Source organism: Oncorhynchus kisutch, linkage group LG5 (assembly GCF_002021735.2).
Source record: "Oncorhynchus kisutch isolate 150728-3 linkage group LG5, Okis_V2, whole genome shotgun sequence".
Taxonomy (NCBI): domain Eukaryota; kingdom Metazoa; phylum Chordata; class Actinopteri; order Salmoniformes; family Salmonidae; genus Oncorhynchus; species Oncorhynchus kisutch.
This window is the reverse complement of record NC_034178.2, coordinates 31507550-31579094: the sequence shown is the minus strand read 5'-3', so window position 1 is coordinate 31579094 and position 71545 is coordinate 31507550. Positions and strand designations below refer to the sequence as shown.

Sequence of the window (71545 nt, the reverse complement as noted above, 5' to 3'; positions counted from 1 at the left end):
CGCAGAGGGAGGAGTACAGACAGCCCACGAATGACATCGCGCTAGAAAAGTACATCACTCCCTGGGCCCCGCCCACCAGCGAGGTCAGAGGTCCCATCGCCACAGAGACTATGATCTGAGCTAGGAAGTACTGGCAGCTGAGCAGAGAGATGTCCACCCCCATCCCTCTTCTGGTCCCTTCCTCTGACGAGCCACAGAACTACACAAACGGAGAGAGATGGCACATGTATGATTGATACTGTGAACACTTTTACAACAAACACATTTTTACAAATAAATCTATAAAGACAGTACTGTGCTATATCAAAACACTTGACCAATACTGTATAAAATACTTTCACAAAACCCCAATTCAGAACATTATATAATATGTTCACATTTATGTGTTGTATTCAGTGTATACCCATTCATATTCACTAACCTGTGGGCTCTGGTAGTATTCACACAGCAGAGAGTAAGGCAGTGTGCACAGAGAGGAGAAGAGCACCCCGTAGGTGACACAGAGCGACAGCACCACATAGAGGTTGGTGGAGAGTGTAGCAAGGCCCGTGCCAAGGCCAAACGCCAGGTAGGCAAAGAAATAGAGAGAGCGGAGGGAAAAACGCTCCTCCAGCTTCTCCAGTATGGCTATGAATAGAAACAAGAGGAGAGGAAGATAACAGAAGGGGAAAGCCTGTAAAACAACTATATCTGCTAAAGAATCTAAATGATGGCTGTTGTGTGAGGTGTGTGTTCTATTTCTGTGTTTTTGTGAGTGTGTGGAATGTTGAGCGGATTTACACTTGCTACCAGACTGAATAATGCGCTGAACATGCTCAAAAGTGACGATGCGGCAGTTAGCCAGAGCCTCCCTCCCTCCTTCCTCCTCCTCCGTCAGTCCATAAGGTCCCACTGGCCACGGACAGTGGCCTCGGACAGTTAGTATCACTGATATTTGGCAGTCTCTGCAATGTATATAGGCTCACAGTACTTGGCCTCCATTTTGCAGGCCTGCCTAAGACATAAGCAAAGTAACTGGCTAGGTATGGTTCTTTTTCAGCTGTAATAGGCAGCGTAGCTGTTTGGAGAACAGGGTGTTTTCTGTATCCTTAAGTGTCCATGCATACAAAGAGCTTTGAAATGTTTGAATCATTCTTGAAAGTAATGTGATTTGTGGATTCAAATAAAGTATTTAAAAAGTTGTGTTTTTCTTTTTTTGTTTATGAGTGTACTGGTGTGTGTGTGTAGGACTCACCTGAGTAAAAGGCAGCACTGAATGCATAGATGCACATGCCCCAGCAGCCCATGCTGACCCCAGCATTGTAGCGTTGGTAGGCCTCAGAGTCATGGGGTGCTCTGGGGTCTCCCTCAAACACTACCTCCCCCATGAAGTCAGTGTAGAACAGCAGCATGCCCTCAAAGGACAGCCAACCTTTAGGATCAAGACAGGGTGGCAGATGGCTCATGTTTACATAGACATACTCACACAGCTTCCACTGGAGTACAGATAGGTTAAAATCAGTGATGATGTCACCGCAACCTTAGTGGGCATACAGACAATAAAACACAAGCACATGAGTGACAAGACTCACCCAAGAAATGGTTAGTGCATAGGCTGCGCAGTGACGGAGGCATCCTGTAGATGGCGATACACAGTAGCCTCATTGACATCTGTGAATCTGCTGTCTCCACATTTTCACTTAGGTCACTCTCATAGCGCACCCCATTCAGCAGAATGTTTGCCACCTTTATTACAGGAGGAAGAAGAATCAGAAACATTAATTATCTCAACATGATGATTTGTTAAACTAATCAGAGGAATTAAACTCCAGGCTGACCTGCTGACTGAAGGTCACGGTTCTTCTGCGGCCATTTTCCAGGCCTTCACTCTGGATCACCATTGGCTCCTCCACAAGCGCAAGGCTCTGAGGGCGCTTAAGTATACCAGCGGACGAACCTCGATGGGACCCTGCCTCCATCTGAGCCTCCCCGGCCTGAGCCCCGGCCTGGGATCCTGCCCCAGCCAGGGCTGCTGTCCCAGCCACGGTTAGTGCTCTAGCCTGGGCTACTACTCCAGACTGTGACCCAGTTCCAGGTTGAGATCCCTGTTGAGGTGGGGTGTCCCCTGGAGGCAGTGGTCGGGCTGCAGTGTCCTGGTCAAGGGGCTGTGGAGATGGCTGTCCGGTGTAGCAGTCGATGAGCACACTGTCTATATAGGATGTTCCCAGGGATGAGGCGAACTCATTGATGCCAGTGAGAGAGTTATCCCGACTGATAAAGCTGCCATATTTAGGAGTAAGGGGGCTGAGGGGGGAGATGGGGCTGGTGAGGCCGGCACAGAGGCGTGCATTGGCACTACAGGAGTGTGCCATGGGGTTAGGGTTTGAGGGGCAGGGTTCAGAGAACTGGTAGCTATAAAGCCTCTCCTCTGCCTCTTCCTCCTCCAATCCCAGGCTTGCCCCCGGAGGGACGGGGGGAGAGGGAGGCAGAGGGAGGATGGGGCTCTTTAGAGAGCTTTTAGAGTTCTTCTGAGGCTGCGTCTTTGGCAGGGGCCGCTCAGGGATGCTGTTGAGGGTCATGCACGTGGCAATGACTAATGTGACACTGGTGAACATGTAGATGACTCGAAGTTGACCTCCCATTGACCTCCCAAACTCAGTGTGGTCCCAGTTAATTCCACCCACGATGTACCCGAATCCACCACCCAGGCCTGCATAGAGTGTGTGGGACATAATCATCATAGAACTGGTCATCATATCAGTGACATTGATTATGCTATCACTATCACATCTTAGACTTATTTTATATGTTATGTTTAACTCTACATTGTCAGAAGTGTTTTATATGTACATTTTACTGTCTCACCTACCAGTGGTGAGTGTTATAGCCAGCCAGTAGTGTATAGCGTTCCCTGACTGACCAGTAGTTAGTGCATACAGTGCTCTCTAACCTGCCAGCAGTGCGTGAATATTGAGGCCACGGTCCTGGTCCTCTGGCAGGCACACGTCCATCATGTAGGCGTGGCTGGGATTATCTGCCGAGTCCGCACAGAAGTCCATCAGAACCACTCCACAAATAGTTAGTATGATGCCCCACTTGTGATTGGTTGCGGTGTCTGCCACCGCAGCTCCAATGTCTCGCCCATTCAGCACCATTGTCAAACCAAGCAGAGCTCCTACAAAGTTAAAACAGAGAACTCCACTTCAGGACTACAATATTAGTTAAAAACAGGAACAGAGTTTCACCAGAGGAGGGAGAGCCTTGCAAGACAGAATATTCCTTACCAATAGCCAAGGCTAAAATAAACGGTCTCCGACGGCCAAAGCGGGATGTACAACGATCACTCCAAGCTCCTAGGAGAGGCTGGACCAGGAATCCTAAAAACCACGAGGAGAAATTAGAAGGATTTAGTGGCACTCAAATGGGCAATGCTGATGGGAACAGCAATATAATCTAACTCTACTATTCAAAGCACAGTTATGCATTATCTTTATCTAATCAAACAGGACTTTCTGTATCTACTTCATCTCTCCCTGCCACTTCATTACCCAATATAGGACTGATGAACCACACCAGGCTGTAGAACTCTTCGGGCAGACCCATCTGTAGCAGGACAGGGGTGACATAGGCCGTCTCCATGGCGTAGCTGAACTCAATGCCAAACAGGACACAGCCGTTGAAGAGCAGCTCAGGGAAGGTGCGGCGAGGGGGCATCTCACTGAGGTCCAGCTGATCTAGGGGGCAGGGGGTGTTGGGCGGGGGGGGCGGGGACGGTCTGATAAGCTTCCGCCGCTTCGGGTGTCTCTGGAAGTTGTTGGCACGGTGACTCAGGAGGCGTGTGGTAGACGATGGGAAGCTGACAGTCTTGGGCATGGAGCTCCTCCAGAGGCCATCATTTGTGGCACCCAATGACCTCTCTGATGACCTCCCTCCTGGGCTGGCCAACAGGGGGTCACTGGGGGTGCCCATTCCTGGAGATGACATCACTCTGCTGGGCCCCGTTTACTCTGGACACACTAGGAGATTCTCATTCATTGATCAAAATGCAATCACATTAAAGTTCAAAAGATAAATGTACCATTGTATGAGGAGGAAGACTTTACTGTAAGGATGTAAGGAGGCATATCAATAACAGAATTGCAGTAATTACATCCATAAAGTATTAGTAGCTTTGGCAAGCTACTTTTAGAGGACACTCAAGGTAACATCTGCTCATATGGCTAGTACTGTAAAACAGGAGAGGAATAGTAGACACCAAGGTAACCGGCGGTAAGGCCACTGCCAGCCTATGATGGCACTATACTCCTCATGGGCAAGACGCACTGCAACAAATGTGCATGTTGATGGTGATATGCACAAAACCCATGTGCTCTAGTACAGCAGTGTGGTATGCGGCATCGTCTCTCACCGTGGCTTTTTCCGTTTAGATTTTTAATGGGTGTATTTTGCCCATGTTACAAGCTAATCGGATGCGTAGGAGCTATAAAAAGCCATTGGCACAAATCGTCTCAAATAATACGCTTTAACATGCAAGGCTACACATGATTTATTTGTGAAATACACGTCCTTAAACATTAAACATGCTTGGCATGTGTCTACGGCTTGATAGGTCTGGTTTATCATAATTTATTTTCCAATTGTCATCGACGTTATGCTCGTTGACTTGAAAACATTTTTGTTCTCGAGTCAAGGTGAAGATTATACAATCGAATTAACACATGGTCTTAGACAGGGCAGAGCGTGCAAATTGAAACGTTAAAGAAATTACCTTATCACCGTTTCTCTGTCATTTATTTCAGTATTCTCTGTTGGTAAACAAGTCAATCATATTTATGATTTAGAATATTTACGTTGGATGAGAGAAATATGTTTGTTTTTTCCTTAGATGCAGTCATCTCCCTTCTTTATCCTCCGTCCCTTTTCCTTCCCCCTCTCTCTCCCTTCCCGTCCCTCACCCGTGACGTCACCATCACCCCTCCTGTTCCCTGCGCTTGGTTCTTGGTAGACCTGCAGCCTCAGCACCAATACATATGAAGTTAGCGTCATCCATATTTAAAGGCCCAGTGCAGTCAAAAACATGACTGTGTTAAATATATATATCCACACTATGAGGTTGGAAGAATGGTACTGGAGGGGATGGATGCCGTTTTATGGCCTACTAAGCAATTGTGCTATTTTGTGTGTTTTTTCGTGTTGTTTGTAGCTTATTTTGTACATCATGTTTATTGCTACCGTCTCTTATGACCAAAAAGAGCTTCTGGATAGCAGAAGAGCGATTACTCACCTCGAACTGGACAAATATTTTTTCTTTAATGAGTCTGACCCAAAGGATATAATGTTGCTCCCGGACAAAGGCCAAATCCTCATCATTCGCATGAAGAAAATAAGTAAATACAGGGGCCTCAGGTCAGGGTGCCTTGTGAGAATTCGTCAGTGAGTGGGTAACCCGCTTCTACCATCATTCTATTGGCCAATGTGCAATCACTGGAGAATAAACTGGATGAGCTCGGTTCGAGACTATCCTACCAACGGGACATTAAAAACTGTAATATCTTGTGTTTCACAGAGTGGTTGCTGAATGACAACACGGATAATAAACAGTTGTCTGGTTTTTCCGTGCATCTGCAAGACAGAACAGCTACGTCCGGTAAGACAAGGTGTGGGGGTGTGTGTTTATTTGTCAATGACAACTGGTGCGCAATGTTTAATATTAAGGTAGTCTCGAGGTATTTCTTGCCTGAGGTAGAGTACCTCATGATAAGCTGTAGACCACACAATATACCAAGAGAGTTTTTATATTTTTCGTAGCTGTCTATTTACCTCCACAAACCAACGCTTGCACAAAGACCGCACTCAACAAGCTTAAGGCCATAAGCAAACAAGAAAATGCTCATCCAGAATAGTGCTCCTAGTGGCCGGGGACATTAATGCAGGGAAACTTAAATCCACTTTACCTAATTTCTACCAGCATGTCACATGTGCAACACCAACACCGAGCTAAAGGCTAGAGCTGCCGCTTTCAAAGAGCGGGACACTAATCCGGACGCTTATAAGAAATCCCGCTATGCCCTCAGATGAACTATCAAACAGGCAAAGTGTCAATACAGGACTAACATTGAATCATACTATACTGACTGACACTCGTTGGATGTGGCAGAGCTCGCAAACTATTACGGACTACAAAGGAAAATCCAGCCACCTGCAGCCCAGTGATGCGAGTCTACCAGATGGGCTAATTGCCTTTTATGATCGAGTCGAGGCAAGCAACACTGAAGCATGCATGAGAGCACCAGCTGTTCCGGATGACTGTGCGATCACGCTGTCTGTAGCCGATGGGAGCAAGACCTTTAAACAGGTCAACATTCACAAGGCTGCAGAGTCAGACAGATTAACAGGACGGGTACTCAGAGCATGCGCGGACCAATTGTCAAGTGTCTACACTGACATTTTCAACCTCTCCATGACCGAGTCTGTAATACCTACAAGTTTCAAGCAGACCACCATAGTCCCTGTGCCCAAGAAAGCGACGGTAACCTGCCTAAATTATTACCGCCCCATAGCACTCACGTCAGTAGCCATGAAGTGCTTTGAAAGGCTGGTCATGGCTCACAACAGCATCCTCCCGGACACCCTAGACCCACTCCAATTCGCATACCACCCCAACAGATGACACAATCTCAAATCGCACTACCCTATCCCACCTGGACAAAAGGAACACCTATGTGAGAATGCTGTTCATTGACTACAGCTCAGCGTTCAACACCATAATGCCCACAAAGCTCATCACTACAACAAGCCTGGGACTTAACACCTCCCTCTGCAACTGGATCCTGACGGGCCACCCCCAGGTGGTAAGGATAGGCAACAACACATCTGCCACACTGATCCTCAACACGGGGGCCCCACGAGGGTACGTGATTAATTCCCTCCTGTACTCCCTGTTCGCCCACAACTGCGTGGCCACGCACAACAACATTATTAAGTTTGCTGACGACAACGGTGGTAGGCCTGATGACCAACAACGATGAGACAGCCTATTGGGATGAGATCAGAGACCTGGCAGTGTGGTACAAGGACAACAACCTCTCAACGTGAGCAAGACAAATTAGATGATCGTGGACTACAGGAAAAGAAGGGCCCGAACAACACACCAAGACAGTTGTGAAGAGGGCATGACAACACCTTATCCCCCTCGGGAGACTGAAAAGATGTGGCATTGGTCCCCAGATCCTCAAAAAGTTTTACAGCTGCACCATCGAGAGCACCCTGACCAGTTACATAACCGCCTGGTATGGCAACTGCTCAGCATCTGACCATAAGGAGCTACAGAGGGTAGTGCATACGGCCCAGGACATCACTGGGGCCAAGCTTCCTGCCCTCCAGGACCTTTATACTAGGCGATGTCAGAGGAAGGCTCCAAAAATGGTCAAGTACTCCAGTCACCCAAGTCATAGACTGTTCTCTCTGCTACTGCACGGCAAGCGGTACCAGAGCACCAAGTCTTGGTCCAAAAGGCTCCTTAACAGCTTCTACCCCCAAGCCATGAGACTGCTGAACAATTAATCAAATGGCCACCTGGACCATTTGCATTGCCCCCTTCCCCCTTTGTTTTTAACACTGCTGCTACTTGCAGTTTATTATCTATACATAGCCACTTTACCCCTACCTACACTACCGTTCAAAGGTTTGGGGTCACTTAGAAATGTCCTTGTTTCTGAAAGAAAAAAAACTATTTGTTTGTCCATTAAAATAACTTCAAATTGATCAGAAATACAGTGTAGACATTGTTAATGTTGTAAATGACTATTGTAGCTGGAAACGGCTGATTTTGAATGGAATATTTACATAGTTGCTGATAATGGGCCTCTGTATGCCTATCACTCCTGTGTTCCAATGGCACGTTGTGTTAACTAATCCAAGTTTATCATTTTAAAAAGGCTAATTGATCATTAGAAAACCCCTTTGCAATTGTGTTAGCACAGCTGAAAACTGTTGTCCTGATTAAAGAAGTAATAAAACTGACCTTCTTTAGACTAGTTGAGTATCTGGAGCGATTACAGGCTCAAAATGGCCAGAAACAAATAACTTTTTTCTGAAACTTGTCACTCTATTCCAAATTAGGGCTATTCCATGCGCGAAATTGCCAAGAATCTGAAGATCTCGTAGAACGCTGTGTACTTCTCCCTTCACAGAAAAGCAAACTGTCTCTAACCAGAATAGAAAGGTGTGGGAGGTCCCGGTGCACAACTGAGCAAGAGGACAAGTACATTAGAGTGTCTAGTTTGAGAAACAGATGCCTCACAAGTCCTCAACTTGGTGTTTTGCTGGCCAGTCTAGTTCATAGTTCTGTCCTTCACGCTCATACCATTCCCCGACAGTCCTAGCAAAATTATTGCTTGAGAAATTTTTCTTTGCTGTGCTATTGTCATTTCTTTTTTTGTGTAATATTTCAATTGAAAACAATAACAGTAAAAGGTACTTAACTGTTACCCAGAAATTTTATATTTTATATTGAGATAAAAACAGCTGCATTGGACCTTTATTGCCAACAATAACTAATAGTTAAAAGCATTACCGATGTGTCGACCATTTACCATACAAATAAGCCTGGGCTCAGACTACCTAGACAAACATCTGCATTTTGTTTTTGTGGTGTCCAGACAGTTTTAGCCCAATACGCAATGGAGTTTCATAGAAATGCTCTCTGGTAGAAGTACAGTAGCCTAGTAGTTTTATTTTCATAAACCATAATGAGCAACATGAAAGCTGATGCCAATACTGTGTCTCCTCCTGTTAATCTTTGATCTCACCAACATTTCATAATAGAACAGTTGCCACACCTTTGTTAACTTATGCAACTTGTAAACCCCAGCCCCTATCGAAGCACAAGGTCTGATAACACCAGGCTCAGAGAGTTTCTATCTACAAGCCATCAGACTGCTGAACACTTGAACTGGACTGACAACCTGCTTTGATTCTCAGCAAATTAGCACACATGCACTCAACTCACACTACCACCAACCAACACAGACATGCACTACATCCACGCACACACATCTGCTGCTACCAAACTCTTATTGAGTACCACAGTATGAGTCATACTACCCATAAAACCTAGCGGTAAAACCCGGAAATGGTTCCAATCTTTTTTCCACCGTTCATTTTTCCATAGGGGATTTTAGAACTACTGCATTTAAGGTCTGTGTTTCGTGTAGGCTTACTCTGGCTTGATGTTTTGATAACCGTGCAAATCTCTCTCGGGCAAGGAAACTTTTAACAATACATTTGCCTGTAATTATCCCCCCCCCCCGCCAAAAAAAGTAATACTAATTAGCCGCTAATGTGGCTATCATACAGAACTACACATCCTGTCCCAAGCTTTGATGTAATCACTCAAAGTGCAGGGTGGGGAAAAAAAATCCACATTTCTCCATGCAAACGCTCATCGACAAGCTTTAAGTAACCTAACAAGTAAATGATAGCCTTTGTTTGTGTAAATAATTGATAGGGATACAGCTAGCTAAATATCGCCTGGTGGGCTAGCAAGTTAGGTACCTTGGTTGGCTAGTTGGCTACATTAGCTAATGTTGTACTGTATCTCACCATGGGGTAGTCGGACTTTCCCAATAGGCATATTCGATAGCATGTTAGCGTTAACGTTAAATATTCCTGCCCTGGTGGACTAGTTAGCATGTCACCATCCGTGGTGTCTGGGGGAAACTCTGACTACACGAATGATGAGCTAATGTAACTACCTAGCTAAACGTTACCTAAATAGTCCTGCCCTGGTGGGCTAACATTAGCTAGCATGTTACCACATGGAAAAGTTTGACTACACGAAAGGTGAGCAAAAGTTAACTGGCTAGCTCACAAAGGACTTGTGGGCTCAATGTTTTCCCATTCAAAACAAATGCCTTTGTTCCAGGAGTGCATCTGTTGTACATGGCTAATATGTGTGAAGTCAGTTATGCATGTCAGCAGGGATGGAAATCAGGCTAGTACTTTTCAGACTGGAATAGGAGACAATGTGCCAAATTAGCCTGACACAGCAGTGAAATTTTGCATTTCTAAACATTGCATGCCACAGATTTAGGACCTGAATGTTACCGGGGCTGGAGGAAATCGTAGTCTGCTGGCCAGTACATCTCAGGCTTTTTCAGAGGATCCCCTATTGCTGTTGGTCCTTCTCAGTGACCTCATGGTTAAAGGTTGTAACTTTTCTCTTTAGAATCAGAAGTACAGCCATATACTGTAGCTAATTGCAATACTTACCCTAGACTGATCATTCTTCCATTCCAGCAGAAATGTCCCATCCACATAGTTGTCATGTCTACTCCCACTCCTCCTCGTTTTCGCCAGTTGTCTCATCATTGCGTACACCTGACACCATCGTTACGCGCACCTGCGCCTCATGACACTCACCTGGACTCAATCACCTTCCTGATTACCTCCCCTATATCAGACCAGCCTTTGTGATTGTACTTATGTTAACTACATTACTTCAGTTGGCTGCTTTGAGCGAAACCTCAAGGTAACATAATCTATTCTAGGAGCCTGTTTGTGCATGGTCTTTATTAATTGTTCACTTGTTTTTCAACCATGTCAGCTACAGGCAGGGATGACTGGGCCCTTCAGCAAATGAAACATCACAGCTACTCCAACTGAAGCCTATGGGGAAAGTTAAGTAAATTACCCTTATTTAGGGTTGCACATTTTGGGGAATATTCATAGGTGGAGACTTTCCATGGGAATTAATGGAAATATGGGAATTAAAATTGATACCATTTTAAATGTTTATTTTTGCATTGGATATTTATATGGAGACAAACATAAACCTTAACATAAGTAGACATAATTGCAAATGATTAAATCCTTCCAATAGAGAAATTAATGTGGGGTTACAAAATGAACTTTTAATTAAATTAGTTGATTTCACTGAACAACTAAAGGGAATATTGACTGTCCTGTATATGCTGTGACGTGCATGGGCTTCTGGCAGAAGGCTTCATGCTGCTTTATGTATGTCAGGACTGCAGTTTGTTCTGCTTGGCGCAACAGTGAAGTGGGCAGGGCAGTACGGATTTCTTCTTACACCTGCAAGCAGCATCTGAACATCAGACAGTATGGCATTGTCTCCCTCAAGCCGTGCAATGGCTACTGCTATAGGTTTCAAGCTGCGTACCACTCTCCCAAAATGCTTCAACCAGAAGGATCCTCTTGATGGGGCTGTCCATATCGGCAGACTGATGTGGCCATTTCTTGGCGAGACTCCTTCCCCTCCAGGTGACTGTCAAACTTGACAACACAACCCCAAAGGGTGTTTATGGGCAACTTCAATATGGTGCTCTTATTCTTCTCACTTTGCTTGGTGAGGTAGGTTGCTGCTATAACTTGATGACCCATCACATACCTAACCAATTCCTTGGTTCTCTTGTAGAGTTTCCTTTTCAGTGCCATGATGTCCTTGAGGAACAGATTCAATGCATGAGCAGCACAGCCAATGGTTGATGTGAGGGTCGGACTCCACTTTAGACCAAGCAGCCTTCATGTTCGCAGCATTGTCGGTCATCAGTACAAATACCTTCTGAGGTCCAAGGTCATTTGATTGCCTTCAGTTCATCTGCAATGTAGAGACCGGTGTGTCTGTGCTCTTATAGAATACTGGTTGAGGGGTGGAGATGTAGTTAATTATTCCTTTCCCACAAACATTTGATCACCCATCAGATGATTGCAATAGTCTGCTTTCTGATATGCTTGACCTCCACTTGAACTCTATTGAACTTTGCATCCAGCAAATGAGTAGATAAAGCAAGTCTGATTGGAGGGGTGTATGCTGGACATTGCCTGTGAGCATCAGAGGTGTACCAGTTATGTACACAGCTCGAGCAAAACATTATCAGCATTTCTGACTAGGTTCCTCCATTTGAGTTTTAAAAAATTGGATTCTAGGAGGACCATGAGCTGTTGCTATCGAATAGAAGTAGAGGGACTTGTCAGAGGCTGCTTGTTGTGAGCGCTGAGGGAATTTTATGCACTTGGCCAGATTCTGCGTCTTTGTTGCGTTCTTCACATATGATTTGACACAGTATTTGTGAATGTACACAGCTTTTCCTTCTATATTAGCTGCAATGAAATGTTTCCACGCATCAGTGCCCGTGGCATTTTCCTGTAAAGATTAGAAAAAAAGGAGTTAAAAAAAACACAATTCCATGTACAGATAATTGGTTAAGCGGTTACATTAAACAACTCCTTTGTAAGATAAATGTTTTAAAATGAAACATGTATGGAAACAGGTGAATTAACACTCCTCAGTTAGCAGGCTGAAGCAAACTGAAACCCACATGGTAGCAAAAACTAACTAGCAGAAATTGTTAAGTTAGAAATGATTAAAACACACTTTGCTGGAGGCTACTATTTACTAGTTAACAAAAAAATAATGTATGTCATAAAATACATTCACCCCACCCAGTATTGTAATCAAAACTTACCAGAAACCGTGCAGTCTTTGGCTCATACAGTGTAGGAGTATGGGCTCGCTAGCATCTCATTAGTGCAAGATCTTGATAATCAGCTGTATATGTGAGGGAAGAATGCACTGTACATGCAGAGGGTTGCAATTGGGGATAGTTTAACCAAAATATGCCCAAAGACCTAGAACTGGCTTGTGTATCCAACAAAGGTCCACTGTCAAGTAACTTTTGTGGTGATTTTAAGCAAAATTCCCAGTCTTCCCATGGAAATGTTTGCAACCCTACTTGTATGTAATATAACCTTTTCTGGGAAGTGTGTGCACATATGAACTATGGAATATTTGTGGACCATTGCCTTCCCTGAAAACAGGTCCTGACAGGAGGAGGAGCATGTCAGAGGTTGTCATGCTGGATGGTGCTGGAGACTTTGGTTGTCCACACAGCGAAGACGCATGTGCTGATCTTGGTGCCAGTAAAGATGGTCTTCACGGAGGCTATAAAACCCTTTGTCCTTGATAGAGAGATCCTTCTACTTCACTGCCTCTTCAATGGTAAGGTCCCTTGCACCGTAGTAGGGACACTTGACCTCCAGCACTGCTGTGGTGCCCACCAGACCATCCAGTGAGGCACCCAGGATCCCAGACCTGTGACAGCCCTGTGACAGAGGGCTGTGTACAGGGCCTCTACTGACTGCACCTGCTTGGGCACAGCTGGCTTCCTCCACTTGCATTCCACATCTGCAAGGTCAACATTGTGAACCGCCAAGATAAGCTGCATGGCTACACTTACAAACTCCACGGAGTCATTCACATGTGGTAGAGGGAATCCCCTGGTCACATATAGAGACCTGCTAAGAGTCAGGATGTTAAGTGCCACATGTCTTTCAATGCAAGAAATGTGCTATATACTGTGAATTGATGTAAAATATATCATTAGCCACTTCAAACAATGCTACTTAATATTTCGCTACACTCGCATTAACATCTGCTAACCATGTGTATGTGACAAATACAATTGATTCGTTTTGAATATTTAGCTTTATGACATTGCACCTGTAGAATACTTAAGCTATCATTTTCACATGCAGTTTTTCTGTAAACTTTTAATTGCTAATTTGGGATTTTACCACTTGACATATCAATCATATATTGGGAAGGATCCTATGAATCAAGACTGCATGCATGTACCACTGAATAAATACTGTGCTTTTCAATATTTGTCTCTGGTCATGAAACTACAATACAGGCTGGATGTCTAAAAGTCAATTCTGAATGTCAATCGACTTTGATTAATTCCCATTAATGACAACATTCTAGAACTGAGTTCTTGCAATGTAATCTGGTTAGTGATTATATAATTAAGTGGTTCTTTCCTTGAATGTTGGCAGCTATACAGAACACATTGTATTGCTAAGATGCTTTTAACTGCTACACAACTCAGTGGCATGGTGATTAGTTTTGGCCCTGAGACTGGAAGGTTGTGAGTTCAATCCCTGGCTGAGTCATCCCAAAGAATGTAAAAAATGGGCCATGATGCGTCTCTGCTTGGCACTCCGCATTAAGGAGACAGATTGGAGATAAGGCTCTGCGATAGACTATGGTCCTATCCAGTGGGTGTACTTGTACATCAAGCTACGGAAACAGGAGATGGGCTCCTGCCCTATGAGCCAATGCTACTTCACTCACCAACCCAAATGTTATCCCTCACATCCCTCTCCACATGGACAGATTTAGGGGTCCTCTCCCCTTTCAATGCTCTTATGCTCAACCTTAAATTCCACAAGGTCTGAAATGGACATAAGTCGACATACTGTACAATTTATCTAGGCTACGTAACACAATCTATAACTAGTTAAAGTGTACTTAGTAGCTAGCTGATACGGAAGAAGTAAAACCCTTAATTTCCCTGGGACGAAACACCTCCCTCTGCAACTGGATCCTGGATGTCCTGACGGGCCGCCCCCAAGTGGTAAGGGTCGGTAACAACACATCCGCCACGCTGATCCACAACACGGGGGCCCCTCAGGGGTGCGTGTTAAGTCGCCTCCTGTACTCCCTGTTCACTCATGACTGCAAGGCAAGACTCCAACACCAAGTTTGCTGACGACACAACAGTGGTAGGCATGACCAACGACAATGAGACATCCTATAGGGAAGAGGTCAGAGACCTGACCGTGTGGTGCAAGGACAACAACCTCTCCCTCAAGACAAAGGAGATGATTGTGGACTACAGGAAAAGGATGACCGAGCACGCCCCCATTCTCATCGACAGGGCTGTAGTGGTGCAGGTTGAGAGCTTCAAGTTCCTTGACGTCCACATCAACAGACTATCATGGTCCAAACACACCAAGACAGTCGTGAAGAGGGCACGACAACACCTTTTCCCCCTCAGGAGACTGAAAAGATTTGGCATGGGTCCGGTCCTCAGATCCTGTACATAGTCCATCTGTAAATAGCCCACCCAATCTACCTACCTCATCCCCATACTGTTTTTATTTACTTTTCTGCTCTTTTGCACACCAGTATCTCTACTTGCACATAATCTGCTCATTTATCACTCCAGTGTTAATCTGCTAAATTGTAATTCTTTGCTACTATGGCCTATTTATTTCCTACCTCCTCGTGCCTTTTGCACACACTGTATATATACTTTTTTTCCTTACTGTGTCATTGACTTGTTTATTGTGTTATTGGCTTGTTTATTGTTTATTCCATGTTACTTCATGTGTAACTCTGTGTTATTGTCTGTGTCACACTGCTTTGCTTTATCTTGGCCAGGTCGCAGTTGTAAATGAGAACTTGTTCTCAACTAGCCTACCTGGTGAAATAAAAAATAAATAAAAAAATCCTTAAAAGGTTCTACAGCTGCACCATCGAGAGCATCCTGACGGGTTGCATCAATGCCTGGTATGGCAACTGCTTGGCCTCCGACCGCAAGGCACTACAGAGGGTAGTGCGTACGACCCAGTACATCACCGGGCCAAGCTTCTGCCATCCAGGACCTCTATACCAGGCGGTGTCAGAGGAAGGCCTTAAAAATGGTCAAATACTCCCGCCACCCTAGTCATACTGTTTTCTCTGCTACTGCACTGCAAGCGGTACTGGAGCGCCAAGTCTAGGTCCAAGAAGCTTCTAAACAGCGTCTACCCGCCAAGCCATAAGACTCCTGAACAGCTAATCAAATGGCTACTCAGACTATTTGTATTACCCCCCCCCCCCCCCACCCCCACCCCCCACACACACGCTGCTGCTACTCTGTTATTATCTATGCATAGCCACTTTAATAACTCCACCTACATGTACATAATTACCTCCACAACAGTGCCCCCTGCACATTGACACATTGACTCTGTACCGGTACCCCCTGTATATTTACTGCTGCTCTTTATTGTTTGTTATTCTTATCTCTTACTTTTGTAAGGATTTTCTTAAAACTGCATTGTTGGTTAAGGGCTTGTAAGTAAGAATGTCACTGTTATTTCACTGTTTTGTATTCGGTGCATGAAACAAATACATTTGATTTGATTTTAATATAGCACATGGATTAGTCATGAATTGGGCACAGGTCTCTGATCGCGCTGGTGAACGGTAGCTGACAGTGTTGGCTGATAATGACAAGCAGGAGCTTCCTGCAGGAATTTGTAGTCTTGCTGAGTGAGGTCTTCTCTGTAGCTAATTAGCATTTCACATTTTTTGGGTAAATTCGAGGTGAATATATTGATAATACTCACGTGTCCATGAGAAAATTACATGGTAATCAAAACATCACGCTGAGGTAGGCCTACACCAAACACATACTTCTTTTGAAGTGTTTGTAAAATTCACAAAGTGAAAAATTTATGCTGAAAAAACGATTGGAACCATTTCGGTGTTTGACCGCTAGGTTTTATGGGTGTTATGACCTGTCTACTGTGCAGGAGACTATTACGATTGCTAAATATTGCACAATTTGAATACTTGCCCACCAATCCCACCTTCCCCAAAATACGTGTAAATATTGGACAAAAAATGGTGGCTCCTGTATTAGATTTATGCTAAAATATTAATTATATTCTACTGGGCCATTTACTTTTTGTTCGTATTCTTATCTTTTATTATTTCTAGTTGTTGCATTGTTCGAGAAGGAACCTGCATTCTACCTGTATGCAACCTGGACTCATGGGTAGACATAACATAATACATGTAAACACGGGACATTTCAATTAGTGTGATATGTTTAATTTCATCTGGTATGTATTATTTTGTCGATGTCCATCATCCCATTTCATTTGATATACTACCAATTACAATGTGTATGGTATGCTACGAATTAGAATTACTACTATATGTTACAAATTCCAATTTGTTGTAGCTAACGTAAACCTTAGCTAGATGGCTAAAATGAGCTAGGCTATTGGTTAGGTGTTAGGGTTGACTAACATGCTAAGTAGTTGCAAAGTAGAAAGTACCTAAAGTTGTCTGTAATGAGATTCAAACACACAAACATTGGGTTGCTAGATGTTCACATTATACACCTACCCACCCTACTGTCTGCCTTAAGTAACCTTCTGTTTTACATAACCAAAGATCATATCATACTAATTTGAGAGTTCCGGATTTAAATTTACTGTGTTACGTCTAGTTTATGAGACCAGGCTGGTGTAAACCCGTACATATAGTAATACAACTTGAAACTTGAAAATATGTCTGTTTTGTGCTTCAAAAGCATGCACAAACTGCGTGAAATTACATAATCTTTGAATACATAGCTATATATAATCCCACTTTACTCAACAATACTGGAAATTGGAATATAGGCGACTTTGTATCTGCTCATAAAAATGTATACTTTATGTTATCAAACCCGCCCACGTGCGTTCATCGCGCCAGGGTGCTGTTCTCGATTGTGATTGGATATATCAATATGGAAATAGGCGTGGTCGTTGTACATTTGCTTACCGGGCTCGTTGTGCAACTAGCGTGTCTGCTAAAGTCGGTTGTGTAAGTCGTTTTTACTCACGTATTTTGTCTCCAGCCAATTCAATACATTCTGTGGAAATGGCAAAGATTGAACTAAAGCCAGTTGGAACGAACTTGTTGAAGAGTGTTTCTGGAGAGGTACGTATGTGTTGAAACGTCAATGTGTGTGTGAGATAATGTTGGGTTTAGGCTCCTAGCTAGCGTTAGCTAGTTGATTCGGAAGATGTAACGATCCTGGCTTTATAAGCGAGGATATCGACTCTGCCGCACCAGCATGGTTTTGTGACACAGTCGATAGCGCGCTGGACTTCGGGCTAGAAGGTCCAGGGTTCGAGACCTACTCTCTCCTTGTTTCATTTACAATACTAAGTAGATATAGACCCAGATTTTTACTGTTTCGGACAGATCTGTTTTCTCTTTATCAGGTTGTGCCAGGTTTAGAAAGGTCGTGAACGGCTTTCCTAGCCAGCTAACTTGCTACTTTGCGAGCCACAGGCAGCACTTTAATGATTGATATAATCCCTCCATTGCTGAAATCACAACCTTATCATTACCGCTTCATCCATATTATTATTGCAGCAAATTGTAAATGGCATCACCTAGGTATGGGTCAAAATGATCAATACAATTCAGTAGAGGAAGCATAAACATTGATCTTCCCGATCTCAACCACTCCCTATCTACCTCCTCCCTCAACGTTTCATACCTCCCGCTCTCCCTTGCTGACTTCTATCCTGCCTGCCTCCCTCACTCTCTCAATGTTTCATACCTCCCGCTCTCCCTTGTTGACTTCTATCCTGCCTCCCTCCTCACTCTCTCAATGTTTTCTACCTCCCGCTCTCCCTTGCTGACTTTTATCCTGGCTCCCTCCTCACTCTCTCAATGTTTCATACCTCCCGCTCTCCCTTGCTGACTTCTATCCTGCCTCCCTCCTCACTCTCTCAATGTTTCATACCTCCCACTCTCCCTTGCTGACTTCTATCCTGCCTCCCTCCTCACTCTTTCAATGTTTCATAACATGAAAGTGTTACTTTGTTCTGACTGACTTTTTTACATTGATTATTCACTCAGCCATTGTTTGTGAGCCACTAATGTACTTCATTCAATTTAAACAGATACATATATCTATTCAGGGCGGTAACCTCCCTCCTTGCCTCCCTCCCTCAATCTTTCATAACATGTCATTTTTCTCTGTCATTTGCTGCAGAGTGTGGAGCTCCAGTCTTTATGGAGTGACAAGCCTGTGGTGCTGTTCTTCCTGCGCAGGTTTGGCTGCCAGGTGTGCCGCTGGACAGCTGCAGAGATCAGTAAACTGGAACCAGACCTGACAGCCCACGGTATCGCCCTGGTGGGCATTGGACCTGAGGAGACAGGCCTGGAGGAGTTTAAGGAGGGGGGATTCTTCAAAGGAGGTTAGAAAAACCATTGCTGCTTTGCAAAAAAACACATTCTCGATTGGGGGCACAGAGTCAGTTGTCCAAAGTCACATTGCAGTTGGCTGTAAGTGTCAATACACCAATGATGTCTACAACACAGCCTTTTTGACTTCTCAAGCAACCACAAATGTATTCAAGCACAAATGACTTTTTTAAAGAAGCTTAAATACACCTTTTTTTTAAGCAAATAAAATATTTACTTAAATAGTATATTTTAAAAAATATAAGTATATAAAAATATATTGATCTTGGAATACCATTTTACATTTTAATGACAGTTTGTCATTTAGAATCAATATAAGCTTTGTCACCCTTACACAACATATGTAGCTTCCTTTTGTAACACTCAGTGCAAGCGGGAGTGTCCTAAGTAGCCATAGTTACATAGTTATGGCCATTTACTAGGAACGCAATAAACTTGCCTCCTGATGGATTCCACAGCCGACCATAAATGCCCTGCCATAGTAAGAGTTTTGAGAATTTGTCGATCGTATCATTATCCTCCTGTTGTCTTCTGTGGCAGACCTTTACATTGACGAGAAAAAGCAATGCTACAAGGACCTGGGCTTCAAAAGGTAAGCTGGGTCGTCTGAGTACTATTTACTTCCCTAGGTGTACTACTTGGAGTGCCAAGAAGAAAAATAGCTCTTGAAAATAACTTACATTTGTAATTTTACATTTGTAAACAGGTACACGGCTCTGAGTGTGGTTCCTGCAGCACTGGGGAAGAAAGTACGAGAGGTTACGACAAAGGTAACGTTTGTGATTTCACTTTGTCCAATAGCATTTCTGTATTCATGGTTGACATGGGAGGGGGGTTATGTTCAGTTGATACTGCATGTATATGTCCTCGTCTGTCTGTCTGAGTGGAATTGGAAGGTGTTTTACATGATTTGTCCTCTGCTCTGTCCTCCAGGCCAAAGCTCAAGGGATCCAGGGGAACTTCACTGGGGACCTCCTACAGAGTGGAGGCATGCTCATTGTGGCCAAAGGTAGGTCCATACACAGGCATGGGGAGAAAAGGTTGAAGTACATTCCAGATAATCACCATATGAACCATATATAGGTCAGAAATACAGCTTTCAGGGGTTGACCTGTCTGGAAAAACACATCAAAGCTGTTATGATTAGAATTGATTGCTGGAAAGATACGTTTTTCAAATATGAGTTAAATACATAAAAAATAACCATGTGTGATAATAAGTTTCGTAAGTTAAGATCCTCATGGGATTTTTTTCATAAATAGATGTAATGCTGTGGCCACTTTGTGTACTGTACCAAAGATTTTTTAGAACTAACCCAAGATGCATTATAGCATGCCGTTTCCAATGGAGCAAATGAAGCATAGTAGGCAGAACAAGCAAGGAAGTGGGCAAAACCAAGCACGCGCTAGCGAGATCCAATTGGTTTGTTCTACCATGCGTTTGCATATTTCTAATAGTGAATGCCTATGAAGCACGCGTGTGCAATGACTAAATTCGCCCTTGCAGTCTTTCTAAACAACGCAATTCTTAGGGTAAAGTCTATAACACATAATCCTTTTTTGGTGATCAGAAAATTGTATTGAGATCAAATGTTTCATAGATGAGAAAATTAGCAGAATGTCGGCCCAGTTTCGCTCCATTTTCTCCCACTCCTGGCCACTGGGCTTCCTCTCATCACAATATTTGGTGGTGAGTGGAAATTCCAACCACATGCTTCAGATTTATACTTCTGCCTAAACATCAGTCTCCTTGTTCTATCTGTGACTGTACTATACTCTCCACCAGAGGGCAGTGTGATAACATCAGTTCACACTAGACTGGTATTTGAGGTTGTTTGTATGCATCTCAGGCCTGTCCATGCTGTGTTTTGTGTACTATACAGGTGGAGAAAAAGTACTGCTACACTTTGTCCAGGATTCACCCGGAGACTATGTACCATTGGAGGACATTTCCAAGGCTCTTGACATCTCAGCCAATGTACAAGCAGGGGAGAGACCACAGGTAAGTTGGCAACCAACCAATGACGGGCAAGACAAGAACATTCTTGAGAGAGACCATGTTCTGTTACTTTCATATCATGATTTAGGGATTACTGCTGTTGTGAATGAGCTCAGAGTAGAACATTTTTTGATCTGATCATGTCACTCTGAGATAAAGAGCAGAGTTTTTCCAGGCTGCGGACAAGTTCCTTATGGTGATTTTCCCACTGATGCTGTGTGCAGACACAGCCACACGTATATCAGAGAATACTCCTTATTGACAATGCCACACACATTCTGCCTGCACTCCATGATCCAGATCTCTTCTTCAATTTTAGATAGGCAGCCTGTATTATCACTCTTAATTCTCCAAAATCCTTTGAACCTTGACAATGGTCTTTCTGGCTGGTGTAATAGTTTTTTCAGCATATCCCTACAGTGTGAGATTTTGAAATAGCTCCCATGAGAACCTGATGATTTCTCAGTGCTCCTATGGAATCAGGAAGAGAACAGATAGACCAAGAATACCATAGCTGCTGTTTCATCTCCTGAGGATGTTCCCGTGAATAGGTTGAGCTGTTGATCATTTGTTGTAGGGAGAGGTCAGATTGGCAGGGTTTATATTTTTAACCTGTAGAAAATCTTCAGACTCTCCATTTACCCTTTCTTGGTGATTTAATAGATAATGTGTTATAATCGGTCTAAATCATGCGTTATCTTAAACCACCATTCAGAAACACAAATTGGAGCTTTAACGATGAGTGCCCGGTCTGGCCACCTTGAACCTATGTGAACGTGAATAGATTACATAGGAAACGACAGACATCTTGGACACATTCTCCAGTTCTTATTTTACCTCTGTGGTCAGTGTGTGAATGGGTGCAGTTTGACTACGCTACTGATATTCCCTGGGGTTGACTTGTAAATTACTTGTAGATCTATGAATGTCAACACAGTTATATACTTAGTTTGACACTGAAGGATAAGTTGTCACAAAAGATGAGTTATTTTTGGAAGGTAGAACTTAATATGAGCAAAACATTTGAGGAAATCGGCAATTCGTTAAAGTTTTAAATCAATATTCTGACTGACTCATGCTACATTTGGATCAGTTTGGGGAATGTGGATTCAACATTTTGAATCAGGGACCGATGCATGTCGGTGAATCATTACATCCCTAATAGTCAGGTTTACTTCCACCCATCGTTTGTCATTCAACAACACAATAGGGGTTTTGTAAGCACATGCTTTGAGAAATAAACAGTCATACTTCCAGACGACTGAGTGGCTGGTGACCCGGTGATTGTTAGTGATGTCTGCAGGCCTAAGAGGCTCAGCATGTGGGACACAACTGCAAGCTGCCCTCAGGCAGGCCGATGTTCTGCTAACACTTCAGTGCCAGGCCTAGAGCCAGCAAGGCATGGGTGTTTCCCCGTGACTGCTAAGGACAAGCAGATGTCCTCTCACCAGCTCGGGAACACAGCAACCTTTATGCTTTCTTTATAAGGGTGAAGAGGTGGGTGAAATAAGCCTTTAGGCTCCAACGCCTACATTGCAGTGCCGCGGTCTGTAAGCCCGGAAGGCGATGCATTTAATGGATAGCCATTTTATCACGGTTATCATGAGCTAAACATGACAGCATTAGTTAAAAAGGCATGTGGCTGTTTGAACTTAATCAACTTAATCTGTCCATGGTGAGAAATGACCCCAGCTCACCCAGTGTGGGTGGGTTAATATGCCCACATAGGTCCTCTGGCCTGTCTGGTAGTAAACACAGTGTCACTCACAGGCTGCTATCTGTGTCTGAATCAGAGCTGGAAATGTTCCATTTCTCCCAGGGGAATCACTTCAGTCCCCTGCATTTTATTTGATATATTTATCTTTTATTTTACCTTTACTTAACTAGGCAAGTCAGTTAAGAACAAAATCTTATTTACCATGACAGCCTACACTGGCCAAACCCGGATGATGCTGGGCCAATTGTGCGCCACCCTATGGGACTCCCAATCACAGCCAGATGTGATGCAGCCTGGATTCAAACCAGGTACTATAGTGAAGCCTCTTGCACTGAGATGCAGTGCCTTAGACCGCTGCACCACTCGGGAGGCCCTGTGCCCTACAGCATCACCAGGGACGATATTTCACCCTCTCCCTCAGGAGGCCAGGCGATTTCCCCTGGACAGGGCTTGGTGCACAGGGCATTGCGAGGTGGTTCCTAAATTCTACACTACAGGCCAGCTTCTGTGAGGTGTGCTGCACGGCAAAGAAGCTATGTTTTGTTATTGGTGGACTGAATTAAGTTCATGTCATTGAACCTTTTATGAGACCTGCTGTCAGTTGTACGTCTATGGCAGGAGAGTGTTCCTGTGGCTGAAGGCCAAGTCCTGTTCTCAATGACGCATTAAAATAAGTGTTTGAGCCAACACTTAGCTGTCCTAGTTGGCTGTAAATCCAGCCATTGTAGCATTTCATTTGACAGCAAAATTGATTAAATCTCATCTCTTCTCCAGAATGGACTAAAAGCTCTCCATTCCTGACTTCAGAAAGAAGGAAAATATTTGGGTCGCATAAATCAAACTACAACCTTTATCTACAGCATAAATGAATCAAGCCCAAGGACCAGTAACTCCTCATCAATGCAGCCCACATAACTCAAAAGGCACAAAGTAAAAGCAAGTGAAAATACTGTCTGTAAAACAAAACAGTAGCTTTTAATTTGACCTTTATTTAACTAGGCAAGTCAGTTAAGAACAAATTCTTATTTTCAATGACGGCCTAGGAACAGTGGGTTAACTGCCTGTTCAGGGGCAGAACGACAGATTTATACCTTGTCAGCTCGGGGATTTGAACTTGCAACCTTTCGGTTAGTCCAACGCTCTAACCACTAGGCTACCCTGCTGCCCCAGGTACTATAGTGATGCTACGCCGAAGTCCAAAACATATGGTGTATATATAGTAGTACTAGCTATGGAAAAACGTGACGTGTCTTCCCCTGGCTTAGCACCTACAGGCACGCAGACTGCCTACAGTGTGGGCCGCAATAACATCTCCAAACTGATTTGACAATTTCCTCTCGACAGCTACTGTAGGCAGCAGAATATCAGAGAAATCTTACAACTGTAACCTTGGAGCAGTGTGCTTATTATGTCACTCACAGTTGACTTACCTGTCTGAGTACATGTACAGCAGGGGTAGGAAACCCCGATCTTTGAGAGCTGGAGTCACTTTATGTTTTGGATTTAACCGACGGGGAAGACCAGATGTGTTGAATTTAGGCAATCACTGAACTGATCAATTAGCTCAGGTGTGGTGCCTAGTTGGAACAAAATCCTGCAGTACCTCCGGCACTCCAGGAACAGGGTTTCCTACCCGATGTATTTCCATTATCCTCATCCCCCTGGGTTGTTTTTGAACTATTGTTTTGGCTTTGAATGAGTATATCTATGAAAGAGTACCCATTTTTTGGCCTTTCACCATGTAATAACATGCAGAATCTACTGCACACACAGCTGATTAGTGAAGGTGCTGGAGGCAAAAGTCTTTGCCACACTTCCAGTCATGTGCAAATGTATTTAATTGTGGCTGAGCTTTCAGTCAGTCAGCCTTTATCAGAGCACTATGTAAAATACCCTGTTGAAGGTTTATCCATATAGTTGTATAACCTCGGTATCTCACTGTATCTCACTGCATCTCCTCCCAGTGCAACGATGATGTTTGTACCAGATGAAGCCTGAACACACCCTGGACTGGTGACAACTCAAGTGCACTTTGGGGAGGAGAGCTGAACCCCAACCACCAATCAAGCGGGGGTAAATCTGGTCTGTGAAGCAGGATGATTATAACCTTTTGAATCTGCGTCAATGTTTATTATAATGCCATAGTACCAACTCGGTACAACCAAATCCAATTTGATTCTCGATTATAGTAGATTACTAGATGTTTTCCAGTTTGTAAATCCTTATTTATAAATGATTGTGGATAATGTTATTAAATAGTATCAAGTTGCTTGTTTACTTGTGAGTGGCCAGTCACTCCAGTTCCGTCACAGAGCGGCTAATTTAAACACCAACTGTATGTGTGCTGAGGCTTGTGCTGACTTACGCACGCCTCGCTAGACATTCCTATAAATTATCCTGATCCTTTTTCCTTAATCAGATACATAACATTTAACATTGAAGATTTTATTGTATAGTAATTTCTCAATGGTCTGTGACATTCTACGACGTACTGTGTTTGAAAAACTTTTTTTGTATGTATGTGTCGTGCCCAATTAAAATGAAAACTTGCTGTTTCGTGGCTTACGGGATTGAATACAATGACTTCACCCTGATGTTGGTGAGTGTTTTGCAGAGATCTGTGAACATTTTCCACACTCGTGAAATACAAACATGGAGTTCAGTCATCTGATCTGGACAGAGCTGCCAGGTGTTGGTTGTAAAGACCTTACAGTAACCATATTCTTTTGGACATAGAGAGCTGGAACACACACAATCAACATCTTATGAATCAAATATTTGTACCTGATTTGAAATAGCACCATTAGATCGACTTGGGTTTACCTAGGCTAAAATGTATATACCTTATGTAAGGTCATATAAACTGTTAAAATATCCTACTTGCATTCCACAAACTCAGGCCAAACACTTGTTATGCTTAGATAAAAGTGAATTTAATCCATTTATGTAATATCTTCAATAAGCATAGCATTTGTTTTTACACCAAGATATACAGTAACATAATTTGCATATTAGTAATGCAATGTGATATGCATTTATATCACAAAACGGCACAAATTCAGAACATTGTGATGTACACAAACATTTAACACAAGTTTGAATGACTCACTAGTTTGATAAGTGAGGATTTAGCTCCATAGCTCTTTATAATGATCACAATAAAACATTGGAAAAAAGAGACTTGAAACGTCTAAGGTAAACAATCAATTGATAGCGCAAATAACAGATTGAGTCGCAAAAATAGCTGTTTATATAGATAATTATATAGCAGCATGAGCTTTCATCTGTAAATACCAGAGAAGCACACAGCACTGACAAGGTATCTTATTGTTGCTTCAGAAATATATTTTATTTGTGTTCCATTTAGGTTTATAGATATATCAGCTAGTTATGCAAGAAAAGTACAAATCCAATTGCAGATAGCTGTAGTTTGGGTGTTTATTTGATTCTAATGGTCTAAGGAATATTGGTGGCAGAATGTAGAGAGGCTATTTTGTGTGTGTGTGTCAATGTGTAAGAGGTATGTACAATTCTCAAACTGATTTTGTGCGAATGGTATTGTATAAATCTTATGTGCATGATGAAACCATTATAACAGATTGTTTAAAAGGACAACCAAACAACAAATACTAATACTAATAATTTTCTCAATGACAATGTTGAGCTTTTAACAATGTGTGTTTTCTTTCCCCAGCAGTGCTTCAAACCCCTCTGTTCCACCACCATGGCAATCTGTTTGATCATGTTGTCAGTTTCTCAGTCGCTCTCTCCTGTTCTGCCCTTTAGTTCTGCTGTCATTAGTTGTTAATCAAGGTAGAAAATAACAGTCCTGGCCTTGACTGGGAACTCTCTAATGAGAAGCTATTTCCCCAGTGTCAATCTGTCAAGTCTGTCCAAGAGGCCCCTATAGCGGCTAGTTACCAGGCTCCCAACTGTCCCCACACACGCACCAGCACAGTCTTTCTCTGGGCCACTAGTCAATGGCAGAGATCAAGACAGGCCCCTTCACCTGGCCTTCAACCGCTTCTCTATTCAAACCTACGTTCCACTTCTGTGTGGATATGCCAATGGGGTTTTGCCTCAAAGGTTGCATACAATAATCAAGTTCTAGCTTTTAGATGTTCTGAGAAGAGCATGTGTTCAATCATGGCAAGATACACAACAACGGGTAAGGAATTATGAACAATGGACATTTCTAAAAAAACATCTTTGTCAAATTGTGAACATGTGTTGCCTGTCCTGGAAACTATTGTGGAAACACCTCGTAGTGATATCTGAAGTATTGGCATTTTAGACATCCAAGCCACACCATAAAAAATGTCACGCCTAGTATCCCTTTTTTGGGGGGAATATAATATTTTATTTCTTTTCTCTATTTCTTGCACACCCAATATGGAAAGGGGTATCCGGATCCAAAAGTAAAGAGTGTATTTGTCTCTGTATATATTTTTTTAAACGGAGGAAGGAGACATGGCTGCACATTCCTCATTATATGAAGTATCAACCCCAGGACTATTGGTAGGCGAAGCCAGGACTATTGGTAGGCGCTAACCCCATGACTATTACGGGATGCTGGGAACAGTTTTCTGTTCTGTTTTTTATTTTATGCAGTAAACACAAAGCATTGAATACACTTAAAGACTTCTCTGTGCAGCTTTTTGAAAAACACTCCTCTAAACGTTTCTTTCTGATCATAACCTGGTCCCAAATGCTGACTGGTGCTGTGTGGACAAAGCCCGAGATCAGAAACACTGTTGATCAAATGTTTGTCTCTGAAACATCCTTTAACACAATAAGTCAGTCAAGTAAGTCAAATCTCTTTCAGTTGTGATCGAGTATAGAGTATCTAATATAAATAAGACACTGATCACTCCATGGCAGATCATTATCACTATAAATTAATCTCAAACGAAACCGTGCTAGCCTAGCAAGTATTTAAACTTATTTCCAAGCATTTATCTTCGTAGGTCTCACATTTATATATGCTATATCAAAAACATTTTAAGCCATCCTTTTTTTTTTTTTTTTTTTTCAAAATGTTCATATAAGGTTAAAGCTGCAAAGGTTTAACAGTCTGATGTCTTCAGGTAAATGGTTTCATTTCAAAGAGTGACGTAGCCAAGCCTTAGCCTAGGAGTGAGACTAATTATGTCCATCTCTAGGTCACCGCTGCTCTTCATTTTCACAGAGCCTTTATTCATTTCATAGTCACACTGTAATGTCAGACTTATTATTCACTTTTGCCTCTTGCCCTGTGGCAAAATGTCTTAAAAAACAAATGTTCCATTTCAGACAGGATCATACCAGGCAACTCAGTACCAAAAGATACTTTTTGCACATAAATGAAAGCCACTAAATATGTGGGCTTAAAAGCGCTGTGGATTTGTCATCTGAATGACTTGGCAAAAAGAACAAAGAGTTTAGGAAATTCTTTAAAAAGTCAGTTAAAGCATATTACGCCAGCTTGGCTCAAACATATTCTACAAGGTCTTAGGAATGTCCTACATTTGCCCGACTACACATGTATCCACTGACCAGCCACATTGGTCCATAGGAGCTTCAGATGTATGCATGTATACAACAAAACCACTTGTAAACAAGAACAAGCAAAAATGTTCACCCACAGACAACATCTTTAGGTAGAGTAGCCATATAAGTACATACGCAAGTGTTTTTCGTGTCTCATCATAGTTTACGTCTGCTTCAAGTGGTGATACTAGGGTGTAGTTTGGTCAGTCATCCAATCTGTAACACTTATGTAAATGTCTTATCTTCTGCCATGTAAATCAATCGGACATACTCCAAAGCAGGATGCCTCTTTGGCGTCAGTATAACACAAGGTGGTTGTTAAGCATGTTCTTTTGTTTAGCTGCCCCAAGTCAAGAAATAAATAACAAGAGTAGAGAAAAGCCCAAACTGGCTACCACACCCGACATTTAATCTCAGGATTCATGGGAGTACCCGGTTTGCACTGGAATGCATCTGAGAATGCTCCAAAATTCTGTAGGGAGCCGAGTACCCTGTGAGAGAAGATAGGTAAAGAGTGTTAACAGATTGACAGAAAATACTGTATGATGGCAATAGCCAAGCGCTACATTTTTACTGTTGGTCGATACCTGTATTCCAGGGGACTGTGGGAGTCAGTCTTGATGCACTGGCTGGCATATTCAGGCCGATAGGCACCACACCATACCTGGAGGAGAAAGATGTATCACAAATTAAATGCATTCAAGTTCGAAACAGTAAAAGCACATTTCTTTTCTCAGCTACATGTGTTCGCATTTTACCAGTGCTAATATTTTTTGAATATACAGTAAATGTAAACCATAAAATGATAATGAAATTGATATGCCTGAGAAAAGTATTTTTTCCAAAGTGCCTTTCGACTGAATAATCCCAGCAGGGATTTTGTTTGGCTGTTATGCAGACATTGGCTTTTGACCTGGTTTTGGATAAGGACTATAAAACACTAGTCTGGCTTTGCTCTTGCCTTGTTTTCCCTGGCACCGCGGTGGTCTTTAAAAACAACAACATTCTGTACCCCTAGGTAGGTCGCTTGATATAGTCATGATCTGGTGTAGTTTTAAACTCCTTGGTCCAATTGTTTATCTCTTGAAAACCAAGTATTTAGGAAAATATAATCTCTTTGTGTTTTTGTTCTCAATGGTCTGTGGACAGCAGTGGAGGAGGGACGCTAATATAGCTTTTAGGTCCCATGGTGTAATAAAGGCTACTTTAGACCAGGGTTTCCCAACCTCGGCTAGCACTACACAGCTGATTCAAATAACCAACTCATCATCAAGCTTTTATTATTTTAATCAGCTGTGTAGTGCTAGGCGCAGGGGTGGGCAACTCCAGTCCTCGAGGGCCTGATTGGTGTCACACTGTTTCTCCATCGCTAGCAAACACAGCTGATTAATCAAATTGCATTCTAAACTGAAGATCATGATTAGGTGATTATTGGAGTCAGGTGAGTTAGCTGGGGCAAAACTGTGACACCAATCAGACCCTTGAGGACTGGAGTTGCCCACCCCTGTAGGGGAATCCTGCTTTAGACTACTCAATTTATTAAAATGGGAGCTTACTCACTTGGGCAAAGTTAAGGAAAAAAAGTTGCTTGTGGTCCATGTCCAGACCAGGTAAACGAAGCTCTTCTCCTTCTCTCTCCACCCACTTCATATAGGCCTGACCACAAACATGAAAAACATACAAATATAAAATATAATTAGTATTTAGTCAGAGATTTTTTGTTGTTGTTATGAAGCGGTTCATTGTGTTTTATGGGGGTTGAATGCGTTTTGTCAGGGTGTTATGATTGTGTCGCACCTTGTAAGCTTGCCGAACTCCTCCGTTGTCTGCAATGTTTTCCCCCAAAGTACTAATTCCACTGACCTGGGGTAACACAGAGACAGTCATTAAAGTCCTAATCCAGTCTCCTTTTTACCTCATTTAACACCTGATTTTGGTTGTTTTAAGTGTTTGTACATGAAATATTGGAAAAAGTTCCAAAATCACAGCAGGACGTATATAACACACTCAAATGTAATCAAATCTATGTATATAGCCCTTCTTACATCAGCTGATATCTCAAAGTGCTGTACAGAAACCCAGCCTAAAACCCCAAACAGCAAGCAATGCAGGTGTAGAACCACGGTGGCTAGGAAAAACTCCCTAGTAAGGCAGGAACCTAGGAAGAAACCTAGAGAGGAACAAGGCTCTGAGGGGTGGCCAGGCCTCTTCTGGCCGTGCCGGGTGGAGATTATAACAGAACATGGCCAAGATGTTCAAATGTTCATAAATGACCAGCATGGTCAAATAATAATAATCACAGTAGTTGTCGAGGGTGCAGCAAGTCAGCACCTCAGGAGTAAATGTCAGTTGGCTTTTCATAGCCGATCATTAAGAGTATCTCTACCGCTCCTGCTGTCTCTAGGGAGTTGAAAACAGCAGGTCTGGGACAGGTAGCACGTCCGGTGAACAGGTCAGGGTTCCATAGCCGCAGGCAGAACAGTTGAAACTGGAGCAGCAGCACAGCAGCTAAATGGTAAACACTCAATCGAGGTTCTTTCAAAAAAAAATCGAGCATCTTCTATAATCTTTAGTTTTAGTCATTGGGAAACTCACATTTTGTCCTCCTGCAAGCTTCCAGTTGAAGTTGCCATACTGTTGCACCATGCACTGTGACTGGTCCTTAAAGTGCTCAGCAGAATAATTACTCCACCAGTTAAGCATGTTACCATCCTTGTCAAAATTACGGCCTGTTTTTGAAAGATATAATGTGAAATTAATTGTGATGCAATATCTTTGACATTTTCCCATGAATTAATGCTCTATACTAAAAATGATTTTGCAACACATTGGACACAGACATGGACAGTGACTGTAAATATGAGGACTGCCTCACCATTGTCATCAAACCCGTGGGTGATCTCATGTCCAATAACCATCCCTATTCCACCAAAGTTCAGGGCCTGGAGCTGCTGCTTACTGAAGAAAGGAGGTTGCAGGATACCGGCAGGGAATACTAGGAAAGGGGACAGAGAGAATTGAACAAGGAACAGATCGGGCCAAATGAACTAAGACCGTCTATAATCGTTGTGATGGAAACTAATGTTGGTGCTTTTCTTTTTACCAATTTCTGTGTTCTATGTTTGTACTTTTCTAATAACCGTTTTCATGCAAGTGACTGATTGAATGAACCTTCACGATCAGTATCTGCAATTTGGCAGTACGCCCAGACCCTTATTTTGAGAACGAAAGATACAGTGCCTTGCAAAAGTATTCACCCCCCTTGGCGTTTTTCCTATTTTGTTGCATTACAACCTGTAGTTTCAATACATTTTTATTTGGATTTCATGTAATGGACATACACAAAATAGTCCAAATTGGTGAAGTGAAATTTAAAAAATAACTTGTTTAATAAAAATAAAACATGGAAATGTGGTGCGTGCATATGTATTCACCCCCTTTGACATGAAGCCCCTAAATAAGATCTGGTGCAACCAATTACCTTCAGAAGTCACATAATTAGTTAAATAAAGTCCACCTGTGTGCAATCTAAGTGTCACATGATCGGTCACATGATCTCAGTATGTATATATATATATATATATATATGTGTTCTGAAAGGCCCCAGTCTGCAACACCACTAAGCAAGGGGCACCACCAAGCAAGAGACACCATGAAGATCAAGGAGCTCTCCAAACAGGTCAAGGATGAAGTTGTGGAGAAGTACAGATCAGGGTTGGGTTAAAAAAATATATCTGCAACTTTGAACATCCCACAGAGCACCATTAAATCCATTATTAAAAAATGGAAAGAATATCGCACACCAACAACAGCGGACATTGGAGTATCTGTCCATAGGACCACTTTAAGCTGTACACTCCACAGAGCTGGGCTTTACGGAAGAGTGGGCAGAAAAAAGCCATCTCTGAAATAATTTTTTGGGGTGTTCGCCAAAAGGCATCTGGGAGACTCCCCAAACATATGGAAGAATGTACTCTGGTCAGATGAGACTAAAATGTAGCTTTTTGTCCATCAAGGAAAACACTATGTCTGGCGCAAACCCAACACCTCTCATCACCCCGAGAACACCATCCCCACAGTGAAGCATGGTGGTGGCAGCATCATGCTGTGGGGATGTTTATCATCAGCAGGGACTGTGAAACTGGTCAGAATTGAAGGAATGATGGATTGCACTAAATACAGGGAAATTCTTGAGGGAAACCTGTTTCAGTCTTCCAGAGATTTGAGACTGGGACGGAGGTTCACCTTCCAGCAGGACAATGACCTTAAGCATACTGCTAAAGCAACACTCGACTGGTTTAAGGGGAAACATTTAAGCGTCTTGGAATGGCCTATCCATTTTAATTCCAGGTTGTAAGGCAACAAAATAGGAAAAATGCCAAGGGGGTGAATACTTTCGTAAGCCACTGTATCTCAGTTTCAAGGTCTCAGCTTAGAGAAGAAGCCTCGTGAGGTATTGATCTGTCACATGCATGACCCAATATTGGTCAGATGAATTAATTATAGATAAGCTAAATCATGCAAATATGACTTGTCTGCATTATATAAGAGAATTAATGACTGCCCCGTGAGAACTCCTGACAGACGTTCACTATGGTGCATCAAGTTTGTTGGAACCTCTTCAGCGCGCTGATAATAAACAATGATTCTTTTATGATCCCTGTGTAAGAATTTCCACAAAATATTGACGTCACAAACTGGATTATTAATTCTGCCTGCCGAGCTTTCCAGTGGGGGGGAGGCATTGTATGACGCATCAGGGAAATTCCTGTCTGACCAAAAGAGGACGAGACCCGCCCAAACCAGAGCCTTACTATGAGCTGCCCAGGAGGAGATGTATCATCCGCGAACAATTGAGGGATGGTAACTGATTTCAGTAAGTCAATTATAAATGAATCAGTATAGAAAATAAATTATACAAAATAAAATGAAGGTGACCAATGCATAAAAAGGTACTCATATTCTTATAGAGAGAAGGCTATTCACTAGTCTAACGAGAAGACTAGAGCGAGGATGTAACGGTACCATGGAAAGCCTCGCTGACAGCTGTCTACAGGCATTTAAAATAAATATCTGCAGTTGAAGTCGGAAGTTTACATACACTTAGGTTGGAGTCATTAAAACTTGTTTTTCAAACCACTCCACAAATTTCTTGTTAACAATCTATAGTTTTGGCAAGTCGGTTAGGACATCTACTTTGTGCATGACACAAGTAATTTTTCCAACAATTGTTTACAGACAGATTATTTCACTTATAATTCACTGTATCACAATTCCAGTGGGTCAGAAGTTTACATACACTAAGTTGACTGTGCCTTTAAACAGTTGGAAAATTCCAGAAAATGTTTTGGTACACCTCAATTGGAGGTGTACCTGTGGCTGTAATTCAAGGCCTACCTTGAAACGCAGTGCCTCTTTGCTTGACATCATGGAAAAATCAAAAGAAATCAGCCAAGACCCCAGAATTTTTTTTGTAGACCTCCACAAGTCTGGTTCATCCTTGGGAGCAATTTCCAAACACCTGAAGTTACCACTTTCATCTGTACAAACAATAGTGCGCAAGTATAAACACCATGGAACCACGCAGCCGTCATACCGCCCAGGAAGGAGACGCGTTCTGTCTCCTAGAAATGAACGTACTTTGGTGCAAAATGTGCAAATCAATCCCAGAACAACAGCAAAGGACCTTGTGAAGATTCTGGAGGAAACGGGTACAAAGGAATATATACACAGTAAAATGAGTCCGATACCGACATAATCTGAAAGGCCGCTCAGCAAGGAAGAAGCCACGGCTCCAAAACTGCCATAAAAAGCCAGACTATGGTTTGCAACTGCACATGGGGACAAAGATCGTACTTTTTGGAGAAATGTCCTCTGGTCTGATGAAACAAAAATAGAACTGTTTGGACATAATGACCATCATTATGTTTGGAGGAAAAAGGGGGAGGCTTGCAAGCCGAAGAACACAATCCCAACCGTGAAGTACGGGGGTGGCAGTATCATGTTGTGGGGGTGCTTTGCTGCAGGAGTGACTGGTGCACTTCACAAAATAGATGGCAGCATGAGGCAGGAAAATTATGTGGATATATTGAAGCAACATCTCAATGTCACGCCCTGGTCTTAGTATTTTGTGTTTATATATTTATTTGGTCAGGCCAGGGTGTGACATGGGGTTATTTTGTGTTGTGTTGTGGTATTGGGGGTTTTAGTAGGTATTGGGATTGTGGCTGAGTAGGGGTGTCTAGCATAGTCTATGGCTGCCTGAGGTTCTCAATCAGAGTCAGGTGATTCTCGTTGTCTCTGATTGGGAACCATATTTAGGTAGCCTGGGTTTCACTGTGAGTTTGTGGGTGATTATTCCTGTCTCAGTGTGTTTGTATTCACCAGACAGGCTGTATAGGTTTTCACATTTTCCGTTTGTTGTTTTTGTATTGTTCGTCTTCGTTTTCATTAAACATGTATCGAACTAACCACGCTGCATTTTGGTCCGACTCTCCTTCAACGGAAGAAAGCCGTAACACTCAAGACATCAGTCAGAAAGTTCAAGCTTGGTCGCAAATGGGTCTTCCAAATGGACAATGACCCCAAGCATACTTCTAAAGTTGTGGCAAAATGGCTCACGAATATGTAGTGAGGGCCAGCTGACTAGAGCATACAGGTCGCAGTGGTGGGTGGTATAAGGTGCTGTGATAAACTGCATCCAGTTTGCTGAGTAGAGTGTTTGGAAGCTATTTTGTCGATGACATCGCCGAAGTCGAGGATCGGTAGGATAGTCAGTTTTACTAGGGTAAGTTTGGCGGTGTGAGTGAAGGAGGCTTTGTTGCAAAATAGTAAGCCGATTCTAGATTTGATTTTGGATTTAATATGAGTCTGGAAGGAGAGCTTACAGTCTAGCCAGACACCTAGGTATTTATAGTTGTCCACATATTCTAGGTCGGAACCATCCAGGGTTGTGATGCTAGTCGGGCAGGCGGGTGCAGGCAGCGAATGGTTGAAAAGCATGCATTTGGTTTTACTAGCGTTTAAGAGAAGTTTGAGGCCACGGAAGGAGTGTTGTATGGCATTGAAACTCGTTTGGAGGTTAGTTAGCACAGTGTCCAAGGAAGGGCCAGAAGTATAATAAATGGTGTCGTCTGCGTAGAGGTGGATCAGGGAATCGCCCGCAGCAAGAGCGACATCATTGATATATACAGAGAAAAGTGTCGGCCCGAGAATTGAACCCTGTGGTACCCCCATAGAGACTGGCAGAGGTCCGAACTACATGCCCTCCGATTTGACACACTGAACTCTGTCTGCAAAGTAGTTGGTGAACCAGTTGAGGCAGTCGTCAGAAAAACCAAGGCTATTGAGTCTGCCGATAAGAATACGGTGATTGGCAGAGTCGAAAGCCTTGGCCAGGTTGATGAAGACGGCTGCACAGTACTGTCGTTTATCAATGGCGGTTATGATATTGTTTAGTACCTTGAGCGTCGCTGAGGTGCATCCGTGACCGGCTCGGAAGCCGGATTGCACAGCGGAGAAGGTACGGTGGGATTCGAAATGGTCAGTGATCTGTTTATTAACTTGGCTTTCGAAGACTTTATATAGGCAGGATGGATATAGGTCTGTAACAGTCTGGGTCTAGGGTGTCACCCCCTTTGAAGAGGGGGATGACCGCGGCAGCTTTCCAATCTTTAGGGATCTCAGACGATACGAAAGAGAGGTTGAACAGGCTGGTAATAGGGGTTGCAACAATGGCGGCGGATAGTTTTACAAAGAGAGGGTCCAGATTGTCTAGCCCCGCTGATTTGTACTGGTCCAGGTTCTGTATCTCTCCCTTTGAAAGGCTTCCTAAGGCAAGTGCCTTGGGAGCGCAGTTAAAGCTACCCGGATCCAGCTGTTAAGGGAGCTCCCAAATTAAGTTATGCCTGGCCATTTAGTTTGTTTTTACCCTATGATTTTTTCCACACATGCCAGCACCCACACACAACCCACCTACTCACAGGTTAGAAAGGATGCTGTACACAAATGACATTTTCTGAAGTTTCTATTGTCAGCGTTTTGGTTGCACACATGTAAATTATCTTGATAAGAAATGTACTGAATAACCCAATGTAAGCCTGATACACAAAATGTTTGAAATATCTTTAAATAATGTCTAAGGTACAGGGAAACAAACACTCACTGAATTGGGCTGACTGACCTCGGACCTCTGTTCTGACTTCCTGGTGAGGCCTGATCACCCGCACTAGAAAGACTAGAGACATTGAGTGAGATTTAAATGGGCTATGTAAACTCTAATAATTAAGAAAAAGTTAATCATTTATCAATCGTCCTATGTGTGATTCGGACAACGAGAAAGACAGAGGGAGAGAGCGCTGCCCCTGAATCAGGAACACCTGTCTCTAGTCTATTTTACCATTACCTTTTGGGATACAATTATTTCCTGATGGCGTTATCAAGAGTTTTAATTCTAATTTGATTTGTTATTCTAATTAGTTTATTTTTGATTTAACAGGCAGTGTTGTTGTTTTCTTGGACGCATGAATCACGATGTGAGTCATGTCCAAAGGTGTAATTACCGGTCCCCTGGGCCTTTGGTAAATATGCAAATAGATTTTCTTCACATGCCTGCCAGTAAAAGGAAAAAGATGGTGGGAATGGTTGACAGTTACTCCAAATGGACTGAAGTTTTCTCCACCTCGAGTGATATATTTGCATTGCTGTTGTTGTTTTGTTTTCTTTGTTTTTGTCTTGCTTCAATAACAAATCTCACCAGATTGGGTCTGCTGGATGGTCGTGATTTCTCCCTTAGGTCTCTAACTCCCTAACCCTGTAACTCTGCGGTGAGATCGCCAAAATGATAGGGGAGTATAAGCCAATTTGAGAAATAATATATTCAACTGTGTATTAAGAGTATTGGTAGTAGTAATAAATTGTCATAAATTATTTACAGTATCTGGATTTCCTAAATCAGAAATGCCCCTAAACTAAACTGTTGTTCTGGTCTGTCCTCTCTCAAGGTTATGGCAAAGGTGACCACAGATGGTATCTAGATGCATGGAAGGGATCATTTTACCAAGAACAGTGTGAACCTCAAACCCCCCCTAACCGGCTGAAGCAATGGCGACAATGGCGTTCAGTATGGTCCTTCACCACATCTACCGTGAGACCTGATCCGAGCCAGCACCAGTCGAGGCTATCAACTGCCTTTTCTCTCATGCCTTTTCTCTCGGGAGTGCGACATAAGTTCATGTCATACTGTTGGTGTACTGGTTGAAAAATGGACAAAGACATAATGGACTGTAAAGGATAGTGGAGGCTCAGGTGAGAGACATTATCAAGGGCCATCCATTTTGAACATGTGCCATTAGGAGGACAAAATGAAACACTATCTGAAGAAGAACATGAAGAAAACGGCAGAAGGTTGAGTGCCGGGAGGGTTGAGGGGGGTCAACCGTGCACGTAATTGATTTAGGCTTATCCAAAATGGTTTATTTGGGGTTTCAGGTTGATTGTGGAGGTCTGCAGACTGCGAAATTGAGTGTAATTTAGACTAAGAATGCATTGAGATACAAATCTGTCATTACCACAAATTGGGGCCGTGATGAGAAAGGTTAATGTTAGAAAAATAAGAGAAATATACTGTATGTCAATGTAAATTTACATTCCGCCAGTATTGGTGTATGCTAAGTTGAGGGTCTTAAATTAAAGTGATAGAACCAACGTGAAGCACTAAGGACTGTCATTCTAAATTTGGGTTGGATAATTTATCAATAGTTATAATTAGGATTTGGAAAGGCGAGGCTTCTATAGACAGAGCTATGCCCTTAAATTGTGAGGAGAGCCACTAGATTGTAGCTTGGGCAAACCTTGCCCCAATCTCATTCTTTTAAAGGTTGGTGTGAAACTGTTATAACATGTATTCTGTCTTCCCTGTGAAAGTCACTATGCGTGTGCCCTAGACCAGATTCAGGAGATCTCTAGAGACGTAGAGAAAATTGGAAATGCTAAAAGAATTGCTTAAATTGGCTTTGCAAAACAGAGAGACTATCTTTTGGCAGGTCAAGGGGGCACTTGTGCAATCATTGGCGATGAATGTTGTACTTTTGTCCCAGATCACTCTTCTAATATGACTGATCTCGCCGAATACATTGCCCACTGTTGCTAAGAATAATTCCCCACAACCAGAGTGGACATCTGCAACTTGGTTGGAATCCCTGTTTGGAAGTTGGGGATCCCAAATTGCCCAATGGGCTGCAACATGTTTTTTTATTTCTTAGTTTGTCTAAATTGTGTTATTTAACATGCTGTGTATGTGTATTCTTGATAAATTCACTCCTGCTAATAAAGGTATAACCTTTATGATGATAGTATTACCCTACTAATAAGAATGTATAACCCAAAATGAAGGGTTTGAAATGATCTGTGTTTTCTGTGTTGATTTCCCTTACTTTAATAGGAGTATAGAATATTTTGATATTGAAGCTAAAATTGAAATGCTTACATTAAAATGTCATGATTATTATCACACGAGATAAGGGAATGGAATGTGATGGAACATTTTATGTTGGTGCTTTTCTATTTAACAATTTCTGTGTTCATGCAAGTGTCTGATTGAACGAACCCTCAATATCAGTATCTGCAATTTGGCAGAACGCCCAGACCCTTGTTTTGAGAATGAAAGTCCTCTCAGTTTCAAGGTCTCAGCTTAGAGAAGAAGCCTTGTGAGGTATTGGTCGGTCACATGAATGAAGTAAACGTTAATGATGAATTAATTATGAATAAGCTAAATCACTGCCCCGTGGGAGCTCCTGACAGACGTTCACTATGGTACTTCAAGTTTGTTGGAACCTCTCCATTTAAGATTGACTTTGAGTGCCCCATGGTAGAATTTCCACATCATGCACATCATCTTTTATATCAAGTGAATGAAACAAAAGTCTTCACATCTGACTAATCATTGCAGCATTGTCTGAGTTACATTCATTGTTGCTGGTGCCCCAAGCCAAGTCCATATTTTTTAGCCACAAAGTTTGTGTGCACTGGAGCCTGAAACTATCAACAGCAGAACGGATTTACCGCCAGTCATTGTTCTCAATGAGGTGAGAGTGGAGGTGAGCCAGCCCTTATGGAAAAAGCACATGATTTCACATGTGGAAAATCACGTTTTGCACATGTGAAATCATGTGAAACCATGTGTTTTTGGAACAATTCACATGGTGATGTGGATTTTCACACTAAATTTCACATGGATTTTCACGCGATCGCATAACCTTTCACATGGATTAAAATTCACGAGATTTCACAGATGATGCCCTGAAAATAAATGTGTTATGATACACACACAGTGCTTTTAACTAAAAAAAATTACTACAGTGTGTATGTTTATTTAAACAGCAATTATTATTCCTCATGTCCTTACCTGGGATTTGAACTCAGAACCTCTAGGTTCACTGCATTCTGATCATCCTGCTACACCAGAATGTCTGTGTCAATAACTGATTTCACCTGCATTCATCAAAGTATATCTCCGTTTTGTTAAAAATACACTCAAGAAAAATGATTATATTTATCATAGTGATTCAGGTGTTACATTAAAACAGAATAATATACCCCACCAACATTTGACAACTATACAGAAAACTCTCAAATAGCTAAAGTAAGTAAATGTAATCAATGATGGCAGCTTCATTAAATAGTATGTCTGAATTCCATGTCTGAAATGTGCTGTATAAATAAAGCTGGCTTTGATTTGATGATTTGATGGCAAAGTAGGTTACAGGCAAGGAGTGGCAGCAAGTGTCCTGTAGATTACTAGCAATGTTTTGCCAGTAAGTTCTTCTGAATGTTAAAATAACTTATTAACTAGTAGTGTCCAGGTAAGAAATGACAAATTCACAGCAACTTCTGGCAACACACTGTCATTAACTTACTGAAAAATACACAATAACCTCTTTATAGTGCATCTCATTACTGACATAATCTCTTCCTAAATTTGCAGAACAGACTGTGTCAAATGAGGCGCTTTACTGGCTTCGGCATAACCATCAAACACTTAGTTAATATATTTTCCAAGTAATGAACCTAGTGGCACGGCAGAAACATCAATGCACTCCCATTGTTCAAATCTCCAAAGAGTTGATGTATTCTCTAAGTTCTTGAGCACTGCTAGTTTTATGTTAATATTATGTTGGTGGTGACAATTGGATAATTATTTACTTGCTTCTTGGCCCATATCTCTTCCATGCTCACAGATTTTACACTTTAGCTACACTGAAGCAGGACATTAGAGGTTGCTGAGATGTTATGAGTTCAAATTTAATTCCCATTTAAGGCTCTGTTCCAATTGTGGTCATGCTACAAACTTATACAAGATTTTAAAGTTATTGAAATCAGAATACAGCAGCATACTGTCATTTTATAGAAACAACACCAAGTTTTCATATATAATGACTTAATTTTTCCTGCCACTTTAGGCAAAGTGCAAAACTGTATTCTTCGGCAATAAATGTATAGCCGATCTCCATTATGTCTACAGAATTGGTGGCGCAGCAGGAACTTCAGTTAGCTCACAACCAAAAAGTTGTGAGTTCAAGACCCAAGTGATGTTGATTCTAATGTAATCAGCATACAGCACAGTGGATATTCTTCAGAGGAGAAAGGGGAGGACTATCCTACTCAGTGAATTTCATAAAAATTGTGAAACATGAAAAAGTAAAAAAAATTCTATAAACTATACCAAATATACAGTTGAAGTTGGAGGTTTACATACAATTAGGTTGGAGTCATTAAAACTCATTTTTCAACCACTCCACAAATTTCTTGTTAACAACTATAGTTTTGGCAAGTCGGTTATGTACACAACAATTTCAACAATTGTTTAAAGTATCACAATTCCAGTGGGTCAGAAGTTTACATACACTAAGTTGACTGTGCCTTTAAACAGTTGGAAAATTACAGAAAATGATGTCATGGCTTTAGAAGCTTCTGATAGGCTAATTGACATCATTTGAGTCAATTGGAGGTGTACCTGTGGACGTATTTCAAGGCCTACCTTCAAACTCAGTGCCACTGTGCTTGGCATCATGGGAAAATAAAAATAAATCAGCCAAGACCTCAGAATTTTTTTTGTAGACCTCCACAAGCAATTTCCAAAAGCCTGAAGGTACCATGTTCATCTGTACAAACAATAGTATGCAAGTATAAACACCATGGGACCACGCAGCTGTCATACCCCTCAGGAAGGAGACGCATTCTGTCTCCTAGAGATGCATATACTTTGGTGCGAAAAGTGCAAATCAATCCCAGAAAAACAGCAAAGGACCTTGTGAAGATGCTTGAGGAAACAGGTACAAGAGTATCTATATCCACAGTAAAACAAGTCCATTATCGACACAACCTGAAAGGCCGCTCAGCAAGGAAGAAGCCACTGCTCCAAAACCGCCATAAAAAAAGCCAGACTACGGTTTGCAACTGCACATGGGGACAAAGATTGTACTTTTTGGAGAAATGTCCTCTGGTCTAATGAAACAAAAATAGAACTGTTTGGACATCATGACCATCGTTATGTTTGGAGGAAAAAGGGGGAGGCTTGCAAGCTGAAGAACACCATCCCAACCGTGAAGCACGGGGGTGGCAGCATCATGTTGTGCTGGTGCTTTGCTGCAGGAGGGACTGGTGCACTTCACAAAATAGATGGCATCATGAGGTAAGAAAACTATGTGGATATATTGAAGCAACATCAAGTTTGAGTATCATGTAGCAAGCTAAACCTATCAATGTTACATTGAGCTGGGTGAATGGAATATGAATGACAGTCATCCAGTATGCTATAATAGAAATAAGGCCATGCTCATAAAAACGCTCCTCCTTCCTCTGCAAGGTCACCAACCGCAGCTGATATAGCATCATACTGTCCTTTCACATGAACACCTTAAATTAGCTGTAACAGTATGATTTTCATGTTATCACGTTGACATTTTCACTCCCCATGTTGTCACATTTATGCTTCACCAAAGGGTGAGGTTTCCTCCAGATGTGACGAGTTCAATCTTGGTTTCATCAGACTAGAGAATCTTGTTTATTATGGTCTGAGTCCTTTAGGTGCCTTCTGGAAAACTCCAAGCGGGCTGTCATGTGCCTTTTACTGAAAAGTGGCTTCCGTCTGGCTGCTCTACCATAAAGGCCTGATTGGTGGAGTGCTGCAGAGATGGTTGTCCTTCTAGAAGGTTCTCGCATCTCCACAGAGGAACTCTGGAGCTCTGTCAGAGTGATCATCGGGTTCTTGGTCACCTCCCTGACCAAGGCCCTTCTTCTCCGATTGCTCAGTTTGGCCAGATGGCCAGCTCTAGGAAGAGTCTTAGGGGTTCCAAACTTCTTCCATTAAAGAATGATGGAGGCCAATGTAATCTGGGGAACTTCAATGCTGCAGAATTGTTTTTTGGCACCCTTCCCCAGATCTGTGCCTCGACACAATCTTGTCTCGGAGCTCTACGGACAATTCCTACGACCTCATGGTTTGGTTTTTGCTCTGACATGCACTGTCAACTGTGGATACTTTATGTAGACCGGTGTGTGTGTGCCCTTCCAAATCATGTCCAATCAATTGAATTTACCACAGTTGGACTCCAATCAAGTTGTAGAAACAAATTAAATATCAATAACTAGGCTATATAAAGGGGGTATCGGTACCGAGTCAATGTGCAGGGTACAGGTTAGTCAAGGTCATTTGTACATGAAGTTAGGGGTAAAGTGACTATGCTTAGATAATAAACAGCTACTGGCAGCAGTGTAAAAACATAGGAGGGGTGGCCATTAGTACGGGTGGCCATTTCATTAATTGTTCAGCAGTCTTATGGCTTGGGGGTAGAAGCTGCTAACGAGCCTTTTAGACCTAGACTTGGCACTCTGGTAACACTTGCTGTGCAGTAGCAGAGAGAACAGTCAATGACTTGGGTGACTGGAGTCTTTGACAATTTTTTGGGCCTTCCTCTGACATGCCTAGTATATAGGTCCTGGATGGCAGGAACCTTGGCCCCAGTGATGTACTGGGCCGTATGCACTACCTTCTGTAGCACTTTACGGTCAGATGCTGAGGAGTTGCCATAGCTGCCGGTGATGTAACCGGTCAGGATGCTCTTAATGGTGCAGCTGTAGAACTTCTTGAAGATCTGAGGAACCATGCCAAATCTTTTTAGTTTCCTGAGGGGCAATAGGCATTGTCGTTCCCTCTTCATGACATTCTTGGTGTGTTTGGACCATGATAGTTTGTTGGTGGTGTGGACACCAAGGACCTTGAAACTCTCGACCCACTCCACTACTCTCGACCCACTCCACTACTACCCGCCAGGAAGTCCAGGATCCAGTTGCAGAAGGATGTATTTAGTCCCAGGGTCCTTAGCTTAGTGATGAGCTTTGTTGGCAGTATGGTGTTGAACGCTGAGCTGTAGTCAATTAACAGCATTTTCACATAGGTGTTCTTTTTGTCCAGGTGAGAAAAGGCAGTATGGAGTGCGATAGAGATTGCGTCATTGGTGGATCTCTTGGGGCGTTATGCAAATTTGAGTGGGTGCTGTTGATGTGAACCATGACAAGCCTTTCAAAGCACTTCATGGCTACTGATGTGAGTGATATGGAGCGGTAATCATTTAAGCAGGTTACCATCGCTTTCTTGGGCACAGGGACTATGGTGGTCTGTTTGAAACATGTAGGTATTACAGACTCGGACAGGGAGAGGTTGAAAATGTCAGTGAAGACACTTGCCATTTGGTCCGCACATGCTCTGAGTACACGTCCTGGTAATCTGTCTGGCCCCACAGCCTTGTGAATGTTGATATATTTAAAGGTCTTGCTTACATTGGCTACGGAGAGCGTGATCACACGGTCATCTGGAACAGCTGGTGCTCTCATGCATGCTTCAGTGATACTAGCCTTGCAGTGAGCATAAAAGGCATTTAGCCCGTCTGAAAGGCTTGCGTCACTGATTAGCTCGCAGCTGGGTTTCCCTTTGTAGTCTGTAATAGTTCGCAAGCCCTGCCACTTCCGTCAAACGTCAGAGCTGGTGTAGTAGGACTCAATCTTAGTCCTGTATTGACGCTTTGCCTGTTTGATGGTTTGTCTAAGGGCATAGCGGGATTTCTTATCAGCTTCGGGGTTAGTGTCCCGCTGCTTCAAAGCGGCAGCTCTAGTCTTTAGCTCGGTGCGGATGTTGGCTGTAAACCAAGGCTTCTGGTTGGGATATGTACGTATGATCACTGTGGGGACGACGTTGTCGATGCACTTATTGATGAAGCCGGTGACTGAGGTGGTGGTATACTCCTCAATGCCATTGGATGAATCCCGGAAACATATTCCAGTTTGTGCTAGCAAAACAGTCCTGTAGCATGGTATCCGGGTCATCTGACCACTTCCACATTGAGCGAGTCACTTGTACTTCCTGCTTTAGTTTTAGCTTTTAAACAGGAATCAGGAGGATAGAATTATGGTCAGAATTGCCAAATGGTGGGCGAGGGAGAACTTTGTACGCATCTCTGTGTGTGGAGTAAAGGTGGTCTACAGTTTTTCCCCTCTGGTTGCACAAGTGACATGCTGGGTGAAATGAGGTAAAACGGATTTCAGTTACCCTGCATTAAAGTCCCCGGCCACTAGGAGTGTCACTTCTGGATGAGCGTTTTCTTGTTTGCTTATGGCCTTATACAGCTCGTTGAGTGCGGTCTTAGTGACAGCGTCGTTTTGTGGTGCTAAATAGATGGCTTCAAAAAATATAGATGGAAACTCTCTTGGTAGATAGTGTGGTCTACAGATTATCATAAGGTACACTACCTCAGGCGAGCAATACCTCGAGACAACCTTAATATTAGACATATGTAACATATTGACAAATAGACACACCCCCACCCCTCGTCTTACCGGATCTAACTGTTCTGTCCTGCCGATGCACAGGAAACCCAGCCAACCGTATATTATCCGTGTCATCATTCAGCCACGACTCGGTGAAACATAAGATATTACAGTTTTTAATGTCCCATTGGTAGGATAGTCTCGAACTGAGCTCATCCAGTTTATTCTCCAGTGATTGCACATTGGCCAATAGAATGGATGGTAGCGGCGGGTTACCCACTACCTGAAGAATTCTCACAAGGCACCCTGATCTGCGCCCCCTGTATCTGCTTATTTACTTCATGCAAATGACGAGGACTTTCTTCTTGTCCGGGAACGTCAGACTCATTAAAGAAAAAATATTTCTCAGTTCGAGGTGAGTAATCGCTGTTCTGATATCCAGAAGCTCTTTTCGGTCATAAGAGATGGTACTATCAACGTTATGTACAACATAACTCTGAAACATTCACTGTCTTCTTGGTAAGCAACTCCAGTGTAGATTTGGCCTTGTTTTTTAGGTTATTGTTCTGCTGAAAGGTGAATTCCTCTCCCAGTCTCTGTAAGAAAGCAGACTGAATCATTCTTCTAGGATTTTGCCTGTGTATAGCTCCATTCCGTTTCTTTTTTATCCTGATAAAATACCCAGTCCTTAAAGATTACAAACATACCCATAACATGATGCAGCCACCACTACCATATTGAAAATATGGAAAGTGGTACTCAGTAATGTGTTGTATTGGATTTGTTTTGGATTTGCCCCAAACATTTAAAAAAGTTATTTGCTTTGCCATGTTTTGCTGTATTGCTTTAATGCCTTGTTGCAAACAGGAAGGTTTTTGCTTTTATTCTCTACATGCTTCTGAATTCATCAAATAATTATGGTGTTTGCAGAACTTGTTCATTTTCTAGTAAGGGATTTTTCTTTAAGTCATGATTGGCTGACGATAGCTAACTGTGGATGGGTGACAAAAGTTGCAGCTATTGTGTTGGCTGGTGTCATCTTACCTATCTGGTTTCTGTTTGGCGAGTAGAAAGCATTGACAACAGCAGCGCCAATAATCCACCTAGAAAAACCCCAATTAGAATAGAGATCCCATCATTTGAGAGGGAATGTGTGCTCAGTGTTCATGTCCTACTGGGCACACACTGGTTGAGTCAATAATCTTAATGAAATGACGTTGAACCAACGTGGAATGGATGTTGAATTGACGTCTGTGCCCAGTGGGGGGTGCGTCTACAGTATGTGAGGCTAAATGGATGTATCTTACATGTCCGGGTCAACTGGCTCTCTCAGCTTCTTCAAAGTCTTGTGTGCTTCAGCCTGCAGGTTCTCAAGGACGTTCTCAAAGTAGTTCTCCTCACTAAAGTTCAGCTGCAGAAAGAGACCAGATCATCAGAAACAATCTAGACAACAAATTCTACATCCATTACTCTTTCAAATTGGAAGATGTATCACAGTACTTTGGCCAGGTCACACATACATGGGCATACTCCTGGTCAAGCTTCAGATTGCTCTCTTCCAGAATGTGGTCAGGATAGCCAATATGCTCCTTAATGGCCATGGCCTGTAACATAGAGCAGTAGAACAGTCAGCTGGTAAGTTCTTTGAATTACACTTTCAAAATGCTGAGGTACATGGTATGTTTGTTTGCACCGCTTTGTTTGTACCTTCTCTCTTGCCTTCTCCTTAGACTGGTCATCCATCCAGTTCAGCTCCTCAAGTGTCTCCACGTACGCTTCCTGGATCTTACTGATGAGGTCACTGACCTGTCCACACAAAGAGTTAATAAATCAACATATACACACCCGTAACAACTCACATGGACACAAATGGGCACTCATGTTAAAAGTGCAGCCTAAACTGCTTTAGTGACAGTGATATAATATGCCGTAGAGGGATTTTCCCTGTTTTGCCTGCATCTCGTCAACAGGAGTGACTCACCATGCGTTTACTCTCACCAGCAAAGGTCTCTCGCACATACAGAGCACCCACTGCGTTCTCCATGCTGCCCTGGACGTAACGCACACAGTCTCTCCACCGTGCCTCTTCCACAGTGGTCCCATACAGTGCCTGACACACACACAGACAGTCTAATTTGCCATACGATTACACATGAATTTGCTTTTCAATGTGCTTGTTTCGACATGTGCTCCTAAGTGTGCTCAAATATCTGTCTCACCTTTCTGTACTGTGCCCTGGCATCTTTGAAGCGGCGACTCAGGCTGCTGACTCTCTCCATGACGAGCTGCCAGGTAAGGTAGTTCTGCAAAGTTCTGGGTGAGAAAAACATGGACATATTTCACCAACTATGTCCCTCAATCGCTCAAGCAATGTATCTACATGACACACACAGCCCAAGATGGTGTGACCACAATCCACCCTCCTGCATGACTTGCGTGATAATTCACAGTAGATACTATACTGATAGAAGCACATTTGACCCATGGGCTTCTCATGATCCTACCATTGTTCTACATGAACAGCTGCCATTGGACAGAGTCTGACCTGACAGTGTGTTTGGAAAGCACGTTGTTCATCTTCTCTAAGTAAGGAGAGCTGTAGACCACCACCTCCTCCTCTCGCTGTAGGTCCACAGCCACGCTGGACAACACTCCACGCACAAACCTTGTCCAGTTAAAACCCTGTAAGAAATATATATTTGCTGCTATTACTATCAGGCTGAGCCTTCTTCTGCAAGCTACAAATACATACAGTGAATTTGGAAAGTATTCAGACCCCTTGACTTGTTTGTTATGCTACAGTCTTATTCTAAAATGGATTGAATTGTTTTTCCCCCTCATAAATCTACGCACAATACCCAATAATGACAAAGCAAATATAGTTTTTTTTAAATTGTGCAGATGTATAAAAAAAAACTTCAATATCACATTTACATACAGTTGAAGTTGGAAGTTTACATATACCTAAACCAAATTCATTTAAACTCAGTTTTTTACAATTCCTGACATTTAATCCTAGTAAAAATTCCCTGTCTTCGGTCAGTTAGGATCACCACTTTATTTTAAGAATGTGAAATGTCAGAATAATAGCAGAGAGAGTGATTTATTTCAGCTTTTATTTCTTTCATCACATTCCCAGTGGGTCAGAAGTATACACACACTCAATTAGTATTTGGTAGCATTGCCTTAAATAGTTTAACTTGGGTCAAATTGTTTCAGGTAGCCTTCCACAAGCTTCACACAATAAGTTGGGTGAATTTTGGGCCATTCCTCCTGACAGAGCTGATGTAACTGAGTCAGGTTTGTAGGCCTCCTTGCTAAACACACTTTTTCAGTTCTGTCCACAAATGTTCTATAGGGTTGAGGTCAGGGCTTTGTGATGGCCACTCCAATACCTTGACTTTGTTGTCCTTAAGCCATTTTGCCACAACTTTGGAAGTATGCTGAGGGTCATTGTCCATTTGGAAGACCCATTTGCAACCAAGCTTTAACTTCCTTTAACTTCCTGACTGATGTCTTGAGATAACATAATTTTACATCCACATTTTGTTTTTATTTAACTCGGCATGACAGTTAAGAACAAATTCTTATTTTCAATGACGGCCTTGGAACAGTGGGTTAACTGCATTGTTCAGGGGCAGAACGACAGACTTGTCCCAAAGCTACTCCTGCCTTGTCTTCGCTGTGTGCTTAGGGTCGTTGTCCTGTTGGAAGGTGACCCTTCGCCCCAGTCTGAGGTCCTGTGCGCTCTGGAGCAGGTTTTCATAAAGGATCTGTCTGTACTTTGCTCCGTTCACCTTTCCCACAATCCTGACTAGTCTCCCAGTCCCTGCTGCTGCAAAACATCCCAACAGCATGATGCTGTCACCACCATGCTTCACCGTAGGGATGGTGCCAGGTTTTCTCCAGATGTGAGGCTTGGCTTTCAGGCCACAGAGGTCAATCAAGGTTTCATCAGACTAGAGAATCTTGTTTCTCATGGTCTGAGTCCTTTAGGTGCCTTCTGGCAAACTCAAAGCTAAGGGGTGGCTTCCTTCTGGCCACTCTACCATAAAGGCCTGATTGGTAGAGTGCTGCAGAGATGGTTGTCCTTCTAGAAGGTTCTCGCATCTCCACTGAGGAACCCTGGAGCTCTGTCAGAGTGATCATCGGGTTCTTGGTCACCTCCCTGACTAAGGCCCTTCTTCTCCAACTGCTCAGTTTGGCCAGACGGCCAGCTCTAGGAAAAGCACTTGTTTTTGTTGAATGTGGTAAAGTGTATGTCACTAATATGAATGGCTGGTCTTTGTCGTGACTATGCCTTGTGGGTATTTGGTTAACCCCCATACTCAAATAAGAGTATCAAGTAATGTAAGCAAAGCCATTCTTTTCATTCTAAATGTATTTTTCTGATCTTACAAGCTAAACCTAAAGGCATTGCCAATACATCTACCCTTATTGCACTAACATAACTCTATAGTTCTGGTTTATGTGCCTAAAGTTTGCTTCACTGTTTTTGGTGGTTCCAAACTTCTTCCATTTAAGAATGATGGAGGCCACTGTAATCTTGGGGACCTTCAATGCTGCAGAATTTCTTTGGTACCCTTCCCCAGATCTGTGCCTCGACACAATCCGGTCACAGAGCTCTACAGACAATTCCTTCGGCCTCATGGCTTGGTTTTTGCTCTGACATGCACTGTCAACTGTGGGACTGTGGGATGTATGTGCCTTTCCAAATCATGTGCAATAGATTGAATTTACCACAGGCTGACTACAATCAAGTTGTCAAAACATCTCAAGGATGATCAATGGAAACAGGATATCAAGACTATTTCGAGGACAGCTTTTTTCCATCTACGTAACATTGCAAAAATCAGAAACTTTCTGTCCAAAAATGATGCAGAAAAATTAATCCATGCTTTTGTCACTTCTAGGTTAGACTACTGCAATGCTCTATTTTCCGGCTACCCGGATAAAGCACTAAATAAACTTCAGTTAGTGCTAAATACGGCTGCTAGAATCCTGACTAGAACCAAAAAATTTGATCATATTACTCCAGTGCTAGCCTCTCTACACTGGCTTCCTGTCAAAGCAAGGGCTGATTTCAAGGTTTTACTGCTAACCTACAAAGCATTACATGGGCTTGCTCCTACCTATCTCTCTGATTTGGTCCTGCCGTACATACCTATACGTACGCTACGGTCACAAGACGCAGGCCTCCTAATTGTCCCTAGAATTTCTAAGCAAACAGCTGGAGGCAGGGCTTTCTCCTATAGAGCTCCATTTTTATGGAACGGTCTGCCTACCCATGTCAGAGACGCAAACTCGGTCTCAACCTTTAAGTCTTTACTGAAGACTCATCTCTTCAGTGGGTCATATGATTGAGTGTAGTCTGGCCCAGGAGTGGGAAGGTGAACGGAAAGGCTCTGGAGCAACGAACCGCCCTTGCTGTCTCTGCCTGGCCGGTTCCCCTCTTTCCACTGGGATTCTCTGCCTCTAACCCTATTACAGGGGCTGAGTCACTGGCTTGCTGGGGCTCTCTCATGCCATCCCTGGAGGGGGTGCGTCACCTGAGTGGGTTGATTCACTGTTGTGGTCATCCTGTCTGGGTTGGCGCCCCCCCCCCCCCTTGGGTTGTGCCGTGGCGGAGATCTTTGTGGGCTATACTCAGCCTTGTCTCAGGATGGTAAGTTGGTGGTTGAAGATATCCCTCTAGTGGTGTGGGGGCTGTGCTTTGGCAAAGTGGGTGGGGTTATATCCTTCCTGTTTGGCCCTGTCCGGGGGTGTCCTCGGATGGGGCCAGTGTCTCCTGACCCCTCCTGTCTCAGCCTCCAGTATTTATGCTGCAGTAGTTTATGTGTCGGGGGGCTGGGGTCAGTTTGTTATATCTGGAGTACTTCTCCTGTCCTATTCGGTGTCCTGTGTGAATCTAAGTGTGTGTTCTCTAATTCTCTCCTTCTCTCTTTCTTTCTCTCTCTCGGAGGACCTGAGCCCTAGGACCATGCCCCAGGACTACCTGACATGATGACTCCTTGCTGTCCCCAGTCCACCTGGCCATGCTGCTGTTCCAGTTTCAACTGACCTGAGCCCTAGGACCATGCCCCAGGACTACCTGACATGATGACTCCTTGCTGTCCCCAGTCTACCTGGCCATGCTGCTGCTCCAGTTTCAACTTCCACCTGACTGTGCTGCTGCTCTAGTTTCAACTGTTCTGCCTTATTATTATTCGACCATGCTGGTCATTTATGAACATTGAACATCTTGGCCATGTTCTGTTATAATCTCCACCCGGCACAGCCAGAAGAGGACTGGCCACCCCACATAGCCTGGTTCCTCTCTAGGTTTCTTCCTAGGTATTGGCCTTTCTAGGGAGTTTTTCCTAGCCACCGTGCTTCTCCACCTGCATTGCTTGCTGTTTGGGGTTTTAGGCTGGGTTTCTGTACAGCACTTTGAGATATCAGCTGATGTACGAAGGGCTATATAAATAAATTTGATTTGATTTGATTTGATGCACCTGAGCTCAATTTCGAGTCTCACAGCAGTGTCTGAATACTTATGTAAATAAGGTATTTCTGTTTTTTATTTTGTATAAATTTGCAAACATTTCTAAAAACCTGTTTTGCTTTGTCATTATGGGGTATTGTGTGTAGATTGATGCGGGAAATCAATAATTTAATACATTTTAGAATAAGGCTGTAACGTAACAAAATGTGGAAAAATGGAATGGGTCTGAATACTTTCAGAATGCACTGTACATATAGTACAGTGTACTATAAATAGACAACGCCATCCCACTCAAGTCTCATCCACTTGAAATCACTGGAGTGGAAGCACTTACGTTGAGATTGAAGGACTCCTGCAGTTTACTAAGGGTCATCTTATTGTAGAGAATCGTGACATCCTGACGTTCCTCTGCAGGGGATGTGGCCTATGACACGACAGCACAGAAAGTATAGGTGTACAGTAATGTCTGATGTATTATAATTTGAGGTGACAAACTGTATTTAGCAGTAATATTGATGTATTCATGATATTCATCAAGTGCGGACAACTTAAAGTAGAGTGTAGTTGATTTCATGAGTCTCTATCAGATTAGTTTCTTGCTGTAGACTAATTCATTGAAGTCTATTTTTAATTTCTGTCCCAGTTCTGGTCCCTATTGTGGCAGGTTGGCACTCACATTGGCTATATCTGTCTCTAGATCCAGCACCTGCACCATTTCCTCCACCACACGGTCATCTTCCTGGGTCAAGTTCCTGGCCTCGCGGGCAATCCTCGCCATGGAAACCATGAACTGCAAGTAGGCCTCTCGCACCTAAAGAGCCATACGACACATAACTGCAAAGTTGACCTGCAATGACATCAATATAACGTTATTAAACACGCTGTTGATGAAAGTACCCTTTTGTAGTTTCCATCGTTGAAGTAATAATCTCTGGATGGCATTCCCAGTCCTGGCTGGTCAATCTGTAAAATATAAACAGACATGTCAGTTTTCTATCACCAAATCACTATTGGTGAAGATTGACAAGTAAAACATTGTGTATTCAAGACACTGTCCTTACGTAGATAATGTGGCGCCGGGAGTCGCGGTCATCCGTCCACACATACATGTCCAGAATAACCTTTTTGTGGTAATGAGAGTTGAGGGTGGCTAGAGTATCTTCCAGGCTCCAAGCCTGTTCTGGTATAATAACATTAAACAATTATATACAAGGCCATTTAATATAACATTAATCATCTGGCTTGCAGAGAGTACACTGACTACCTCTCACACAGCCAAGCATACAGTGCCTTCAGAAAGTATTCATATCCCTTGATTTAATCCACATTTTGTTGTGTTACAGCCTGAATTCAAAATGGATCAAGTAAATACAAATTCTCACCCATCTACACACAATGCCCCATAATGCCAAAGTGAAAACGTGTTTTTAGAAATGTTTCCATAAGTATTCACACCCCTGAGTCAATACAATGCAGAAGCACCTTTGGCAGTGATAACAGCTGTAAGTCTTTCTGGGTAAGTCTCTAAGAGCTTTCCACACCTGGATTGTGCAACATTTGCTCATTATTCTTTTCAAAATCATTGCTAGACAACCATTTTCAAGTCTTGTCATAGATTTTCAAGTAGATTTAAGTCAAAACTGTAACTCGGCACTCAGGAACATTCACTGTCTTCTTGGTAGATTTGTCCTTGTGTTTTAGGTTATTGTCCTGTAGAAAGGTGAATTCCTCTCCCAGTGTCTGGTGAAAAGCAGACTGAACCAGGTTTTCTCTTGGATTTGACCTGTGCTTAGCTCCATTCCGTTTACTTTTTATCATGAAAAACTCACCAGTGCTTAACGATTTCAAGCATACCCATAAAATGATGCAGACGCCACTATGCTTGAAAATATAGAGAGTGGCTCTCAATTTTGTGTTGCATTGGACTTGCCCCAAACATAACACTTTGTATTCAGGACCAAAAGTTAATTGCATTGCCACATTTTTGTTGACTTGTTGCAAACAGGATGCATGTTTTGTAATGTTTTAATTCTGTACAGGCTTCCTTTTCACTCTGTCAATTAGGTTAGTATTGTGGAGTAACTACAATGTTGTTAATCCATCCTCTGTTTTCTCCTATCACAGTCATTAAACTATGTAACTGTTTTACACTCACCATTGGCCTCATGGTGAAATCCCTGAGCGGTTTCCTTCCTCTCCGGCAACTGAGTTAGGAAGGTCACCTGTAACTTTGTAGTGACTAGGTGTATTGATACACCATCCAAAGTGTAATTAATAATTTGACCATGCTCAAAAGGATATTCAATGTCTGCTTTTTTTTTTACCCATCTACCAATAGGTGCCCTTCTTTGCAAGGCATTGGAAAACCTCCCTGGGCTTTGTGGTTGAATCTGTGTTTGAAATTCACTGCTCAACTGAGGGACCTGAGAGCCATATAATTGTATGTGTGGGTTACAGGGATGAGTTAGCCATTCAAAAATCAAGTTAACCACTATTGTTGCACACAGAGTAAGTCCATGCAACTTATTATGTGACTTGTTAAGCAAATTTTTACTCCTGAACTTATTTAGGCTTGTCATAACAAAGGGATTAAAGACTTATTAACTCAATACCTTTCAGCTTTTCATATTTTATTAATATGTTCAATTACATTTATGGGGTACTGTTTGTAGATCAGTGACACAAAGTCTACATTTAATCAATGTTAAATTCAGGCTGTAACACAGCAAAATGTTCAGAAAGTCGAGGAGTGTGAATACTTTCTGAAGGCACAGCACTGTAGATGGCCACTGCCGCACAATTTACAGTCATATATCCGCTTGTGAAAATGCACCAGATGCACTTACGTGTGTTCAATTTGGTTTGAGCCGCCGTCCTTGACTACATTTAATTATACTGGCGGCAGTCAGGAGGTTTGGCGCAGAGCACAGTGGTCTATTTTAAGAATCAGTCACAGTCCTGATTGAGGGCTGTTCTGCTGCCCACTCAACCCCCCCCCCCCCCCCCCCCCCCCCCTTCACAAAACCTGAGAGCTGGGAGGAGGGGCAGGTTGGACGAGCATGTCACACGTCACTCTCACTCATATCACTCATCATTTCAGCTGGTGTGTGCGTGTGTGTGTGTGATCAGTACCTGTAGCGCTGTTCCAGTCCTCTGAGGCAACAGGCCAATCTCCTATGCTGTCGATGAGACGCATGAGAGGCTTGGAGTCGAGCTGCTCTATCAGAGCTACAGCAGACAACACAGACAACACAGTAACACCTTTACGAACGCACCGTGAGTCAATCTTACATACTTACTGTTGATTAATATTACAGAGTATGCAACTCATTCTGATGAGACCAAAGAGCTGTGTAACAGTGTTAACTGCTGTTGAGTTAGTATGAGTTTAGACGTGAGAAATCCTACTCACTCTCATTCATGCAGGAGCTGTAGAGAGTTTTGGCCTTCTTGAAGGCATCACGGTCCTGATCACTCTCAGTCTCAAAAACTCCTGTGAGAAGATAACCGACAGCATTGCAAAGATTGACTTAATGTTATTCATTGATTTTATCTAACACAGCAAGTTGATGATAACACCGTGTAATCCTGCACACAAGACAGTAGCTGACCATGGGTCACTTTTATCACATAATGGCTGACCCTGAGGTTACTATGGAAACATGTTGCTGACTGACCTTTAAAGGCCCATTTGATTTTCCTGTATTTCCACACTATGAGGTTATGATCATGCCGTTTTGGTGTAAGAACTGTTTGAAAAGACCACCTGAAATTTCAGCCTTTCTTGGTGGGATGGAGTTTTGGCCTTCCATGGTGACATCCCCATGCGGTAATTTGTTAGTAGACCAATAAGAAAGAGTTTAAAACCCCTCTGCCAATAACAACTCATTTTCAGTTTTCCCCTCCCCACTCAGACCACTCCTGGCAAAATTCTTGCTTGAGATATCGCCTTTTGCTATTTTTGTTTCTTTTTGACCATTTTAATTGAAAACAATCACAGTAAGATACTTCAGTGTTACCCAGAAATTATTTGACATTGAGATAAAAAAAAAAAAAATGGCTGCATTGGACCTTTAAGCACGATCTCCAGCTTGTCTCTGAGGATGTCGAAGACGCTGTGGCGGGAGCTGGTCTCTGGGATGACATGGCGCTCCAGCCAGCCCCCACAGGCATACTGGTAGAAGTTCTGACAAGCCCCTACCGTTGCATCCATGTTCTGCAGAAGACGAGCAGCTGTGGGGCCACAGTCAGATGAGGAGTCAAGAGAGGGGAATATGGGATTACATAGCAGTTAAGGGAAACTTGTGATGCAGTTATCTGTGATGTTGATGTAATATTGAGTGATGAGTTTGTTTTGGGAGGAAGAACAACCCCATATGAAGGCAGAATGCTCACCTGCAGTAACACACTCAGGAGTTGTGCAAACATTGCTGGGGGCAGAACGATACTGCTGCCCTGAAAACATGACACAGTGAATGGATATAAGAGGAACTTTTAATAGAAAACAACTATCGTCTTTCCTGGCAAAGAGTATGAATTTATTTTAACAGCAGCATTAAGGACCATTTGGATTTCTCTGTCAATCATGGCTTGATACTGTCTGTCTGTCTGGTCTCTCTGTGTCACAACTTCTGCCGAAGTAGGTTCCTCTCCTATTTCGGGCGGTGTTCGGCGGTCGACGTCACCTGTCTTCTAGCCATCGCCGATCCATTTATCATGTTCCATTTATTTTGTCTTGTTTTCACACTCACCTGGTTTCAATTCCCTAATTACATGTTGTATATTTTCCCTCTGTTTCCCCCATGTCCATGTTGGGAATTGTTTATTTTGTAAGTACGTGTTCTATGTGTTACTGGTGCACTACTGGTTTTGTAGCCATGTGTTTGTTGTTTTGCATGCAGTTAGTTTTATATATTAAACTGCTCCGGCTATTCACCACGTTCTGCTCTCCTGCGTTTGACTTCCCTGCCAACAGTTATGCACCCCTTACAGAATTCCCGACCATATCATGGAGTCAGCAGGAACAGGTGCCCCTGGTGTAGGGGTCGAGGAGCGCATCCAGGAGCAAGCAAAGGTAATCCACCATCTCGGCGCCATCGTGAATCAAGTTATCCAGACCCTGGACCGCTGGGAGAGACAGGGAGGTCCTCCAGCACCTTCAACAACGCAACCCAAACCTCCACTACTCACTCCTCCTGCAACCGGTCCCAGTGGGATGCGTCTCACTCTTTCCGGGGAGTATGATGGGACAGCGGCACGGTGCCAGGGTTTCCTGTTTCCTGTTACAATACATACAAGTATTTAGTCAGCCACCAATTGTGCAAGTTATCCCACTTAAAAAGATTAGAGAGGCCTGTAATTTTCATCATAGGTACACTTCAACTATGACAGACAAAATGTGATTTTTTTCTCCTCCAGAAAATCACATTGTAGGATTTTTAATGAATTTATTTGCAAATGATGGTGTAAAATAAGTATTTGGTCAATAACAAAAGTTTATCTCAATACTTTGTTATATACCCTTTGTTGGCAATGACAGAGGTCAAACATTTTATGTAAGTCTTCACAAGGTTTTCACACACTGTTGCTGGTATTTTGGCCCATTCCTCCATGCAGATCTCCTCTAGAGCAGTGATGTTTTGGGGCTGTTGCTGGGCAACACGGACTTTCAACTCCCTCCAAAGATTTTCTATGGGGTTGAGATCTGGAGACTGGCTAGGCCACTCCAGGACCTTGAAATGCTTCTTACAAAGCCACTCCTTCATTGCCCTGGCGGTGTGTTTGGGATCATTGTCATGCTGAAAGACCCAGCCATGTTTCATCTTCAATGCCCTTGCTGATGGAAGGAGGTTTTCACTCAAAATCTCACGATACATGGCCCCATTCATTCTTTCCTTTACACGGATCAGTCGTCCTGGTCCTTTTGCAGAAAAACAGCCTCAAAGCATGATGTTTCCACCCCCATGCTTCACAGTAGGTATGGTGTTCTTTGGATGCAACTCAGCATTCTTTGTCCTCCAAACACGACGAGTTGAGTTTTTACCAAAAAGTTATATTTTGGTTTCATCTGACCATATGACATTCTCCCAATCTCCTTCTGGATCATCCAAATGCTCTCTAGCAAACTTCAGACGGGCCTGGACATGCACTGGCTTAAGCAGGGGGACACGTCTGGCACTGCAGGATTTGAGTCCCTGGCGGCGTAGTGTGTTACTGATGGTAGGCTTTGTTACTTTGGTCCCAGCTCTCTGCAGGTCATTCATTAGGTCCCCCAGTGTGGTTCTGGGATTTTTGCTCACCGTTCTTGTGATAATTTTGACCCCACAGGGTGAGATCGTGCGTGGAGCCCCAGATCGAGGGAGATTATCAGTGGTCTTGTATGTCTTCCATTTCCTAATAATTGCTCCCACAGTTGATTTCTTCAAACCAAGCTGCTTACCTATTGCAGATTCAGTCTTCCCAGCCTGGTGCAGGTCTACAATTTTGTTTCTGGTGTCCTTTGACAGCTCTTTGGTCTTGGCCATAGTGGAGTTTGGAGTGTGACTGTTTGAGGTTGTGGGCAGGTGTCTTTTACAAGTTCAAACAGGTGCCATTAATACAGGTAACGAGTGGAGGACAGAGGAGCCTCTTAAAGAAGAAGTTACAGATCTGTGAGAGCCAGAAATCTTGCTTGTTTGTAGGTGACCAAATACTTATTTTCCACCATAATTTGCAAATAAATTCATAAAAAATCCTACAATGTGATTTTCTGTATTTTTCCCCCTCATTTTGTCTGTCATAGTTGAAGTGTACCGATGATGAAAATTACAGGCCTCTCTCATCTTTTTAAGTGGGAGAACTTGCACAATTGGTGGATGACTAAATACTTTTTTGCCCCACTGTATGTCTCCGAATCCCTGCGTCAGGGGTACATTCGGTCCTCCACTTCACCAGTCTCCTCAAATTTATTTTTTTGTGAAGAAGAAGGAAGGAGGTCTGCGCCCGTGCATTGATTATCGAGGTCTCAATAAAATCACGGTGAGGTACAGTTACCCCGCTACCTCTTATCGCCACGGCGATTGAATCAATGCACGGGGAGAGCTTTTTCACAAAACTGGATCTCAGGAGCGCATACCACCTGGTGCGTATCCGGGAGTGAGATGAGTGGAAGATGGCGTTTAGTACCATCTCAGGGCATTATGAGTACCTTGTCATGCCGTACGGGTTGATGAATGCTCCATCAGTCTTCCAATCCTTTGTCGATGAGATTTTCAGGGACCTGCACGGGCAGGGTGTAGTGGTGTATATCGAAGACATTCTGATATACTCCGCTACACGCGCCGAGCATGTGTCTTTGGTGCGCAGGGTACTTGGACGACTGTTGGAGCATGACCTGTACGCCAAGGCTGAGAAATGCCTGTTCTTTCAGCAAGCCGTCTCCTTCCTAGGGTATCGTATTTCCACATCGGGTAGAGAAGGAGAGTGAGCGCATTTCAGCCATGTGTAATTGGCCGACTCCCACCACGGCAAAGGAGGTTCAGCAATGGTTAGGGTTTGCCAATTACTACCGGAGATTTATCCTGAGTTTTGGTCAGGTGGCTGCTTCCATTACCTCACTGCTGAAGGGTGTCCTGTACTTCTGCAGTGGTCAGTTGAGGCGGACAGGGCTTTTGGGAAAATAAGGGCTCTGTTTACCTAGGCGCCCGTGCTGGCCCATCCGGATCCCTCTTTGGCGTTCATAGTGGAGGTTGACGCGTCTGAGGCTGGGATAGGAGCGGTGCTCTCTCAGCGCTCGGGTACGCCACCGAAGCTCCGCCCCTGTGCCTTCTTCTCGAAGAAGTTCAGCCCAGCGGAGCAAAACTATGACGTGGGGGACCGGGAGCTGTTGGCTGTCGTCAAGGCCTTGAAGGCGTGGAGACATTGGCTTGAGGGGGCTAAACAACCTTTTCTCATCTGGACTGACCGCCGCAATCTGGAGTACATCCGGGCAGCGAGGAGACTGAACCCTCGCCAGGCAAGGTGTGCCATGTTTTTCACCCATTTTGTTTTCACCCTTTCGTACAGACCAGGTTCCCAGAACGTTAAGGCAGACGCACTGTCCCGGCTGTATGACACAGAGGAGCAGCCCATGGATCCCACTCCCATACTCCCCGCCTCTTGCTTGGTGGTGCCGGTAGTGTGGGAGCTGGACGCGGACATTGAGCGGGCGTCACGTGCAGAGCTCGCTCCCCCTCAGTGTCCAGCTGGGCGTCTGGCGTCTGTACTGCTGTCCGCAACCGGCTGATCTATTGGGCCCACACGTCACCCTCCTCTGGTCATCCTGGGATCGGTCGGACGGTGCGCTGTCTTAGTGGGAAATACTGGTGGCCCACTTTGGCTAAGGATGTGACGGTTCATGTTTCCTCCTGCTCGGTGTGCACCCAGTGTAAGGCTCCTAGGCACCTGCCCAGAGGTAAGTTACAACCCTTACCCGTTCCACAACGGCCGTGGTCGCACCTGTCGGTGGATTTCATAACCGATCTTCCACCTTCAGAGGGTAACACCATGATCCTGGTCGTTGTGGATCGTTTCCCTAAGTCCTATCATCTCCTCCATTTGCCCGGTCTCCCTACGGCCCTACAGACTGCGGAGGCCCTGTTTACTCACGTCTTCCGGCACTATGGGGTGCCTGAGGATATAGTGTCTGATCGGGGTCCCCAGTTCACGTTGAGGGTCTGGAGGGCGTTCATGGAACATCTGGGGGTCTCGGTCAGCCTTACCTCAGGTTTTCACCCCGAGAGTAACGGGCAGGTGGAGAGAGTTAACCAGGATGTGGGTAGGTTTCTGAGGTCTTATTGCCAGGAGGGAATTACAAGGGGAACATCCTCTGGCCAGTTTACATCGTAGCGTATCCTATAACATGGATATAATCACATATTTCAACTCAAGTGTCAAGACTCACCCTCGGTGACTGAGCTCCTTGACACACCAGATATATTAGATTGCTCTGCATTGGAGAGAAAATAAACATGGAAAATGCTTGATCAGAGCACTTACTGTTACAATAGGCTGGAATGCTTTGCCCACCTCAATAATGGACATTTTATTCTGATTAGAAAATTGGTTGCCTATTTATCCCTCAATATATTTTACAAAGCACTCTGGGATAGTTGTCACAAGATGCTCATAAAGTTTTTCAGATACTGCTTGGCTTTGTGCTTTCCAACTAGACAAATCATAACAGGAAAACCTGATGAATATCACAGTAAGATGTGAGTGTAATTAGTGGAGGTCAAATTCTATTTGTATTTCTACTGCCCAATGACCATTGCCCAACTATAGCCAAACCATATGACCTCCACAATTTGACATACCCGTTAAAATGCAAATTGCATTACTATTAGTGGAGAAAATCAGAGGGTCACAGACCAATTCTGGACATTAAGCACTTTACTTTACAAATGGAATGGCATTTAGCAATTGATTAGGGGAATAGTCCTCGGTCGTTGGGTTGAGCCTACCTCTCAAAGCCGAAGTGTAGAGGACTATCAGTCCAGCTAGGGCACAGCTGACCAGCAACAACAGCACAGATAGCCCGATCTCCACAACAGTCCAACGGCGCTTCACTGTTTTGGTTGATTTTTCCATGATATCCATTTGGCTTTCGGATTTTCCCATTCTCACCTCTCCGGGCTCTCTGGGAAATGAGCGTGCAGAGTGAAGGGGACGGGGTACAGGCAGAGAGCCTGCGTACCCGTTTGTGAGTGGGCTGTGTCAAGTGATGCAGTGCTATGCCAGTCGTTCAAGTGACCTAGACCGAGTAAGAGAAAACATAGTTGAACCTTCAACTTATCCCTTCATAGGAAAGTGTGTCTCCTTTCTATGCTAAAGCTTATTTATAGGCTAATAGCCTAATGAATCACACCCTTCCATTGGGCCTACTGCGCACCTGGAAATAAATGATTGTAGTGTCCGATGTGACCATGGTGTTCCCTTGACTGCTTCTGTGATATGACCCAGACACACCTGACAACAATGCGCAGAACAAATTATGAGCTCAGCTTTGCCACTTTGCTATTTTGAGAAAATTCTTAGTTTGGGACATAATATTTGCTCATTTGACTTTGGATACGTTTTTAGCCTTACAAGTGGTCATATTAGGCTTAATGTTAGATATAACGTGGGTTTCTTCACCCACTCATATCTTAAAGCATTTTGAATGAAATTATGCATTTGTGCTTTTAGCACAAAAAAAAACGTGTAGGCCTAACTCAATAGGGTTAATGTGGCCCTTCATAATTCTACAGCTGGCCGTACACCTCCTGCACAATATTTCCTACTCATCATAATGTTTTATCTGAACACAATATTGCAAATGAGCATTTCTGGGGAACAAATCCCAATGACTCATACCTTTCAGCATCACTTTGCATCTTTTCACTCATCAACACCTGTTCCTCCTCCAATACCAGCCTGTTGCACACGCTCTCTAGCTGCTCTTCTATTAGGAGTGACAGGAGGCAGGGCTCTAAATCAGAGGTTCATGCCGCGGTGCCCCATTAGCTTCTCCTGATGAATACTCATGGGCACGTCTGGCACGGCTGTTGGAGGTTGGAGGAGCTGCAGGTCTTTACTGCCCGTCTGGAATGTATTCGCAAAAGCTGTCTGTCTCAATGTCAGAGCTACATATCTCTGTAGTCAACAAGACCAGGTTGCTGTAGTAGGCCTATATCCAAGCCAAAAATCTGCTTTCACCCCTCAGATAGACGATACAATGAATTCCTTATTTTGATAATTAGATATTGCATATTTGATACTGTATCTAATAGTGATATGATTGCACTGTCATCTTCAGTTTTCTTACAAAAGGTTGTGGTCATTTATGTATTAAATTCTGTTGATATATGCTGAGCAAAAATATAGACGCAACATGCAACAATTTCATTGATTTTCCTGCGTTACAGTTCATATGAGGAAATCCGTCAATTTAAATAAATTCATTAGGCCCTAATTGATGGATATCACATGACTGGGAATACAGATATGCATCTGTTGGTCACAGATACCTTCAAAAAATGGGCCTCGCACTGAGCCTCAGGATCTCGTCACAGTATTTTTGAGCATTCAAATTTCCACCGATAAAAATAAATTGTGTTTGTTGTCCGTAGCTTATGCCTGCTTGCCCATACCATAACCCTACCGCCACCATGCGGCACTCTTTTCACAACTTTGAGATCAGCAAATCGCTAGCCCACACGATGCCAAACATGTTCTGCGGTTGTGAAGGCGGTCAGGACGACTGGACATACTGTGAAATTCTCAAAAACAACATGGGAGGCGGCTTATGGTAGAGAAATTAACATTAAATTCTCTGGCAACAGCTCTGGTGGGCATTCCAATTGCACACCCCCTCAAAACTTTAGACATCTGTGGCATTGTGTTGCGTGACAAAACAACACATTTTATAGTGGCCTTTTATTGTCCCCAGCACAAGATGCACCTGTGTACTCAAAGCATGCGCGGACCAACTGTCAATTGTCTTCACTGACATTTTCAACCTCTCCCTGACCGAGTCTGTAATACCTACGTGTTTCAAGCAGACCACCATAGTCCCTGTGCCTAAGGAAGCAAAGGTAACCTGACTAAATGATTACCGCCCCGTGGCACTCACGTCAGTACTTTGAAAGGCTGGTCATGGCTCACATCAACAGCATCCTCCCAGATATCCTAGCCCCACTCCAATTCGCATACCACCCCAAACAGATCCACAGATGACGAAATCTCAATCACACTCCACACTGCCCTTTCTCAAATAGACAAAGGAACACCTATGTGAGAATGCTGTTCATTGACTACAGCTCAGCGTTCAACACCATAGTGCCCTCAAAGCTCATCAATAAGCTAAGGACTCTAGGACTTAACACCTCCCTCTGCAACTGGATCCCGGCCTGACTGGCCGCCTCCAGGTGGTAAGAGTAGGCAACAACACGTCTGCCACGCTGATCCTTAAACTTCTTATGGCTGCAATCCCGTTAATGGGGGATGATATGACAACAGTCAGTGAAAGTGCAGGGCGCCAAATTCAAAACAACAGAAATCTAATAATTAAAATTCCTCAAACATACATGTATCTTATACCATTTTAATGGTAATATTGTTGTTAATCCCACCACAGTGTACGATTTCAAATAGGCTTTACAGCGAAAGCACCACAAACGATTGTTAGGTCACCACCAAGCCACAGAAAAACAGAGTTTTTCAAAAAGCACAAATAGAGATAAAATTAATCACTAACCTTTGATGATCTTCATCAGATGACACTCATAGGACTTCATGTTACACAATACATGTATGTTTTGTTTGATTAAGTTCATATTTATCAAAATACGAGTTTACATTGGCGCGTTACATTCACTAGTTTCAAAAACATCCAGTGATTTTGCATAGCCACATCATTCAACAGAAATACTCATCATAAATGTCAATGATAATACAAGTTATACACATGGAATTATAGATATACCTCTCCTTAATGCAACCGCTGTGTCTGATTTCAAAAACCTTTACGGAATAAGCAAACCATGCAATAAATAGCCAGAATAGCCGCCATGTTGGCGTCAACATAAACAAGAAATTACATGATAAATATTCCCATACCTTTGATGATCTTCATCAGAAAGCACTCCAGGAATCCCAGGTCCACAATAAATGTTTGTTTTGTTCGATAATGTCCGTTATTTATGTCCAAATACCTTATTTTATTAGCGCGTTTGGTATACATATCCAAATGCTCATTCTGGTCAGCGTTATGTTGGACAAAAATTTCTAAAAGTTATATTACAGGTCGAAGAAACATTTCAAACTAAGTCTAGAATCAATCATTAGGATGTTTTTAACATATAGCTTCAATAAAGTTCCAACCGGAGTATTCCTTTGTGTCTTGATGAGCAATGGATGGTGGATACCATGTGGATACCATGAGGAATGCGTGTGATCAGAAAATGACTCACTGCCAGTCACCTGATAGATTCTGCTCTCATTCAGTACCACAACACAGTAGAAGTCTCATTCAAATTTCTATAGATGGTTGACATCTAGTGGAACCGCTAGGAAGTGCAACATCATTAATATCTCAAGGGGATTTCATTGGGAACTGTGGTGAATACATACCAAGCTCAGATTTCTCACTTCCTGTTTTGATTTCTCTTCAGGATTTTGCCTGCCATATGAGTTCTGTCATACTCACAGACATCATTCAAACAGTTTTAGAAACTTTAGAGTGTTTTCTATCCAATACTAATAATAATATGCATATATTAGCAACTGAGACTGAGGAGCAGGCCGTTTACTTTGGGCAACTTATTCATCCAAGCTACTCAATACTGCCCCCCAGCCATAAGAAGTTAACACTGGGGCCCCTCAGGGGTGTGTACTTAGTCCCCTCCTGTATTCCTTGTTCACCCACGGCTGCGTGGCCAAACACGACTCCAACACCATCATTAAGTTTGCTGACGACACAACAGTGTTAGTAGGCCTGATCACCGACAACTATGAGACGGCCTATAGGGAGGAGTTCAGAGAACTGGCAGTGTGGTGCCAGGACAACAACCTCTCCCTCAATGTGAGCAAGACAAAGGAGCTAATTGTGGACTACAGGAAAACAGGCCCCCATTAACATCGACGGGCTGTAGTGGAACGGGTCGAGAGTTTCAAGTTCCTTGGTGTCCACATCACCAACGAACTATCATGGTCCAAACATACCAAGACAGTTATGAAGAGGGCACGATAAAACCTTTTCCCCCTCAGGAGACTGAAAAGCTTTGGCATGGGTCCCCAGATCCTCAAAAGGTTCTACAGCTGCACCATCGAGAGCATCCTGACCGGTTGCATCACCGCCTGGTATTGCAACTGCTCGGCATCTGACCGTAAGGCACTACAGAGGGTAGTGCGAACAGCCCAGTACATCACTGGGACCAAGCTTCCTGCCTTCCAGGACCTATATAATAGGCAGTGTCAGAGGAAAGCCCATAAAATTGTCAGAGACTGCAGTCACCCAAGTTATAGATTGTTTTCACTGCTACCGCACGCCAAGCGATACCGGAGTGCCAAGTCTAGGACCAAACGGCTCCTCAGCAGCTTCTATCCCCAAGCCATGAGACTGCTGAACAATTAATAAAATCGCCACAGGACAATTTACATTGACCCCGCCCCCCTTCCCTTTTGTATACTGCTGCTACTCACTGTTTATTATCTATGCATAGTCACTTCACCCCCACCTACATGTACAAATTACCTCAACTAACCTGTACCCCCGCACACTGACTCGGTACCCGTGCCGCCTGTATGTATTCCTCGTTATTGTTATTATTATTGTGTTACTTTTTATTTTAGTCTACTTGGTAAATATTTTCTTAACTCTTCTTGAACTGCACTGTTGGTTAAGGGCTTGTAAGTAAGCGTTTCATGGTAAGGTCTACACTTGATGTATTCAGCGCTTGTGACAAATAAAGTTTGGTGGGATTTGATTTGATTTGTAACTATCATGCTGTTTAATCAGCTTCTTGATATGCCACACCTGTCAGGTGGATGTGTTATCTTGGCAAAGGAGAAATGCTCACTAACAGGAATGTAAAGAAATCTAAGCGTTTTGTGCATATAGAACATTTCTGGGATCTTTTATTGCAGCTCATGAAACATGGGACCAACACTTTACATGTTGCGTTTATATTTTTGTTCAGTGTAGGTTATACCCTCAAATGTCTTGGGGGAATAGATGAGATTCAGTAACCTTTAAAGGTGTATTTGTGAATTAGAGCAATGATGCAATGTTATGGTGCATAACTAGACATCAAAACGAAACCTTTGGGTGGAAAATGTCATGGATTTAGACTTTCTTTGCTCTAAGCACCTTTTCTCGTTAGTTGGGATTACATGTTTGGTGACTGGCACCACAGCCACGTCTCTAAACTTCTCAACTGCCAGGGATTAGTGCCTGTGTCAGGTCAACAGAATGAACTTACTCAATGTTTCTGAACTCTGAGCCTATATGTTTTGTTTATACACTACATGACCAAAAATATGTGGACTCCTGCTCGTGGAACATCTCATTCCAAAATCATGGTCATTAACATGGGGTTGGTCCCTCATTTGCTGATATAACAGCATCCACTCTTCTGGGAAGGCTTTCAACTAGATGTTGGAACACTGCTGGAGGGAATTGCTTCCATTCAGCCACAAGAGCATTAGTGAGGTCGGGCACTGATGTTGGGCGATTAGGCCTGGCTCGCAGTCGACGTTCCTCCTGAAAGAGGAAAGGGCCTTCCCCAAACTGTTGCCACAAAGTTGGAAGCACAGAATTGTCTAGAATGTCATTGTATGCTGTAGCGTTAAGATTTCCCTTCAGTGGAACTAAAGGGCCTAACCCGAATCATGAAAAACAGCCCCAGACCATTATTCCTCCTACACCAAACGTTACAGTTGGCACTATGCATTCGGGCAGTTAGCGTTCTCCTGTCATCCGCCAAACCAAAATTCGTCCGTCGGACTGCAAGATGGTGAAGTGTGATTCAACACTCTAGAAAACGCATTTCCACTGCCCAAGAGACCAATGGCGGCGAGCTTTACACCACTCCAGCCAACGCTTGGCATTGCACATGGTGATCTTAGGCTTGTGCCCCAGCTGTTCGGCCATGGAAACCCATTTCATGAAGCTCCCGACAAACAGTTCTCGTACTGACGTTACTTCCAGAAGCAGTTTGGAACTCGGTAGTGAGTGTTGCAACCGAGGGCAGACAATTTTTACGCACTACCCGCTTCAGCACTGTAAGCTTGTGTGGCCTACCACTTCATGGCTGAGCTGTTGTTGCTCCTAGACTTTTCCACTCCTCAAATAACAGCACTTAAAGTTGAACGAGGCAGCTCTAGCAGGGCAGAAATTTGATGAACTGACTTGTTGGAAAGGTGGCATCCTATGACGGTGCCACGTTGAAAGTCACTGAGCTCTTCAGTAAGGCCATTCTACTGCCAATGTTTGTTTATGGAAATTGCATGGCTGTGTGCTCGATTTTATACACCTGTCAGCAACGGGTGTGGCTGAAATAGCCAAATCCACTAATTTTAAGGGGTGTTCATATACCTTTGTATATATAGTGACAAAGAAAATGTAATTTTTTTGTTATTGTTCTCTAGTTTGTTAAGACATTTCAGGTGGCTTTGGGGGTATTTTTAGGATGCACACATGTAGTATTCATGCTCAAAACAAACCATAAAGTAGGCAGCATGCATGATACAGTATTAATTTAGCACAGATAGATAGAAAAGTGTTATCTGACTGGTAGCAAAATTAGTGTACATTTTTACATTAAATAAAATTACCAGCAAAGATCATACAAATGAGTTTCAATCCTATGAAAACTTGAAACTATAGCAGCTCTAAATGTATCTGTTTATGTACCAGTCGTGGTTAAATGTGTGCTAAGGTATGTAGCAAGGGAATGCCTGTGAGGCAGTGCTCCTTACCTGGATCTAGACGGTAGAACTCCCTGAGACGTCTCTCACAGCAAGCTGTTTTCCCAAACACCCCTACTGAGCTGTCACCCAGAGCTGGTGTGTGAAGAAATGACGCTGTGGCGCTGGATGCTTGAGAGATACTATCTGGTTCAGTTTGCAGCTCAGGGAGGGAGTGAGAGAGAGAAAGAGTGAGAGAGAGAAAGAGTGAGAGAGAGAGAGAAAAAGATGGAGAAAGAAAGAGAGAGGGAGCGAGGGAGAGGTAGAGAGCATCCCTTACAAAAATACATTATTAAAAGAAAAGAAAAAAATATTTCCTTGCAGTATTTTGTTTTGCTGTCAATACTTTTGGGTTTATGTTTTGCTTTCAATATAATTGTGTTTTTTTTGCAATACTAAGAATTTTGTTCTCTACTTCAGAAGCGTTGCTTGATATTAATGGCACAAAATTATCTCACTCACTAGAGGATTGCACCATATAATAACACTATTACTCTATTGAAAGTGTTTAAAGCAACAGTCCTTAATTGAAAATGAACAAAGTGAACTCCCTGCCAGAGTTTCCGTAAAAAGCTGAGGGACGGGGCTGGAGGAATGCAACCACTCTCAAATCCATAGACTGCGCTATGGATGCAAGGGCTGACCATCCATGATATCAAACTAACAGTTTTAACAATGTTTTTAGGCTAAACAGTGGTTGTTTAAATGTACTTTGCTTACAAACATTGGGGTAAAAGAAGCTTATATGTGGGGTTCTGATGGGCGACAACAGTTGAACTAAACTCATGAGGCATTTATGTTATATTCTTCAAGAATCAATGGGTACGTAATCATTCATTTAAGTCCAAAAATGTATGTAAAAATGAAGGATTGCCCCTTTAACAGGCAGCGACCTTCATACAGCAGAAATAGACGGAGTACACCAAACATTAGGACCACCTTCCTGATATTTGAGTTGCCCTCAGAACAGCCTCAATTAATCAGGGCATGGACTCTTCAAAGTGATGAAAGCGTTCCATTGGGATGCGGGCCCATGTTGACTCCAATGCTTCCCTCAGTTCTGTCAAGTTGGCTGGATGTCCTTTGGGTGGTGGACCATTCTTGATACACACAGGAATCTATTGAGCGTGAAAAACCCAGCAGCGTTGCAGTTCACACACACAAGTTGGTGCACCTGGCACCTACTACCATACCCCATTCAAAGGCACATGAATCTTTTGTCTTGCCCATTCACAATCCATGTCTCAAATTATCTCAAGGCTAAGAAATCTTTCTTTAACCTGTCTCCTCCCCTTCATCTACACAGATTGAAGTGGATTTAACAAGTGACATCAATAAGGGATCATAGCTTTCACCTGGATTCACCTGGTCAGTCTATGCCATGGAAAGAGCAGGTGTTCTTAATTTTTTTGTACACTCAGTGTATGTCGCCATTTGAGCGTAATCCATTAAAACCTTCTATAGTCTAAGGGAGGGAGGTTTCTACTAAGCTAATATATGGAATTATTTTAAGAATAACAGATTCATAGATGGAAAAATACATAGTAAAACAATTCAAACAAAATGAAGTTTGTTTTGAATTCTGTCCGGTATCTGAGAGATATAAGAAAGATCGGGATATTTATACATATTTCTTACACATATTTAACCCCTTTGTTTAGGCACTGAACTACATCCATATGTACTTCCCTTGTTTTGTAGGTTAAACTGTTTGGACGCTACAGATGTTTTCATGAGAAGACCGATTTTCAGGGTTGTCTTATGGTCTGACAAACACCGCTGTAGCTTGGTCACCTTCCACCGCAGATACAGAAGGCCGCCATTGGTGGATGCTGTGGATTGAGACGCAGCCCATGCAAAAAATATATGTAGAGGAAATGAACTCAAGATGATTTAACCCCCCACCACCTTTCAGGAAATGTCCAGCAAAATCGTTCCAGTGTCACACATTTGGGCTTTTTAGATGTGGTCATCCTAATTCCACTGGTGGAAACAGTGCTACTGTGTGCAACATATTAACAACAGCTTTTCACATGTAAGGAGAACAACGTTATTTCAACCCCACATGTGAATCTGCAATTCAGTTTTTTTACATGTGAAACTGAAAATTTGATTTTCACGTGATTGTTTTTCACATGTGAACTTGCAATTCCACATGTAAAAGTGAGATTTTATTTTTTATTTTACATGTGAAACGACAAATGTGGATGATAATTAGTGGACATTTTTTATAGGGGCTGATAAAATGTTCAATGGGGGAAAACAAATCTGAATTTTTTTTATGGTAATGACAAGATATAGAAGCTTTTTTAAACCTTGAATACAATCTCAAATACAAGTTTGCGTGCAGGAAAATTTCTGCAACAATAGGATGATCAAATTAAGATACAGCATCTGTATTCTCCACAAATGTAAAAAGGTGGTGTTATAATGTGAACTCTAAATTGATACATGTGTAAATATGGTTTCAGATGTGAAATTTAAGCTCAACATGTGAAACAGCTATTTCACATGTGAAAAAGTGATTTTCATATGTAAAACTGCAACTTTGACGTATTTATTTTGTACGGGACGTAAGAGAGAGTTGAAGGGAGAGGAGGGGTAGAGGTAGAGATGGTAGAAGGCTGCCAGTGAGATAGTGACAGTGATAATAAGAAATCATGAGGAGGAGAAGACTTTTGTTATGGAGGGAGAGAGAGTGGCGAGACTGAGGCAGAGGAGGGTAGAGGAGGATCGCAGTAGGCATCAGTTTCCTCAGTGTTTCATTTTCTTACAAAAGTTTCTATTGAAGGATCCCACCCAGCTGCTGAGTGAATCAGTGAAAAGGACAAAGGGACTCTGAGAGAGGGGAAGCTGGCTGGAAGAGCAACTGAAGAAAAGCATGGGCTCCACAGGAATCTGTGGAGGGAGTGTATGGAATGTAATATTGACTCTTTAGTGTCCCAGGCCGTATGAGCAGTTTAAAACAATCTCCAGCCCAAGGGAGGGCACTGCTGCTTGGGGGAAGTTAGTTAGCTGCTGCCTGGTCCCGCTGTTCGCTGAGACATGACCCTGCCCTGGTGTCAGATTGAAATGGCGCCCAGGCTCATGGCGCCCAGGCTCATTATCAGGAGATAGAGAGTGGGAACCACTTTGGCCAGCTAACATCCGTTTCTCTGTCCATCTGTCCATGACGGTTTGGTGTTGCTGATAAAACAAGTTATGAAAACAGATAATGTTGAGAGCAGTGTATAAATTTAGCAGTGGACAATCTTTATCACACAAATTAGAACTAGAGGTTCATTACCAGATGAAAGGCCAAAATAGATTTTTCATACGTACTGTGGCAATCAAGGAAATACAGACTGGATATGGCTGGAGGAATGTGCAACACGTTATTATGCTTAATTCCATGTAAAAATATGTTTATTTTTTTGCATATCTTAAGCATACCTCTTGAGCTGTCTGTATCCTTGTGACTGATGGTAATTTTTCAAGAAACTAAATATGCTTCTCTGCATCTGCTGAAATCTGGGTAAAAGATTGAAAGGAATGTTAGTCTTATTCAGTACATTTACTAATTGCTTGCTTTTCTAAAGGCTACCAACCTTGTCAGCATGCCAGCTAAGATAATTAGACAAGCTAGCTTCTCTAACTTGATTGATATCCTCAAATGGCTTATTGGTCACTAGTTATGAGGTTGGGAGATTGGTAACCTATCTGGGCT

At 43.0% G+C, this 71545-nt stretch overlaps 3 protein-coding genes across 9 annotated transcripts in view; 1 reads left to right on the top strand and 2 right to left on the bottom strand.

Moving 5' to 3' along the window:
- The window catches only part of slc45a1 (solute carrier family 45 member 1), a 13670-nt gene extending 3342 nt beyond the window's left edge, over window positions 1-10328 (bottom strand). Inside the window, exons 1-9 of one of the 6 annotated variants that reach the window (XM_020483048.2) lie at window positions 10252-10328; window positions 3528-3995; window positions 3264-3356; window positions 2930-3154; window positions 1818-2689; window positions 1572-1725; window positions 1235-1411; window positions 422-627; window positions 1-199 (exon numbers count right to left, since the gene is read on the bottom strand). The exon at window positions 1-199 is cut by the window's left edge and continues 753 nt beyond it. In XM_020483048.2, the coding sequence (XP_020338637.1) occupies window positions 1-199; window positions 422-627; window positions 1235-1411; window positions 1572-1725; window positions 1818-2689; window positions 2930-3154; window positions 3264-3356; window positions 3528-3963 (2362 nt within the window). In that variant the 5' untranslated portion in view covers window positions 3964-3995; window positions 10252-10328. Of the gene's footprint in view, window positions 200-421; window positions 628-1234; window positions 1412-1571; window positions 1726-1817; window positions 2690-2929; window positions 3155-3263; window positions 3357-3527; window positions 3996-4747; window positions 4939-10086 lie in introns of those variants that run through there. The other 5 variants (XM_031824860.1, XM_031824863.1, XM_020483047.2 and 2 more) reach the window with 5 other exon arrangements.
- Window positions 10329-17370: 7042 nt separating this feature from the next.
- prxl2b (peroxiredoxin like 2B) lies at window positions 17371-25102 on the top strand. 2 transcript variants are annotated; one of them, XM_020483044.2, is made up of 7 exons: window positions 17371-17545; window positions 18615-18819; window positions 19367-19418; window positions 19533-19596; window positions 19760-19835; window positions 20709-20827; window positions 24506-25102. In XM_020483044.2, exons 1-7 carry the CDS (start codon window positions 17486-17488, stop codon window positions 24530-24532), a joined length of 603 nt encoding a protein of 200 aa, XP_020338633.1. In that variant the 5' UTR covers window positions 17371-17485; the 3' UTR covers window positions 24533-25102. The 2 variants fall into 2 exon arrangements, 1 of the variants encoding a protein (XP_020338633.1); XR_004210005.1 differs by having other exon boundaries at window positions 17389-17545; window positions 18674-18819.
- Window positions 25103-27425: 2323 nt separating this feature from the next.
- Window positions 27426-67995, bottom strand: mmel1 (membrane metallo-endopeptidase-like 1). The gene is made up of 24 exons (XM_031824859.1): window positions 67852-67995; window positions 60855-61144; window positions 60296-60340; window positions 55771-55830; window positions 55447-55608; window positions 54788-54868; window positions 54508-54603; window positions 52437-52555; window positions 52273-52338; window positions 52052-52186; window positions 51710-51799; window positions 47437-47573; window positions 47111-47204; window positions 46873-47001; window positions 46599-46697; window positions 46412-46495; window positions 46199-46302; window positions 45936-45994; window positions 30946-31065; window positions 30666-30799; window positions 29868-29933; window positions 29631-29726; window positions 28658-28734; window positions 27426-28561 (listed from the first exon to the last, which is right to left on the bottom strand). Exons 2-24 carry the CDS (start codon window positions 61009-61011, stop codon window positions 28462-28464), a joined length of 2310 nt encoding a protein of 769 aa, XP_031680719.1. The 5' UTR covers window positions 61012-61144; window positions 67852-67995; the 3' UTR covers window positions 27426-28461.
- Between the last annotated feature and the right edge of the window lie 3550 nt (window positions 67996-71545).

What these genes read in the sequence shown, in the direction of transcription:
- prxl2b (XM_020483044.2), top strand. Translation starts at nt 17,486, where the DNA reads ATGGCAAAGATTGAACTAAAGCCAGTTGGAACGAACTTGTTGAAGAGT. An exon ending in TGAAGAGTGTTTCTGGAGAG is followed by an intron (nt 17,546 to 18,614) that starts GTACGTATGTGT and finishes CATTTGCTGCAG; the next exon opens with AGTGTGGAGCTCCAGTCTTT. An exon ending in AAGCAGGGGAGAGACCACAG is followed by an intron (nt 20,828 to 24,505) that starts GTAAGTTGGCAA and finishes ATCTCCTCCCAG; the next exon opens with TGCAACGATGATGTTTGTAC.
- mmel1 (XM_031824859.1), bottom strand. Translation starts at nt 61,011, where the DNA reads ATGGGAAAATCCGAAAGCCAAATGGATATCATGGAAAAATCAACCAAA. An exon ending in AGGAGTCCTTCAATCTCAAC is followed by an intron (nt 47,574 to 51,709) that starts GTAAGTGCTTCC and finishes TATTTCTTACAG; the next exon opens with GGTTTTAACTGGACAAGGTT. An exon ending in GAGCCAGTTGACCCGGACAT is followed by an intron (nt 45,995 to 46,198) that starts GTAAGATACATC and finishes GGGTTTTTCTAG; the next exon opens with GTGGATTATTGGCGCTGCTG.